General features: G+C 39.9%; 2 protein-coding genes across 2 annotated transcripts; one reads left to right on the forward strand and one right to left on the reverse strand.

Annotated features, from left to right (window-relative positions):
- Positions 1–29,549: 29,549 nt before the first annotated feature.
- On the reverse strand, positions 29,550–36,879 carry SEC61B (SEC61 translocon subunit beta). Its single transcript, XM_083376517.1, has 4 exons — positions 36,647–36,879; positions 36,450–36,547; positions 35,405–35,506; positions 29,550–29,704 (listed from the first exon to the last, which is right to left on the reverse strand). The coding sequence occupies exons 1-4, from the start codon at positions 36,647–36,649 to the stop codon at positions 29,617–29,619; spliced, it is 291 nt and encodes a 96-aa protein (XP_083232643.1). The 5' UTR covers positions 36,650–36,879; the 3' UTR covers positions 29,550–29,616.
- A 140-nt stretch (positions 36,880–37,019) lies between these two features.
- On the forward strand, positions 37,020–40,228 carry ALG2 (ALG2 alpha-1,3/1,6-mannosyltransferase). The gene is made up of 2 exons (XM_083377206.1): positions 37,020–37,384; positions 39,096–40,228. Exons 1-2 carry the CDS (start codon positions 37,040–37,042, stop codon positions 39,999–40,001), a joined length of 1,251 nt encoding a protein of 416 aa, XP_083233332.1. The 5' UTR covers positions 37,020–37,039; the 3' UTR covers positions 40,002–40,228.
- The last annotated feature ends 31,861 nt before the right edge of the window (positions 40,229–72,089 follow it).

Genomic DNA, 72,089 nt, shown 5'->3' on the forward strand with positions numbered 1-72,089 from the left:
ACTTTCTGACCCTTTAAGGGTCGCTAGATGAAGAAAAACCAAGCTGGAAAGCTGAACACTGGCTTTTCCCAGTTGTCCCGATGGCTACCAAACAGGAAGTTCAAAAATCTTCTCCAGCTTTTGTTTCCTTGTAACTGTCTCCTAGATAAGGAGACACATTCCATACTCAAAAGAAGGAAGCCACACAAAGAAAGGAGAAAGTTAACACTATGAATCCCCCATACACCCCCTTCCCCCAATAAGAATGGCAGGCCCCAAAAGGATAGAAGAAAGGAGACAGCAGGTGAGGAGTTTTAGGGTCTGACATATGCCCCCCCTAAAAAATGGAAAATGCACCTGAAAGACAAAACAGGGAAGGGAAAAACACGAAACAAATCAATTAGTTTTATCTGCATATAGAGAGTGAAAACGTTGTAACAATCTAGGGGCTTTTACATGCTTCTTATACACCCATTCATTTTGGGATGCAGGGAGGTTTTTCCATGAGACTAGGTATTGAGTCACTCCATGATGGGTTCTAGAGTCTAGAATGTCTAATCTCAAAATGTTGTTCACCCTCAATCATAATGGGTAAAGATAATGGGTAAAGATGAGAGCAGAGGTGACCTCTGGTTTAAGCAGGCTGCAGTGGAACACAGGGTGGATTTTCCATAGATACTTTGGCAGGTGTAACTCGACTGTTACTGGGTTGAGGATGCGAGTAATTGTAAAAAGTCCAACATATTTAGGGCCTAAGTTCTTTGAGGTTTGTAATGATTTTAAGTATTTAGTAGAGAGAAATATGCATTTGCTGACATTGCAGGGCTTTTGCTCCATCCTCTTTTTGTCCACTTGGAATTTGTAAGTCTCTCTGGCCTTATCAAGAGCTTTACAGACTACCAGCCAGCTATTTTGCAATTGCTTAATCCAGTCTTTTAACCAGGGGATTTCAGGTTCCTTCACAGGGAGTTCTGGTATGGCCACAAAAGTTTGGCCTTTGGCAACCTGAAAAGGAGTAAACCCAGTATTGGAATGTACTGCATTGTTGTAAGCAACCTCAGCAAAAGGTAATAAGTCCGACCAATTGTCTTGTTGATAATTTATGAAACATCTTAGATACTGTTCTAGAACCAAGTTCAGACATTCTGTCTCCCCATTTGTCTGGGGATGATGTGAGGATGATAACCCTTGACTAGATCCCAAAAGATCTAGAAAAGCTCTACAGAACTCTGAAGTGAATTGGATCCCGCGATCTGAAATAATCCGATGTGGGACACCATGGAAACGATATATGTATTGTACAAGAAGTTTGGCTAATGTTTTTGCAGTAGGGATTTGGGGGCAAATCCCTTATAAAATGCACTTGTCTAGAAAATAGGTCTGTAACCACCCAGATAACCATATTACCAGCACTCTCAGGCAGTTCAACAAGAAAATCCATAGAAATCTCTCTCCATGGTACTGATGGGCTTGCAACCAGTTGAAGTAACCCTGGGGATTTTCCTTGATGCTGTTTTGCAGCTGAACATATGGGACAACTGGCTACATAGCTTGCAATGTCCTTTACTAATGCACACCACCAAAATTGCCTTTTAATCAGGTGCAAGGTTTTTACTAAACCAAAATGCCCAGCAGTCTTTGAATCATGCCCAGTTGCCATTACTTTAAGTCTCAAACTAGCTGGGACATAGAGTTTCTCTCCAATCCAGGGGTATCAAACTCAATTTCATTGAGAACCGCATCAGCATTGTGGTTGCCCTTGGTGGGCTGGGTGGATGTGGCCAGGATGGGTGCAGCCTACTGAGTGCATGTGGCTGGAGTGGGTGTGGCCTACTGGGTGGGCATGGTCAGCTCTACATCATTCGCATCAAGGGTGCCTGTGGGGGCCTGGGCAGGAGTAGGACAGATCTGAGGGTCTTTGGCAGAAGGGGGTGGGACCTGGGCAAGTGTCAAGGCATGGTCCACTGGAGGACCCTCAGTTCCTCTCAGGCCATGTGAGGGGGTGGCTGGATGGTGCCGCAGGCTGCCCGAAACCCTGGGGAGCAGAGGTCAAACACCCAGCCCAGCCCTCAAGCGCCCGCGGCACCAAGCCCAGCCACACTCCCCAAGGGATACCAAGCTGCACTTACCTCCTCCTCAAGGCTGCTGCTATGCTTGCTTTCCTTAGCCAGGTTGCTCATGATGGGTATGAGGGCAAAGTCAGAGGGAGACCCACTCCCTCTTCATGGGAGGAGACCAGGCTTTGTATCCAAAGCTTCCTTAGCAATAGGATGGGAGACTCCCAGGATAGGGCAGGAGGAGAGGGCAAGGGGATGGTGAAAGGGAGCATGGTAGGACTAAGGCAGGACTTTCCTCATATCCTTCCTTCCTTCCTTCCTTCCTTCCTTCCTTCCTTCCTTCCTTCCTTCCTTCCCAGCCCCCAGCCTGCTCAGTTTCAGCAGGTAGCTGGGTGCTTTACTCACAGCACTGAGAGGCTGAGCTGGGCAGTGCAAAGCTCACCAGCTTTGCACCTTGCTGCCTGCTGAAACCAGGCAGGCTGAGGGCTAGGCAGCATTGTACTTATCGTCAGATTCATGCCACCCAGCTCAGTTCTTGGCGCTGTGAGAAGAGCACCCCATGCCTGCCGAAACTGGGCAGGCTGGGGACTGGGCATCGTTGCACTTCTCTTCAGATTTGTGCCATCTGGCTCACCCTCTTGGTGCCCCACTGTCTGCCAAAACACCTCCCATGGAGCTCATCAAGCTGGATATATGAAGTAGGCGAGAGCCATGTGCTGGCTACTTCCAAGAGATGGTGCATTTGTTCATTTCTCACAAAGGGTGATACCTCCCCAGTGCATGCCCAGGGGGTGGGGCTGACATGGCAGGGGCCGGTCCCTCGCTGTTTCCAGATGGCCTTGTGGAGCTAAGACTGAATGTGCTTCAGCATAGATGGCCACCACAAAATTGTACATTGGCTCCCAGCCGGCCTGGGCTGGAGCCAAGGCAGTACGGTCCATTCCCTCACTGTTTCCAGGTTGGCTTTGCGGGCCACAAGAAACCACTTCATGGGCTGCATCTGGCCCCCGGGCCTTGTGTTTGATATGTCTGCTCCAATCCATGCCCATCTGTCTTTGAGTACACAGATTTTTATGATTACAGAACCATTCATTGGTATCTAAAGCCTGTTTGAATTCTGGTAGTAAAACCTTATTTCCTGGCTCTTTTGCTTTAGTTTGAGCCCTGGTAGTGACTGGGGCGGTTAGTTGATGAGGCTTCAGGAAAGGTTTAGTTATCTCAGGTTTCTTACTGTTCTACTGAGGTAGTCTTGATAAAAAAGTAAAGGTAAAGGTTCCCCTGCACATGTGTGCTAGTCATTTCCAACTCTAGGGGCCGGTGCTCATGTCTGTTTCAAAGCCAAAGAGCCAGCGCTTGTCCGAGGACATCTCTGTGGTCATGTGGCCAGCATGACTAGACGCCAAAGGCACATGGAGCACTGTTACCTTCCCACCGTAGTGGTCCCTATTTTTCTACTTGCATTTTTACGTGCTTTCGAACTGCTAGGTTGGCAGAAGCTGGGACAAGTAACAGGCACTCACTCTGTTACGCAGCACTCAGGATTCGACCTGTCAAACTACCGACCTTCTGATCAAAAAGCTCAGCGTCCTAACCCACTGAGCAGGCATCAGCTAAAAAGTTCTTTCCCCCTGGAAGGTAATGGATTGTGAAATTAAATCTGTGAAAATGCTGCGACCACCTTGCTTGTTTTGGGGAAGGTTTCCTGGGTATTTTCATAGCCTCTAGGTTTTTATGATTGGTCCATACCTGGAATGGTATTTTAGGCCCCTCAAGAAAATGCCTCCAGGTTAGTAAAGCCCATCGTACTGCGTAGGCTTCCTTTTCCCAAGCTGCCCATCTATTTTCAGTGACTGACAGTTTCTTAGAGATGTATGCACAAGGCTGTAACCTCCCTTCCTTATTCCTTTGCAAGAGTACAGCCCCCACAACCACATCACTGGCATCAGCTTGGATGATGAATTGCTGGTCTGGGTTTGGATGCTTCAGGACTGGCTCCATGGAGAACATTTTTTAAAATTTTTCAAATGCTGCTTGACATTCACCTGTCCATTTTAGTGGCTGGCTAAGTTTCAGTTTATCTCCCCCCTTTTGTCTTGAACAGATTAGTGATAGGGAGGGTGATCTGTGCAAACTATGGAATAAATATCTATAAAGGTAAAGGTAAAGGTTCCCCCGCACATGCGTGCTAGTTGTTTCCAATTCTAGGGGCCAGTGCTCATCTCTGTTTCAAAGCCGAAGAGCCAGCGTTTGTCCAAGGACATCTCCATGGTCATGTGGCCAGCATGACTAGACACCAAAGGTGCACAGAACGCTGTTACCTTCCCACTGTAGTGGTTCCTATTTTTCTACTTTCATTTTTACGTGCTTTCGAACTGCTAGGTTGGCAGAAGCTGGGACAAGTAACAGGCGCTTACTCTGCTACATAGCACTCGGGATTCAACCCGCCAAACTGCAGATCTTCTGATCAACAAGCTCAGCGTCCTAACCCACTTTGGAGTTGTTTCCGGGTTCTTGGGGTAGCCCAATCCAACACTGCCTTCACTTTACCTGGGTCCATCTCTATCTCCTCATGGGATATGTGATACCCCAGGTGATCAATATGCTCTTTGTGGAACTCACATTTAGATAATTTAGATAATTTGGCGAACAACTTTGCAGAACATATTTTTTCCAAAACAGCACTGACTAGTTTGATGTGTTCATCTTTCATTTCAGTGTAGATAAGGATGTCATCCAGGTAAACCAAAACCCCTTTGTAAGTTTTTCCTTATAAACCTTTCCAGTTCACTCAGTTCTTTAGAGGCCATTGAATACATTTTTGGTTTTGGCAGCTTTGTTTCTGAGATGATTTCAATAGCACAGTCTGTGGGGCAGTGAGTTCATCTGCCTTCTGTTCACTGAACGCCTCAGCTAAATCTTGGTATTCCATTGGAAGGTTTTGCAGCTCTGACTCATTAAGGGCAGAGACAAATTTGCAACATAATCCATATCTTCCACCAGTTCCTTTAGCTATGGGTAGGATTTCCTCCTCTGCTAAGTTGAGTTGCCCCTCCTTCCAATTAACCACAGGATTCCATTTCTTTAACCATGCCAAGCATACTATATAAAAAAATGTAGAAACTCTGGAAAATGTGTAGAGACAAGTAATAAACATGATTAAGAGTCTGGGGACTAAAACATGAAGGATGCTTGCAGGAATTAGTATGGCTACTCTAGTGAAAAGGAGGACTGCAATGACATGATAGCAGTATTCCAATATTTGAGATGCTGCCACAAAGAAGAGGGGGTCAATCTATTTTCCAAAGCACCAGAAGGGAAGACAAGAAAGAATGGATGAAAGCTAATCAAGGAGAGAAGCAATCTAGAACTAAGGAGAAATTTCTGACAATGAGAACAATTAGCCAGTGGAACAGCTTGCCTTCAGAAGTTGTGAGTGCTTCATCACTGGAGGCTTTTAAGAAGAGACTGGACAGCCACTTGTCTGAAATGGTATAGGGTCTTCTGCTTGAACAGGCGGTTGGACTGTGTGACCTCCAAGATCTTTTCCAACGCTGTTATTCTGTTACCATTCTGAAAAACAGATGCAGTTGTATCATGGGCAGATGCTGAAAACAGGCAAAATAAAAAGAATATGTTTAGCTTTTGAATGGAATGCAAATCTCATGAGATGATTTAAGCTAAATAATAACTAAATCAGTGTGTACACAAAGTAGAAAATAATTTTAGTTTGAAGAACAGAACAGCCTACTTGAAAAGTTCTAAACAGAATGTTCTGAACAGATTGACTTCCGGTAGCGCTGCCGCGCCGAATGGCGGCGTTTCGAAGCCGCCCGATCCTGGGAAGCGTCAAAGCGCCCGGAGGCAGCGAAAATCAGCTGTCCCATGGCGCTGGAGCGTCTCCCTCGGGAGAAGAGGGAGAGGCGAGCCTGCCTGGGTAGAGGTAGAGCTCCCCTGTGATTCTCCCAAGTAGTTATCCCAAGGGGGATAACAGGGTGAGCCCCCTTGGAGCCCAGGCTTTCTCCGCTCTCAGGACATTTTCGCTCCAAAAGGAGCGGAACCAGATGTGACAACTGCACCTGCTGCTTAGATGGGACTGTGAGTATTTTGTTCTTTGAGAAGCAGGCAGAGCAAAGCAGGAAGATCTGAATTTTTAAGTTGGATTTTAACTTTAACTCAGCTTCATTATCTTCTTCAAGTTTTAAGTTTGAAATGGAGTAAAAATGGCGCTGGAATGTTTCTTTCCTGTGCGAAGTGACTGCGTTGGAAAACTGTTATATTTTGCTATAAAGCAAGAGATACAATTTGCAACTGACTTTACCCAGTATCGGATTTTGTTTATTTGAAAGCCTGTTATCGAAGGTTAAGAACTTGGGGAGAATTTTTATTTTTTCTTTCCTTTTTCTTCTTTTTTCTTTTTTCTTTCTTTTTCCCCCTGAAATTTGATTCTGCTGGGTTAAAGAGGAAATCGAAACCTAAGAGATGGCTGCGAGACATGGGGGAGGGCCTCCAATCTCTAAACCTATAGTACAACCACCCTCCCCCCACCTCCTGCATTTACACTGACAGACATTCAGCGAGTTGTGATGCAGTCAACACAAGTTTTGCAGCAGGAAATAAAGGAAACAAGGGAAGAATTTGTTAACCAAAACAACCAGATGAGGGAAAATATAGTGCTTGCACTTCAGGGTCTGGCTGCACATATAGAACGCCTGGATGTTCGTGTGGACTCAGTTATGGAGTATGTGGAGAATTTGGAAAATAAAATTATTGATGCTGAACAGAAGATTGACAGAGCAGAGGCTAAGATTGACAGAACAGAGGATGAGGTTACTATATCAGAATATAAGAATATGGAGTTTGCTTTGTGTATCAGAGGCCTCAAAGAGAATCCTAAAGAAGACTTGGAATGGGAAATAGCACGAGCAGTGGCTCCTGTTTTGAAATGTGAACCTGAAGAATTACTTAAGGAAGTGGATAAGACATTTAGGGTTAACTCCTGGATTGCTAGACAAAAAAATTTACCTAGAGATGTAGTGATTTATTTTTCCAGGAGATTAACCAGAAATTCTATTATCCAGGCTTTTTATCGGGAAAAATTTCAAATTGCAGGCCAAGATATTATGATTTTAAAGGAGATACCTCCAAAAATTCTTAGAAAAAGGAAATATAAATCCAGTTCAGATGGGAAATACCTATTGGAATTGTGGTAAATTATGCAGGGACCAGATACAGATTGGATACAATTTTAAAAGCAAAAGATTTTTATACTAAGGTCCTGAAAGCAGCCTTACCACCGTCTCCTCGAATCAAAAGAACAGAAGTAAGACAAGAAGATAAACAATTGAGTGAAGGGGCAATGTCATTGCCTCTTGAGGAGCTGTGGCAGGCGGAGTCTACGGAGCAGAGTTTGGTATTAAAGGAAGACCCAAAAGAACAGGGGATGACAAGAGTTGCATATAAGCGTATGGAAAAAGAGCAAAAACAAAAGCCTGTAACTGGTCCAGCTACGCAAGACACGGCTGTCTCAGAGCCTGTGGGAGGAGCATGTCTGAAGAGAGCAACAGCTGATCCTCAGGCCATGTTCCAAAGGCTCATGGTCACCAGAGATGGTGAAGTTCCTGACATGGAATGTTAATGGCTTAAATTCACCACAGAAAAGAAAAAAAGATTTTTTTATCTGAAACAACATAAAAATGACATTTGTTTACAAGAGACACATATTGCATTAAGTTCTTCTTACTGGATTAGATGCTCCAAATCAACAACAGCAAAAATTCTTTAAATTTTTACATCAGAGACTAATTGAACTGGATTATAAATCTGTTATTATGATGGGGGACTGGAATGGAGTTTTGGTGCTATCTGAAGACAAGAAGGGATCCTCTAAAAACTTTTTTAATTCTAAATTTCCTAAAGCTTTTTTTTTTATTTGAAGGAAGATCTGGAATTAAGAGATGTATGGCGGGAAAGAAATATGAGAGACAGACTTGTTCTTGCAGAAAACATATGAAAGAATTTTTTGTTACAAATATGCATAAAGGTACCTCGATGGAAATGGTTTGGGATGCTAGTAAAGCTTATATGAGAGGGGTTTTGATTTATATGAATAATGCCTACAGGTGTAAGCAAAAGCAAAAATGTTTAGATATTGAGGAAGAGATTAAAGCTAAGGTGAAAAAGCTTATTTTGAATCCATTGGATAATGGGGTAAGAAACTAATTTGATGTTGAATATGATAACAGCAGCACGGTTACTGGTGGGACAATATTGGAAGAAGGATAGTTTGCCTACTATAGAAGAATGGGTGTCTAAAGTTTTGAATCTTGCAGAGATGTCTAAGATTTCTGCGTATTTGAAAGATCATTCACAGGAAAGATATATTTCAGTTTGGAGGAGATGGATAGATTATATTCAGAACAAATACTAAAAAGTTCCATTTAGCTTATAAGTAGCTCTTAGTGGGATATTGTTATTGGTACTTTGATTGTAGTTATGTTAAAGGGGAGTTAAAGCACATTATGAATTTGGTTAATTGTATATTTGCATAAATTTTATTTAGAATATGATTATTATAACTATAATCCTGTATTTAGCTCTGGGACGTGGGGGGGAAGTGGGTGGGTTTGGGGTGGGGGGATTTGGGGATATATTGTAAAACTTTGTTTTTGTAAAATGTTTTAATAAAAAAAAGAATGTTCTGAACAGATTGTGGTCTGTGATGGTCTGTGGGAATGATTTTGGGAAACAGGAGGAAGAGCCACAACCTACACAATTCTCATAGAAAAAGTATCTAAGCTCACAGATAGCAAAGACCATGTGAACACCTCAGAATGGATTGTCCTGAGTTTTCTGAAAAATAATTGTAAAGGAGGGGAGAAATGCTTTCAGCATTGCTAGGTTGATATCAGCCCTTCATAGTGATCCCCACAAAAAGTACAAGCCATAAATACTAACAATACATTTGTTGTAAGGCTATAGTAACAGAGTCTTAAAAGACATTTTGTCTCCCATGATCATTTCCACAGATCATTACACAATCTCATAGAATTAAACTCAAATTAGCTCAGTGTTTTATCAGAACAAAATTTTATTATATGCATAACAACATCACTAATCTATAATATTTAACTGCGTTCAGGCAACTAGTAGCCAGCATGGGTTTGTTAAAAACAGATCATGCCAAACCAATCTCATCTCATTCTTTGATAAGGTGACTAAATTAGTAGACCAGTGAAACACAGTGGACTTAGTATACTTAGATTTTAGTAAGGCATTTGATAAGATAGACCACAACCTACTCCTTGGTAAGCTAGAAAAAGGTGGAATAGACAACATCACTACCAGATGGATCTGTAGCTGGCTAACAAACCATACTCAACAAGTAGTCCTCAATGGCATTACATCCACATGGAGAGAAGTAAGCAGCGGGGTACCACAAGGTTCCGTCTTAGGCCCAATACTCTTCAATAACTTCATAAATGACTTAGAGTAGACAATGGAATAGAAGGGGAACTCATCAAATTTGCAAATGCCACAAATTGGCAGGAGTATCCAACACCCCAGAAGAAAAACTCAGGATCCAAAAAGATCTTGACAAACTTGAACTATCCAACAAAATGAGTTTCAATGTGGAGAAAACCAAAGTGTTACATTTAGGCAGGAAAAACCAAAGGTATAAATACAGTTTGGGTGAGACCTAGCTTAAAAGCAGTAACTGTGAGAGGGACCTTGGAGTCCTAGTGGATGATTGCTTGACTATGAGCCAGCAGTGTGCAGCAGCAACCAAAATAGCTAATACCATCCTGGGTTCTGTAAACAGAGGCATAGAATCAAAATCATGTGAAGTATGAGTACCACTTTATAAAACAGTAGTAAGACCACACCTAGAATACTGCAGCCAATTTTGGTCACCATTTTACAAAAAAGATATTGAGAGTTTGGAAAAAATTCAGAGAAGAGCAGCTAAGATGATCAAAGGCCTGGAGACTAAAACATAGGAAGAACAGCTACGGGACTTAGGTTTGGCTAGTCTAAAGAAAAGAAGAAATAGGGGAGTCATGATAGCAGTGTTCCAGTATCTGAGGGGCTGCCACAAGGCAGAGGGGGCCAGGTTGTTCACCAAAGCACCAGAAGGAAGGACGAGAAACAATGGTTAGAAACTGATCAAAGAGAGAAGCAACTTGGAATTAAGGAGAAGCTTCAATAGCTTGCCATCAGAAATTGTGGATTCTTCAACATTGGACATTTTTAAGGAGAGACTGGACAGACACTTGTCTGAAATGGCAGTGTTTCCTGCTTGAGTGGGGGATTGTACTAGAAGACCTCCAAGGTCCTTTCCAGTTCTATTCTGATTGATTGATTGATTGACTGGACCAAATGTGTGACATAGCCCTGGTACTTAAAGTACTTGCAGAAATCCCTATATACTGAGTTGTTTTGGAATAGTTGGAAACTATTTGCAAGAAGGTACAGAAAGTGAATTAATTACCAGAAGGCCAAACAGTCCCCAGAATGCCCTCTGCTTTTCAAATGGGATGTTTGTTGGTGGTAGATGGATTCCTTCAAACAATTGTTATGCTATTGATTTATGTTTTACTTTGCAGCCTGATATATATTCCTATATTTATTCCATATTTCCAATATGGAATGTCTAATAACATTATTTTTGAAGTCCACATTAACCAAATAATAAGCAGTGAAATATAGTTTCAAATCTGGTAAATGCGATCCTTCTCTCCCCTGGGATCTTGGAACACTTTATATCTAATTTGAGAGGGTTTTTTTCTCATGCCAAATTAATTTAAATATATCTTTCTGCCATTTTTTAAATGGTACATCTGTTATTAAAACAGGTACTATCTAAAACTAAAATAACATTATTTTTTATCATAGAAATTCTCCCCAAAGTGACGTTTTTATTTTCTCTCATCTTAATTTTTTCTTAATTCCAGTTCACATCATTACATAATTATTTTGAAATAACATATATTTCATATTTATCATAGTAATACCCAACTATTTTACTTTTTTCTTAATCTTAAAACCAATTTTCTTCATCAGTTCTATTTGATATTCTAATATCATATTTTTGTTAATATTTTGACCTGTGATTTTGAATCTTCAAACCTACTTACAAAGACCTTTAATTTTCCCACAGTGAATCTTCTAAAATTATCACCAAACTGTCCACAAATGTAGTTAATTTATCGATTTGTTTTTTAATTTTAATTCTCATAATTTTCTGAACTTTTGTCTTTTGTCTCTATTCAGTATCCCAAGAATCAAAATTAACAAAAATGGATTTAGTGCATATCCTTGACCTTATTTGTAAGTTGATCTAGTGAACCCCTACATACTTCTTTCAATTTGGCAACTTTCCTAGTGGCTGCTGTGACAAGAAAGTGAAAGTATAACAATTGCTATGGTGAAAATAAAATGTGGGCACCTCATTTTTTTATATATATATATGATCTTCAATTCTGTTTTAAATATCTCTGTTAGATTGTAAATTAAATTCACAATTTAAATTAATTTGCAAAGTGTTCAGGAAGATGAGGATTTTGCCAATCAAGTATCCATAAATATTCTATACCACCATACCATGTCAAACTGGTCATAACACTTCATTCAGAAGCCACCTGATGTTTTTAACTGAAAAAGGCATCAAGGGAACTGAATGGCTTACATTATCATTCTCTAAATTATTAATTGCTTTAGATATTGGACTCTGATATCAAGTCAAATATCTAGTCAAAAACAGTACAGATTAAAACTCAGTATGCTCATATCCAAATGTGCAGGATTGGGCTAATAAAATGTGCTGAGAATTGGATTAAACCAAATAACTCACTCTTTTAACCTTTTACTTTAGACCAGGAGAACAAAATTGTAAGTGAAAATCAGACCTCAAGTCAGTGGCGTAGCGTGGGGGGTGCAGGGGGGGCCGGCCACACCGGGTGCAACATCTGGGGGGGCGCATTAGATGCATTTTACTTTAATTACATCAGTATTTTCATAACAAACATGTCCTTAGGGGGTAAGGGTTTCTTTAACTAATCTAGTGGAAGAGACTTGAATGCTAAAATCCACGGGTTAGGGGGCGTAAATTACTTACCTTGCCCCGGGTGCTGACAACCCACGCTACGCCACTGCCTCAAGTAAGTTTAGTCAAATATGAAATTGTAAAACAAGTCATTGGTCTTAAGTCATACTGTTCCTAGCCTCATGACCAGTGGTGGGATTCAAATATGTTAACAACCAGTTCTCTGTGTGGATGCTGCTTCCAGAATTCCATTCTGGGCTCGGGCAACAAAAAATTAGCTACCGGTTCGGCTGAACTAGTGCAGACTGGCTGAATCCCAGCATTGCTCATGACAAAGAACAGAGGCAAAGAGACACAGCAGGGAGTTGAAATATGTTCCTGTGAAATTTGATCAGAACTCTTTCTAGGAGAGCAAAAGAATTATAAGTAAGCACGAAATAACAGCTATGTTTTAACTTTAGCAGGGTACACTCAGAATGCAGCTAAGACAAAAAAGTTTCCTTTACTGGAGAAATAATGTAGATCTCTGGGTGTTTTGGACTGCATATTGTCTGTGCATTTTGCATGAGATCATTATGCCTATTTCTTTAAATGATTTAACCTACTCAATAGGTTAAGTCCAAATTTATTTTCTGGGCAGTTTCGCAAAGACCATCATCTTGGTTTTATAATGGTTAATTTCCAGCGCTTCAAAAACTCAATGGCTGGCCAAAGTATTGGCCCTTAGGTCAATCAGAATCTGAGAAATTAACACTGTGTCATCCGTAGCAATAGCAATAACACTTGAACTTATATATTGCTTCATAGTCAAAAACTGAAATGATCAAAGCCTATGATTTGGAGAGGTGATGTTGTAGGATTAAAGCATGGTTAAAGATGGAGTGGCCTGTTCTAGATCCAGTTAGTTTCTTGATCATTATGTCATCTGAAACCATCTAGTCCAAAAGCTTAACAATACGCTTAGCATTTATTTTGCTGATAATGGTGAGGAGGCAGATGGGTGAGTAATTGCCTGGCAATTTCTGATTACTTTTTTAAAAATAAATATAAACTACTAAGACTAATCTTTGGGAATAATCACTTTTGTAGCTCACCCCTAAGAACAAAAAAGCAAGGACTAATTCCCCACCCACCATTCATCTTGTTTCTACAAATTCAGCTGCACTTGATCCAAGTTTTTTTTAGGCTAGTAGTGAACTTTTAATACTTGAAATAATTTTGGAATGAGTAAGTAGGAAAGCAAGATGTAAACCAAGTTGACTTTTCAGATTTCAATTTCTTAGTTCAACTTCTTCAGGCAAGAACTTACAAAAAGATCTGAAGGAAGATCTTGGAGAACAATCATTCTATTTTGAGGAGGCTGACCACATCCCATCTTAGCTTGAAAGCACTAGAACAATGGCCCCATAATACACTTGACTCTTTTCATTTTTAGCTTACTCCTTCAAAAATACACACACACAGGATATTAATATGGTTAAAAAGGTCACTGTTTCTTTATATCAAACTTAACAATAAAATTATAAATTTGTCACTTTTGGATATCCTTAAAGCATCTACCACCTACATGTGTGTATTTGGTCTTTTAAAAATTCTAGTTGATGTAGATTCTCATTTCTTGATGAGATCTGACAGCTCAGCCCAAATATTAGTTGCCTTATGACCTAATTTTTATGACCTTGAAAAAAATAACTCTAATAATATTTCTACTAAAATCAATCTTTAATAAATACTCACTCCACCAAACAAAGCTGTTTAAAAAAATAGATTATTCAAACTGCTTTTAAACAATTAGTCATTTGAAAATTTTAATTGGAAAAGACAATCCTGTAGAGAATGCAATGGAGTCGCAACTCTTCCACACTCAAAATTATCTGTCATCTGATGACCCATAATCTTTACACTACATTTTAATTTTTGTACCAATTATAGTGTATAAGGATAATTCCTATTAGCATATTTATGGTCATTGCTTCATATTTATTGTCTGTATAACTCATTAATCTTTGTCTAGTGTGTGGGGTTGACAGCACAATCTATTTTGCTATCCTTGAGTTCCAGCCATATCCAAAAAGGGCTTTGTTTCCATGTAAATATACTATGTTTAGGATGAAAGAACAATGGCGCATCATACAGTGATTGACACAAGCCAGAGCTGCTAATAAAAAGTAGGTTTTATTACCAGATGAGTCAAATGCATCATGGGGCCATTGTTCTAGTGCTGTCAGGCTAAGATTGGATGTGGTCAGTCACCTCCTCAAGATAGATTGATTGTTCTCCAAGATTACAAAGAGTCACCTTATTATCCAGATCAGACAACAGGGCAGTTCTTTCCAAACAGACACCTTTTGCAAAAACTGCCTATGTTTTCAGTTTATTTGAATTGCTAATACATAATCTGTCTAGCACAGATGTGCAATGAATATTGGGATGTTTTGCAGGTCATTGGATGAGGTTAAAAGATGAGGTAATGATTATTCAGTAATGGTTACTGGACATTTGCCAGCACTTGAGCACTAATACTTTCTGCCAATACTAATCAGATCATATTCCAAAGCATCTTTCCTTTCGTCAGCTCAGGGATAATAAATGTAAGAATATAACATACCCTTGCTTTAATGTATTTTTATAAAAAATGCTATTCCCTCTCAGAAATAATAATAATAATAATAATAATAATAATAATAATAATAATAATAATAATAATAATAATAATAATAATTTATCACAATTCATTAAACATTAAACTTCATATAGAGTAAACTGATTATTTTGATTTATCTTAAAATTTGTTTTTATTGGAAACAAAAAATGTATGTTCCTGCCCTCAGGTAATTTGGAGAATGGATCTATCTGTGGCAGCCCCTCAAATATTGGAAGACTAACTATCAGTGGTGGGATTCAGCCAGTTCACACCATTTCGGAAGTGGCATCCACACAGAGAACAGTTTGGTCACATATTTGAATCCCACCACTGCTAAATATCATATCTCTTCATTGGATTAGACATACCCAGTTCATGCAATTGTTCATTGTGTTTTATTCTCTAGTCCCCTAGTCATATTATGTTGGTCTTCTTTGCACTCTTTCTTTTTTGTGTTGTGATGACCAAAGGTGGATACAGTATTCCACATGTGGTCTTGCTAGTGCAGTACAAAAAGGTACTAGTACTTCAGATGATCTTGATGTTGTTGTTAGCTGAGAAGTCGTGTCCGACTCATCGCGACCCTATGGACAATGTTCCTCCAGGCCTTCCTGTCCTCTACCATCTTTAAGCTCATGCCTACTGCTTCAGTGACTCCATCCAGCCACCTCATTCTCTGTTGTCCCCTTCTTCTATTACCCTCAATCTTTCCCAGCATTAGGCTCTTCTCCAGTGAGTCCTTCCTTCTCATTAGGTGGCCAAAGTATTTGAGTTTTAGCTTCAGGATCTGGCCTTCTAAAGAGCAGTCAGGGTTGATCTCCTCTAGGACTGACCGGTTTGATCGCCTTGCAGTCCAAAGGACTCGCAGGTCTTCTCCAGCACCATAGTTCAAAGGCCTCAATTCTTTGGTGCTCAGCCTTTTTTATGGTCCAACTTTCACTGCCATACATTGCAACTGGGAAGACCTTAGCCTTGACTATACACACTTTTGTTGACAGGGTGATGTCTCTGCTTTTTAGTGTGCTGTCTAGATTTGCCATGGCTTTCCTCCTGAGGAGCAAGTGTCTTTTAATTTCTTAGCTACAGTCCCCATCTGCAGTGATCTTGGAGCCCAGGAAAATAAAATCTGTCCCTACCTCCATTTCTTCCCCATCTATTTGCCAGGAATTGAGAGGGCCGGATGCCATGATCTTGGTTTTCTTAATGTTAAGTTTCAAGCCAACTTTTGCACTCTCCTTCTTCACTCGCAACAAGAGACTCTTTAGTTCCTCTTCACTTTCTGCCATTAGAGTGGTATCATCTGCATATCTTAGGTTGTTGATATTTCTTCCGGCAATCTTAATTCCAACTTTTGATTCCTCTAACCCTGCCTTTCTCATGATGTGCTCTGCATTTAAGTTAAATAGGCAGGGCGACAGTATACAGTATACAGTATACTTTCCCAATTTTGAACCAATCAGTGGTTCCGTGTCCAGTTCTCACTGTTGCTTCTTGGCCCACATATAGGTTTCTCAAGAGACAAATAAGATGGTCTGGTACACCCATCTCTTTAAGAACTTGCCACAGTTTGTTATGATCCACACAATCAAAGGCTTTAGCATAGTCAATGAAGAAGAAGTAAATGTTTTTCTGGAACTCTCTAGCTTTCTCCATGATCCAGCGTATGTTGGCAATTTGATCTCCAGTTCCTCTGCCTCTTCGAAATCCTGCCTGTACTTCTGGTAGTTCTCGATCCACATACTGCTAAGGTCTAGCTTCTAGGATTTTAAGCATAACTTTACTAGCATGAGAAATGACTGCAATGGTGCGATAGTTTGAACATTCTTTGGCACTGCCTTTCTTTGGAATTGGAATGTAAACTGATCTTTTCCAATCCTGTGGCCACTGTTGAGTTTTCCAAATTTGCTGGCAAATTGAGTGTAGCGCTTTTACTGCATCGTCTTTTAAGATTTTGAATAGCTCAGCTGGAATACTGTCACCTCCACTAGCTTTGTTGTTGCTCAGCTTTTCTAAGGCCCACTTCAATTCACATTCTAGGATGTCTGGCTTGAAGTCAGTGACCACCTCATTGTGAATATCAGGGACATTAAGCTCATTCTTGTATAGTTCTTCTGTGTAATTTTGCCATCTCTTCTTAATCTCTTCTGCCTCTGTTAGGTCCCTGCCATTTTGGTCCTTTATCATGCCCATTTTTGCATGAAACATTCCCTTCATCTCTCCAATTTTCTTGAAAAGATCTCTGGTCCTCCCTATTCTATTGTTTTCTTCTATTTCTTTGCATTCTTATCTCTTCTAGCTATTCTCTGGAATTCTGCATTTAATTGGGCATATCTTTCTTTTTCTCCCTTGCCTTTCGCTTCTCTCCTTTCCTCAGCTATTTGCAAAGCTTCCTCAGACAGCCATTTTGCTTTCTTGCATTTCTTTTTCTTTGGGATGGTTTTGGTTGCTACCTCTTGTACAATGTTGCGAACTTCCGTCCATAGGCACTCTGTCTATCAGATCTAATTCCTTAAATCTATTTGTCACCTCTACTGTATATTCAACAGGGATATGATTTAATTCATACCTGAATGGCCTAGTGCTTTTTCCTACTTTCTTCAGTTTAAGCCTAAACTTTGCAATGAGAAGCTCATGGTCTGAGCCACAGTCAGCTTCTGGTCTTGTTTTTACTGACTGTATAGAGCTTCTCCATCTTTGGCTGCAAAGCATATAGTCAATCTGATTTCTGTGTTGACCGTCTGGTGATGTCCATGTGTAGAGCCGTCTCTTGAGTTGTTGGAAAAGAGTGTTTGCTATGACCATCATATTCTCTTGACAAAATTCTATCAGCCTGTGCCCTGCTTCATTTTGTACTCCAAGGCCAAACTTGCCTGTTATTCCGGTTATCTTTTGGCTTCCTACTTTAGCATTCCAATCTCCCATGATGACAAGGACATCATTTTTGGGTGTTAGTTCTATAAGGTGCTGTAGGGCTTCATAGAACCAGTCAATTTCATCCTCTTCAGCACTGGTGGTTGGGGCATAGACTTGGACTATTGCAATATTGAATGGTTTGCCTTGGATTCGAACTGAGATCATTCTGTCATTTTGAGGATTGTATCCCAGTATTGCTTTTCCTACTCTTTTATTTTATTTTATTTTAGGCATATTGGATGCCTTCCGACCTGAGGGGCTCATCTTCCAGCGGCATATCGTTTTGCCTTTTGGTACTGTCCATAGGGTTTTCATGGCAAAGATACTGGAGTGGGTTGCCATTTCCTTCTCCAGTGGATCACGTTTTGTCAGAACTCTCTGCTATGACCTGTCTGTCTTGGGTGGCCCTGCACGGCATAGCTCATAGCTGCATTGAATTACACAAGCCCCTTCGCCATGACAAGGCAGTAATCCATGAAGGGGGAACAAAAGGTAGTCCTGGAAAAATTAACAGGATTTGAAATGGTTAAAAAGATTAAATATTTGGGGGGTATATCTTTCAGTTTCAAATGCGAAATTATATAAAAATAATTATGAATTGTTACGTTAAAAATACAAAAAGAGTTAGATAGTTGGGAAAAATTACAATTGTCTTTATTGGGAAGAATTGCAGCAGTGAAAATGAATGTTTTACCAAAATTTTTATTTTTGTTTCAAATGATACCTATACTCAAAAAAGATTCGAATCTGGAAGAATGGCAGAAAGGTATTAATAAATTTGTTCGGGCAGGGAAAAGACCAAGTGTAAAATTTAAGATAATGCAAGATGTATGTGAAAGATGTGGTCTTAAAATGCCCAATTTTAAACTATATTATGAGGCTGCGGCTTTATCATCAATTAGTGATTGGTTTATTGAATATTGAGGGATCTGATTTATTATTTGGCTGGCATGCATATTTATTATATGATAAAAAGGTGGATAATATCTTTAAGACACATATATTAAGGTGTGCCCTGTTGCAAGTCTGGAAAAATATCGATATAAGCTAAATTATAAAATACCAATTTGGGCAATACCTAAACATGCAATAGAAAATATAAGTGCGGGATTTAAACATGATGTGACTACATATAAAGAAATTCTTAGAATGGAAAGGAATGTATGGCAATTAAAGCCATTTAATATTTTAAAAGAAGAAAGAATAGTGTGGACTTGGTTTCAGTATGGGCAGATACAAGCTAGATGGAAGGAAGATCAGAAAGTTGGTATTTAGATAACTGATGAAAATTTGGTTAAACAAATAAGAGTTCAAAGTCCAGCACATATAAGGAGGATATATAATGCACTGATAGAAATAGATTCAGAAATGGAACTTGTTAAAGATTGCATGATAAAATGGGCCCAGAATTTTCAGGAGCCCGTAATGATGGATATCTGGGAAAAGATATGGGTCAGAAATGTGAAATTCACACAGATACATACATCCTAAAAATTAGCATGTATGTATCTGAATTATCAGCCTAAATGTTGGAGGTGTGGTTGTGATGATGCAACCTATTATCATATATGGTGGACTTGTAAAAAAGTTAAAGCTATTTGGATTAAAATTTGGTGGAATATGCAGAAGATATTTAAGAAAAAGATAAGGTTTTCTCCACAGTTATTTCTGTTGGGTATTATTACAGATTGTACTTTTATAGATACTAAATTGATGTTAAATTTAATTATGGCAACAAGACTCTTGGTTGCGCAATATTGGAAGAAGGAGGAACTGCCTACTATAGAAGAGTGGACTTTGAAAGTTTCAAACCTGGCGGAAATGGCAAAGATTTCAGCATATTTGAAAGAACAATCGCAACAGAGATATATTTTGGAATGGAGAAGATGGATTGATTATATTCAGAATAAATATGGGACTAGAAAGTTTCATTTAGTATATGAATAAATATTAGTATTATATGATGTATTATTAATTAGTTATTATTATTCAGTTATTTAGTTATGTTAGGAGTTAAAGCGCGATAGAATTTAAAGTGTCTTTTTAGCTGGTTAGCATATTTTAGCTTAAGTTGGTTAAAGTATATACCCTGTATTCAGCTCTGGGAAGTTGGAGAAGGGGAGGGGGAAGGAGGGGAAGTGGGGGGGAAAGGGAGGGAGGGAGTTTATGTTTTTTAAAATGTATCTTAAAACTTTTCAATAAAAAAAAGATCCCCTCCATCCAGTCACTAGCTAAGCTCTTCATGCAGCACATGTACCAGTTGCATAATGCTCCTAAGTGCATAATAACAGATTGGCGAGTACAATTCACTTCAAAATTTTGGTGTGAATTCTTGAATCTATTAGGCTCCTCCAAGAGTCTTAGCTCCAGCCATCATCCACAAATGAATGGAGCTTACAAATGTACAAATGCCATACTGGAGCAATACCTCCAGTGTTATATGAACTATCAGCAAGACAGTTGGGCTGAGCTTCTGCCTTTCACTGAAATAGCATACCATAACTGTACACAGCAGCACCAGGTTTACCCCATTCTGGGTAGCTACCAGTGTGGATTTCATGCCCATGCCAGAACTCCCTTAGCAGACCCCTTAAGATGCATTGCTGGCTGATCAACACTCTACAAAATACCATATTGGTAGTTCATAAGGTGCTAGAAGTCACAAGAGAAGCACAGAAAAGACAGACAGATAGGAAGAAGGTGCCCTGAAAAGAATTTAGGATAGGGGACGAAGTGTATCTGTCTACTAAATTCTTGCAGTTAAGGCAGCACTCCAAGAAACTAGGCCCCAAATCTGTGGAACCCTTCTCCATCATCTGGATCATAAATCCAGTGACAGTAAAATTAAGGATGCCAATGAACCTTAGGCATATCTACCCAGAGTTTCATTGTAGCCAATTGAAACTCTTTTGTAATTCCCCCTTGTGACCAATTGCTGGATTGCCCCCTTTTGAGATTAAGGAGATCCTGGATTCCCAAACCCACAAGGAGAAGCTGCAATATTTAGTCCTGTGGAAGGGGTTTCCTCCAGCAGAGGCAGAATGGATGGGCACACCATAGGCCCATGTCCCTAAGCTCACACCCAAATTCCATACCAAATACCCAAGTAAGCCAGGGCAATGTTAGTCAATGCTGAGGAGAATGTACTGCTAATTAGGTATGTGTTTGTTCTGTTTCAGGAATAATCTTCCCTTTGGAAGGGCAGCACATTATGGCTAAAGCATGGCTCGCTTTGCAAACCCTGTTTACAGCCAGACAAGAAGCAATGGGGAGAGGGAATAGACTGGAATGCAGAGGAGGCATAAAGGGGGAGGGAATGCAAAGAGCACTGACTTGGAGACTGAGTACCAAGGTCACCTGCTGAGAAAGTCTGCTAGGCAGAGAGTACATAACCCAAACAAACTGAACTGAACTGACTGTATTGATTGGATGGAATAAAGTGACAATGGGAGGACCAGGGGAAAAGGGGAGCATTTAACTATCCTTTTTGTGAGCAAATTGACTTTGCTATTTCCATATCCATGTTGGCTCAGTGAATTATACTCTTGGAACCAAAAATGTCCAAGGAAACTATTTGTGGCATGAACCAAGTGGGACCGTTGACAGGATCTTATGAGCTATGGATTGTTGGCTGATTGTTGTTTCCTGGAGCTGGTTCTTTTTTTCTTTTTGAAGATGGGAACCACATTAGCTCTATGGTTCAATGGTTCTGAGGTCAAACTGAATAAAAGATCAAATAGAATTGCTGTCAGGTCCCACTTCAAACCCACATCTTAAGAAAGCAGAACTCTTGGGCTTCTGGTTTGTGATCGTGGCGCCAGCAGATGTGCCAGGAGATCGCTCTCTCCACCGTCCGGTTTTAATTCTACTGGAAGACCTTGAAAAGGGTCAAAAGTCACCCTGGAGGGGTGACGACTGTGAGGAGGACCTCTGACTGATCGCAGAAGGGTGTTAGCGGCATTTGATCTGGGGCAGCACCTTTGGATCGATGGAGAAAAGATTGGCCATTAACATGGCCGATCACTAAGCCGTAACCAGCCAAAAGCCAAAATCACTACCAAGCACAATGAAAGCACAGTGGAGGAATTGGGTGAGACCTTACCTTACCTTCCTTATATCCCAAGTACCTTCCTGTAAAAGCTTCTTGAAATTTCTTTTTTCCCCCTTTTAAATGGCGGCATTTGTCTACCATGGGGAAATAAAGCCTTGAAAAAAAGAAAAGAACAACCAAACTAAACAACTAAATATTTGGACTTGCACCTTTTGGATATTTGGGGTCCCAAAAAGTTCCTATTTCTAGTGGGGGCCTTATCTTCTTGTTAAAAGTTAAAAAAAAAGATAAAACTGGATAAAAGACTAACTTAAGTTTGGAAAAAGACTTTACATACTATCAGGGATATCTTGTGGTGAAGCCTGGTACAGCAAGTGAATTTTTTTGACTGTGAGACCTGTTTACAGCCTAGACTTGTCCTTGGTACTATCTAAAAGAGATAAGAACCTGAAGCAGCTGGGCTGTAAAACAACTCCTAGGAATAGTGGAGGTGAACATTTACTGACTCTTATCAAAAATAGCCTCCACTAAAGGACTATCTGTAACCATCATAGAAATGGAGGAATTTATTTATTTATTTATTTTTGGGACTTATATGCCGCCCTATCTGCCGAAGGACTCAGGGCGGCTAACAACAATAAAAACAACAATACAAAAGTTTAAAGAGATTAAATAAACAGCCCCAATAAATAAGTTAAACTAAACAGTTAAAAATTAAAAAACATTTAAAAAAAACCCTGTCGTCAGTCCAGGTCAGCCTGATGAAAAAGGAAAGTTTTAAGGCCGCGGCGAAACGACCGGAGATCCGGGGCCATCCGGAGCTCAAGGGGGAGTTGGTTCCACAGAGCTGGTGCTCCCACAGAGAAGGCCCTCCCCCTCGGGGTCACCAGCCGACATTGTCTAGCCGACAGCACCCTGAGGAGGCCCTCACTGTGTGAGCGCACTGGGCGATGGGAAGTCGTTCCCGGCAGCAGATGGTCCTGCAAATATCCCGGGCCAGCCCGAATCTGAGTGATTTTATCCACCAGATACTCACTAAACTCCTCGGCCCGCCTCTGCAAGGGGTCCTCTCCCGTCCCCTGATTTAAAAGGGAACAGGTCACCCTAAACAGGGCGGCCGGGCGGTTATCTGCGGATGCAATGAGGAATACTACCAACAAGCTTATATTTGAAAAAATCCTTGAAGCCACTGAGGTAATGAAATCCAGACTGAAAGAGAAAGGCACCAGCTTAAATTTACAAAATGAAGCCCTGATTCCAACTGAAGAACTTGCAATCCAAAAAGCATCAGAAGAAATTAATATCAAGACAGAGGACTTTAAAGAACAACAAGTACAATCTACTGAAACCCTCAGCTCCCTGGAAAGAAATAGCCATGGATTTTATAGTGGAATTACCAGAAAGCAACGGGAACACTGTCATCTGGGGTGGGGGTGGGGTTTACGGATTTGTTTTCCAAACAGGTGCACTTTATCCCTTGCCAAGTTTCCCACCACAAAAACCTTAGCAAAACTATTTGTCCAGCATATTTACAGACTGCATGGAGCAACCCAACACATCATATCTGATAGGGGAGTGCAATTTACATCAAACCTTTGGAAGGAATTTTTATCCCTCTTAGGAACTACTCAGGGGCTGTCATCTAGTCATCATCCTCAGGCGAATGGCCAATCGGAATGCGGGAACTCAGTATTTGAGCAATACTTAAGATGCTTTATTAATTTCCAGGAAACAAATTGGACAGACCTACTCCCCTTTGCAGAAGTTGCTTACAATAATGCAGTCCACTTCAGCACAGACTAGACTCCTTTTCAAATAGCAACCGGTCAAAGTTTCAACCCTAAGCCAGAACTAATTACAAATGAACCAGAAACCCCATCGCTGAAAGAATGGATTGCACAATTGCAAAACACCTGGCCAATCATTAGGAAAGCTTTAGATAAAGCTAGGAAAGCATACAAGGCACAGGCAGACAAAAAGAGAGTTGAACCCACACCATTCAGGGTAGGAGAGATGGTATATTTATCTACAAAATACCTAAAATCCCTACAGCCCTATAAAAAACTTGGACCAAAATATTAATTTTCCAATTAAAAGGATCATAAACCCAGTAACAGTAGAATTAGAACTACCCCAAAATCTTAGGGAAATACACCCAATCTTTCACGGCAGTTTACTAAAAAGGAAACAAGTCACCTTTACGGCCAAAAACACCACCACCACCACCACCTCCTATCATGGTTGAAGGAGAACAATAATTTGAGGTAAAAGAAATCCTAGATTCGGACTTCTGGTTTGCCTACAGCTGTAAAATGGACATCTGGAGGATGGCTCCTGTCTTCCACGTCCAGATTTGCATTGCTGGGGGGTTCTAGAGGGACTGAAGAGCCGCCCTGGAGGGGTGTCCAGACAGAAGGGGCTTTTGCAGAAATGCGGGGGGGGGGCAGCAACCCCCTCGTTAGTGCCTGTATTCCCTTTGTACTGGCGGATGAAAGACTGACCATAGGAATATGGCCAGCTCCTAAGATGCAGACAGCCGAAGTCAAAGCTAACATCAGGCAACATTAGGCAGCGTGGAAGAGACAAGGGTAAGATTCCTCTCTTGTACCTCAATCATCTTTTTTTCACCTAATTAAGCTGCTAAGCACTTTTTCCCCTGTGAAGAGGGAGGGGGAATTTAACCCTCCCCTCGGAAGGTGGCGAACAAATTCAGGGGCATTTTTTTAAAAAACAAAATGTTTAAAGAACAAATAACAAAAGAAAAGTATTCTTAAAGTACTTGGAGGACACCCAGTGGCTAAATTTGAAATTGCAATTCTGATTTTCTCTTTAAAGAAAAAAAACAAAAACCCAAGATAAAGAATAACGTTGAACATCAGGTATGAGAGTCTACAATGGAAGATTTTCAAAAACAAATTCATGCTCTGAGGGAAATATCCTACCAAACCTATCAGTTTCTTTCTACAGCTGGTGATGAAATAAGAGCCTTTGGAAAAGAGTTAGAAAGTATCTTGATAAAACTAACCCAAACTCAGACTGTGATTATGACTAATATTTTATTGGGACAGGGCTCAATAGAAGAAATTTAACAATTAAATATATTGGCAGAAGAATTGAATAGTCAACAAATACAGGTTTCTGAAGATGGTGATGAAGAAAATATGGAAGGATGTTTACTTGGACCTGGACAATTGTATCAAGAGGTGAAAATAATAAGATTTGGTGCTATTGGCAGATTCTTTAACTCTTCAAAGGTGAAGATTGGAGGTCCACTTCAACATGATACAGTAATACAAGAATGCTTTGATGACCTGGAGGCAAAGAAGCGTAAAATGACATGGCAAAGGAAGAAAGCAAGAATAAGATTGAAGAAATATGAACATTTTTAAGAGGTCTGAAATAGATAATAGACAGGATAGTACTGGGATTACGAGAATGATTTGATGAGTAGATTAAAAATATTGATCGCTTAACAAAAATAATAATAAAGATAAAAAATACAAATACAAATGAATAAATATTAACATTGAAATATTGATTTTTTTAAAATGATATGGGTTAAGATGTATATATGTTAAGAATGATAGAATGCAGCCAGTATATTTGGATGCAGAGATATGAAGGATGTATTGAATGTTAAAATGGAACAAATTTTGGTTAAGGTTTAATATGTGGAAACCATAAATGAGAAACAAGAATATTTTATTGTCCTCTTTTCTTTTTCCTCCTTCTTTCTTCATTCTTTTTCTTTTTTTTCTCCTTGTGATTTTTATTTTAATGATTACTATTTTAAATATAGTAAAATTGATATAGATATGGAAATGAGATAAATGAGAACTGGATTACAGTATTAAGTATGAAAGAGAATTGTATAAAGGAAAAAGAGGTTATTTAGTAATATCAAATCGAAATCTTAAACGTTTTAATTTTAATACTAATACAAAATTAAAGCTAGAAAAAATAGATAAGGTGTTTGATGTTTTAAAGATGGAATGTTAAAATATGAAATATATTAAAAGATCGATGGATATACATTCAAAAAATAAAATAAAATAAACTATTAAGTGATTGATGGATAGCAATAAAAATATGTTAACTTAGATAAGAGATAATATATATCAAAGAAAAATGAGAGAGGAAGTATTGGCTATAATAATATGGAGATTTTTTAATAATATGTATTTGTCTGAAAATGGAACTATTGTAACTCAGACACCATGTTGCTTTCTAAAGATATTATTGTAAATATTGAAAAACTAATAAAATATTATTAAAAAAAGAAATCCTAGATTCTAGAAAGTACCATGGAGCAATTCAATACCTAGTAGATTGGAAACACCTTCCCTCCTCAGAAAATGAGTGGGTCAATAAACGTCATATCAGAGCACCTAAATTGCTAAAGAGGTTTCATACAGCATATCCCAACAAACCAGGCTAACATCTATATTTTTGTTTCCTCTGCAGGTGGAGCTAACCCCAAATCTCATCTCCCTCTAGATTCTGCCATTCCCAAGGGGGAAAGGGAACAGGCATGGAATTTTATGGCTTTCACTTTCTCCTTTAAATATAACCTTTGTTTATTCCTCCTGCCTGCTATCCATCACAATATACCATAATCAATTGCTTTCTCAATAGACATTCCCTCTCAAACTATGGGCAACTAGGACAGGGGGTGGGAAAGGGAGAAATACAGGTGAAACTCGAAAAATTAGAATATTGTGCAAAAGTTCATTTATTTCAGTAATGCAACTTAAAAGGAAAAAATAATATATGAGATAGACTCATTACATGCAAATCAAGATAGTTCAAGCTGTGATTTGTCATAGTTGTGATGATTATGGCGTACAGCTCATGGAAACCCCAAATCCACAATCTCAGAAAATTAGAATATTACATGCAATCAATAAAACAAGGAGTGTACATAGAACAATATCGGACCTCTGAAAAGTATAAGCATGCATATGTACTCAGTACTTGGTTTGAGCCCCTTTTGCAGCAATTACTGCCTCAATGTGGTGTGGCATGGAAGCTATCAGCCTGTGGCACTGCTGAGGTGTTATGGAAGACCAGGATGCTTCAATAGTGGCCTTCAGTTCTTCTGCATTGTTCGGTCTCATGTTTCTCATCTTTCTCTTGGCAATGCCCCATAGATTTTCTATGGGGTTCAGGTCAGGCGAGTTTGCTGGCCAATCAAGCACAGTAATCCCAGTCATTGAACCAGGTTTTGGTGCTTTTGGCAATGTGGGCAGGTGCCAGGTCCTGCTGGAAAATGAAGTCAGCATCCCCATAAAGCTTGTCTGTGGAAGGAAGTACGAAGTGCTCCAAAATCTCCTGGTAGACAGTTGCATTGACCCTGGATTTAATGAAGCACAGTGGACCAACACCAGCCGATGAAATGGCTCCCCAAATCAACACAGACTGTGGAAACTTCACACTGGACTTCAAGCATCTTGCAGTGTGTGCCTCTCCATTGGTCCTTGGTTTCCAAATGAGATGCAAAAGTTGCTCTCATCAGAAAAGAGGACTTTGGACTACTGAGCAACAGACCAGGTCTGTTGAAGGATTTTAATTCTACTCCAACACCTATGAGCATCGATTTTCACAACACTTTGGGTGAGGACAAAAGTGAAGCCTGTGATCAGGAGATATTATCAGTCAGCAATAGAGAGCCTGTTATATTTGTCACAGTGGTCCAGACCAGATATAGCATCTTAAGTTGCTTTACTGCCACACCAATGCAGTTGCATTGGATGGGTGTGAAAAGAATTCTCAGGTATTAAAAGGAAACTCTGAATTTGGTGTTCAAATACAGGTCTCTGAAGAGTTAGTTAAAATGTTATGTTGACAGTGATCATGCCAGTGATGTGCAAACCAGAAAGCCCAATTTTGGGTTTGTGGTATTATTTGGAGGGACTTTAATTGGATGGAAGTCCAGAAAATCAAACAACTGTAGCTATTTCTACTGCAGAGGCAGAATTTATTGCTCTGTCTGAACTGTGTTCAGAGGTAACCTGGTATATACAGCTGGTAAAGGATTTAATTATAGAAGTTAAAGCTGTAACAGTGTTTGAAGATAATGCTGCTTGCATTAAAATGGCAACAGGCGACAAGAGTGAAAAGTAGAAACAAGCATGTGGACATTAAGTATTGTAATGTCAGAGAAGCCATCAAAAGTAAACTAATTTGCTTGTTTCATTGTTCTTCAGATGACAGTCTGGCAGATGTAATGACCAAGCCATTGGGTGGACTACACCATGAGAAAAGTATTATTTGGTTTTATGTCTATTCCAGTCATAAAGGGTGGAGTGTCATAAGAAATTTTATAAACTGGAATAGCCATAGCAACAAACCAACCAATGAGAACTGTTTTTGATTAAGACACATTATTGGCTGTGAGGCATGCTGGTGATGACTTATAAAGCCCTAAATAGCTTGGGTCCGGGATATCTGAGGGAACACCTGCTGCCAGCATCAAGTTCCCTTCGTCCAGTGCGCTCCCACAGGGAGGGTCTTCTCAGGGTGCCGGCGGATAACACCCAGGGGGAGGGCCTTCTCAGTGGGTGCGCCTGCCTTCTGGAACCAGCTGCCCGTGGAGCTTAGGACTGCCCTCGACCTGGCTCTTCGAGCTCTCTGGCCCAGGCTGAGAATTTTAATTTTAATTAGGGTTTTTATTTTTTTCAGGGATTGATGTAGTTTTTTAAAATTGTTTTTAACTTTTGTATTCCTTCTTTTAAATACCCTGTAAACCGCTCTGAGTCCTTCGGGAAAGGGCGGTATATAAATCCAATAAAATAAATAAAAATAAATGTGATCCAGCCTAGGTCTGGGCTTGTCTTAGTCTTCTCTGTTGTTCTTTTTCTGATCTCCAATTAAGAGTTTTTGATGTTCTCCGGAGCTGAATGAAACTGTATCATGTTTATATATATTTTATAAAGTTTTTCTAAACTATGCCTCCTGCTCATTTGAGTGTGTGCTTAATTTTTTGGCTTATTTTTGCGCTGGAAAGCTGTAAAACTCTAACAAGGCCAAATGTCAGTAATCAAGGATAGAAAACAAGTCTTTGGGAGAAGAACCACAACCCTTTCGGAAGGAAAGGCAATCATCTTAACAAAGTGATCGTCTGTTCAAACCTCTAAAGATCTGTATGGTTACACAGCAATAATTCTTACCACCTTTGTACAGAATTATTTGTGATAGCCAAGCTGTCATGGAGAAAAAGACAAACTGGGGAGTCAAGTAAATTGTAACAGTTTTTCTTTTCTTTTTTTTGGTAAATTTTAGGGACATTTAGCTCTCAACAGTTGGGCTATACAAAATATTGCTGAATTATATACATGTAGTCCTCAGCTTATGAGCACCATTGATCCCAAAATTTGTTACTACGCAAGACAGTTGTTAGGTTTTATCCCATTTTAAGTGAGTTTCACCCCATTTTTTGCCACAGTTGTTAAGGGAATTACTGCAATGGTTGGTAATATGGTTGCTAAGTGAATCTGGCTTCCCCATTGACTGTCTGTCATAACATTGCAAAAGGTGATCACATGACTCCGGGACACTGCAACCGTCAAAAATATGAACCTGTTGCTAAATATCTAAATTTGATCACTTCACCATGTGGATGCTACAACTATTTTAAGTATGAAAAACAGTCATATGTCATTTTTTTAGTCCCGTTGTAACTTTGATCAGTCACTAAATGAATGGCTGTAAGCTAAGAACTTCCTGTAATGAAATTGTCCTTATTGCCATCAAAATATGAAATTCATAAAAAAGAAATAGTTTCATTTGGTCATATTTTTAATTATATTTAATTCAATTTAATTGTGTAGATACAAACAGCATCTTCAACAGAAAAGAATCTGATTAAGTAAAATCTGACAGCTATGTTAATTTGGTCCAGAATGTGATTTTAAATTTGGTAGATATGACATTATGAGCGAGTGTATTTCCCCCAGATGTGCAACATAAATACAGATGCAATAAAAAGAAGACTCATAACGAGAACTGGAACAGGGCCTCTGAAAATAAAAGAAAACAAGAGCTGTGTTAATTATAGGAATAGACAAAATCAGGTTTTAATTATGTATATAATTCTGACTGAAGAAGCTTCTTGGACGAGAAGCAAAATGTCTTCAAACCCCCCCCCCCCATGAAAATCCAATTGCCTTTTTGAAAAAGCACCTTTGGGACAATATAAAATATTGTAAATTACAAAATAATTAGATAAATGCAAAATGTTCTATGCATGAACAACTCCATCCATAGAGCATCTAGTTTCAAGTAATATACCCAAAACAAAACATAAATAAAAGGAAGCTGTTTTATTCTGGGTATGGAAAAAAGAACGGGAAAAAGCCGAAGCTGAAATGAAAGGAGGAAGTTAGCTCCTTGAAAAGTCTTTGTGGCATTCATGTATATGATGAAAGATTCACCACGATCTGATGTGTGGATACTAGTAGCAGCAGCAGCCAGGAGATAAAAATGCTGGGAAGATTAGAAGTGGGATGGTGGGCCTGTTTATTCCTCACTGTTGGTGCCTAGTCCATTGCAGTAAGGAATAGGCACACAAGCTATGAAGAGTAAGAGGGTGGAGGGGTATGGCATTATCAACCTTGCCATCCTGAAAAATCAGACCATAGTTAAGTCATGGTACACCTATGACACATGTGTCAAAGGTGACACATCATTACATTTTGGGTAATACAAAAGCAGTCACTAACACCCAAAAACTATTCTTGAAAACATATCCCATTCTCACACGATTTTCATAAGTTACAGAGGCTGCACAAGAATGGGATGTGCTTAGGGAACATCGCAAGGTGACTTTTTTAAGTGGCAGTGCTAACACTAGGAGCTTAAGTTGAGGCCTCAGAGCTGCCGAAAAGTACCACTGTTCAGTCACTATGGGAAGAGGAAATAACTATTTCACTTTGAGGGCTGAAATGTCAGCAGTCAAATTAGGAATTTTTCAAACTGACATATCAAGTCAAAAGGTTTGCAATCAATACCATGGTTCCTCTGGGGTTTTCTTTCAGCCAAAACCAGGAACAATCAAAACATTCTGGATTTCTTTCTACCAAACCATAGCTAATGCACAATGGTTTGGAAAAGTTCCAGACCTTGATGATTTATTTTGACCATTCTAGGGTACAACCCACCTGTGTGCAGGAGGTCCTCAACTTACAATCACAATTGAGCCCAACATTTCTTTTATTAAGTGAGTCATCTGTAAAGTGAGTATTGCCCCATTTTATGACCTTTCGTGCCACAGTTGTTAAGTGAATCATTGCAGTTGTTAACATGGTTGTTAAGTGAATCTGGGTCCCCCACTGACTTTGCTTGCTAGAAGGTCACAAAAGTAATCATATGACTCCAGGATAAAGCAATGGTCATAAATAGGAGTCAGATGCCAAGCATCTGAATTTTGATCACATGACTATGGGGAATGCCACAATGGTCACAAGTGTGAAAAATGGTTATAGGTCATATTTTTCAGTGCCACTGTAACTATTAAATGAATTGTTGTATGTCAAGGACTACCTATAATTCACACTGCATGGGTAAGTTGGGGACTTGACTACAATAAGGCTTAAAGCAATTTATTATTAAGGATAAATATATCTCTAGTTAACAGACATAAATGTACTTTTTACATAAGAAACACTGTTTATTTCATTTGGGTTTGACTCCTTATTCAAGATTCTATTCACTGCATAAAAATACCTTGCTATCAGAAGACCTCATGAACAATTTCAAGCTCTAGATTCAAGAGCTTAAGAAATCTCAAGATCTAGGTTCATTTGAGATGGCAAAAGAGAGATGATTTTAAGAGTCAAGTGAGAATTAATTCTAAGCATCAAAAGTAGTAAGCAATCACCAAATAAAGGACCTTCGGTCCTTCCGCGGTGACCTGAAGACGTGGTTGTTCCAACAAGCGGGCCTGGACTGACTACGGTTTTAATTAGCTTTTTACTGGTTTTTAAATTGTCATATAATTATTGTATTTATTGTTTAATTCTTTTTTAAATTTTCTATTTTATGTTTTTAATTTTTATTGTTGTGCGCCGCCCTGAGTCCTTAGGGAGAAGGGAGGCATATAAATTTAATAAAATAAATAAATAAATAAATAAAATAAAATAAAATGTGAGAAAATGTTTACCAAACTTCTGTTCCTACTCCTCACCTGGGAATTCTGTTGAACTAAGCTTTTTCTTAGTGCTCTCCACATTTGCACTCACTTCCATTATGATAAAGTGTTTTGGGGAAGGACTACATGGTTTCATGCCTTCCCTCTACATTTGACTCATTACAGTTTGCCTATCAGAAGAACCGCTGTGTAGAAGATGCACTTTCCTATGTGCTTCATCTTAGCTTGGCACACCTGGAGGGAAGAATACTCATGTGCAAATGCTGTTTGTGGATTTTAATTCAGCATTCAACACAATCATCCCTCAGCATCTCGTGAACAAACTGGGCCTATTAGGTTTTAATACTCCTTTATGTAATTGGATACTTGATTTCCTTACTGATAGGCCCTAGGTGTGCGAGATGGAAAGAAAGTTTCCAATTCCATCTAAAGTACAGGTTCTCCACAGGGCTGTGTCCTGAGTCCGCTAGTGTTCACTTTAATGACTCATGACTGCTGTGCCAAATCTGCTACGAATCATATTGTGAAGTATGCAGATGACACAGCACTGGGGATCTTATCCGGGATGACAATGAAGATGCTTATAGGGAAGAGGTGAAAGCTCTGGTGGACTGGTGCAATAAAAGTAAACTGGTTCTAAATGTTGATAAAATAAAGGAGATCATTGTGGATTTTAGAAAGAGCTGGCATAGTCATACTCCACTCAGTATCAAGGATGCAGCTGTAGTGGTGAACAGTATTACGTATCTGGGGGTGTAGATAACTAACAATTTGAATGGGTCTCTCCACACATCATCCTTAGTAAAGCGTAAAAACCAGTGTCTGCATTTCCTGTGTCGGAGAGCACATCTTTCTCCTTCTGTCCTGACCACTTTTTACAGAGGCACAACTGAAAGCATTTTAACCAACTGCGTCACTGTCTGGTTTGTGGCAGCAGTGCCTCAGATAAAAAGTCTATACAGAGATTGGTAAGGACAGTTGAGAAGATCTTGATTCCTAGTATTCAGGATGCTGCTTATAAGTGCTATGTGCTTAGAGCTCAAAGCATTGTTAGAGATCCCACACATCCACTTTACGGTCTGTTTCTGTTGCTCCCCTCTGTGAGGAGGTTTCGAAGTATTTCTAGCAGGACTATCCAATTCTGTTAATAGCTTTGTTCCCGATGCCATCCGTCTGGTAAGATTCATTTTTCTCCCCATGGACATCTATACATAACCCAAACTAGACTGTTGCTTCTCTGTGTCATATAATATATGTGGGTATATGCATAATTCTGTATTTATTTATTTATTTATTTATTTATTTATTTATTTTTGTCAGATTTATATAGTGTATATTGGAGGTGGTGACCTTTTGAGAGCTGTATGTACTGAAATTTCATTTTAATGTATGCCGATTAGTGTACATTTACCAAGGAATGTACGAATTAATTCATTAGAAATCCTACAATGTGATTTCCTGGATTCTTTCCCCCCATTTTGTCTCTCATAGTTGAGGTATACCTATGATGAAAATTACAGGTCTCTTTCATCTTTTTAAGTGGGAGAACCTGCACAATTGGTGGCTGACTAAATACTTTTTTGTCCCACTGTATGTTCTGTAAACTACCTAGAAGCTGGTCAAGTAATCAGATAAATTTTATATTTAAATAAAATTAATAAATCCCTGACCTATTCTGGCTATCAATAAACATTTGTTGGAATATTTGACTAATTTCTGGGATTAATTAATGGAAGAGAGAAGTAGCTGCATGCCATCTAGGGGAATTAAATTTGTGGATGTCTGAAGCCATGAGAAAGTGTGTTTTTTCCTCTGTAATTTTTTTTTAAAAATGCAATGTATGTTTACAGAGAAGCCTTACTATTTAATATAAACATTACTTAGTACTACTCTTAAGTAAATACCATAAACTGCTCCAAAACAAGTATGTTTATTTATGTATTTATTTATTAATGATTAAAGAGTTACAATCAATATATTCTGGGCTATCTACTTTTATATTTAGTTTTTGATTATTTAATAAGGGAGAAAATAGTTGAAATAAATACAAATTTTCTAGCAATTCATAAAAAATAAGAGAAAAAATACTTTATTCAGAAACTGTTTCCTGCAATTATTACAAAATTACCACATACTTGAATATGAGTAGTGGTATGAAGTAGTTGGGTCTGAAGCAGCAAATAGTCCTTTGAGTGCTTTAAGAGCCTTGGTGGAGCAGTGGGCTAATGCTTCCTTAAGTAACACCAGCTGCCTGCAATTAGTGCAGGTTCGCATCCCACTAGGCTCAAGGTTGACTCAGCCTTCCATCCTTCCGAGGTAGATAAAATGAGGACCCAGATTGTTGGGGGCAATTAAGCTGACTTTGTAATAATGCCGCTTGGGGTGTGTGTGAAAGCCCTAACAAGCAGGCATATACATAGAATGAAGGCTACTGCTAAGCTTGTAAGCCGCCCTGAGTCTTCGGAGAAGGGCGGGATATAAATGGAATTAAAATAAAATCAAAAAAATAATATCCACATCTGTCTTTATCAGTATAGATAAATATACAGTGTATATATACAGTGTATCTAAAATGTCTGCATACATACACATTTCAGTCAACCTTGATTCCTGGCATTTGTCTGGACAAGTCCATGCAGTTTTTTTGCCAACATTTTGGGAAGGGGGATTGCCACTGCTTTCTTCCTAAAGCTGAAACTGGTCACAAATCATTTAATTGGCTTTCTGCCTAAGACAGAATTAGAATACACAGTGTCTAAGCTGGTGTCTTTAACTACCACACCAAACTGGCTGTCAGACCTAAGATTTACCAATCTCTCATGTTATAAACTGCTAATCATCTTTTAAAACAACTGGGTAAATAATTATTTAGTAGTACTTCATAGTAATTATGCACTGCATGAAAAATTTTCTCTAAGTAGTTTATATCAGGGGTCCCCAACCCCTGGTCTCTGGACCAGTACCGGGCCACGGCATGCCAGCAACTGGGCGCATAAAGAAGCAAAGCCCCATCCACAAGATGCAAGCAGCACACAAAACCATGCATGCTCCAGTCTGTGGAAAAACTTCTCTACACAGTACTGGTCCCTGGTGCCCAAAAGTTGGGGACCTCTGGTTTATATGATCTTAAAGACAAGGGGTAAATATCAGATGTAAGTATGCAAAGGTAAACCTCAGGAAGTTTTGGGAACTATCATAATTCTGTATTCCCATCTTATCCTGAAGAAAGGAACCAGAAGAATACTATAATTATGACGTCAAAAATTCAGAAAATTTTTTTAATCTCCCTTGCCAATACTTCCCCATGTTATTCACTACATTAATTGCAATTCACCACCACAAAGACAAAAGCAGAATAACGTGCACAATTCACGCTCTGGGAGCAAGCACAACCATTACTCCAATACCTTATGGACTGATGTGAAATTTAATGGTTGTGAGAAAAATCAAAGCACCTAAAACCACACTACAAAAAAATTTCAGTTATAAATCTAATTACTTCTGAAGAAGTAGATTTACAAGAAACACTCACTAATAAATTGTTCATTATTGCCTTTATATTTTTACTTACACTTTGAGACCAGGGGAATCCTCTGTGTAAAATCTCCACATTCCTCCAGTACCAGCAGAAGTTGAACGACCTGCATTCCTTGTTCCACAGCTCGCATTTTTCCTACAAACAAACCAAAAATTAAAATATCAAGAGTAACCAAGCATGCAACTTTTATATACACTACATGCTTTGTTTTTGTATCAACTTTATAACTGAAAAAACAAATAATTACAAGATTTTACAAAGTACCACCTTGTATCAACCCTAGATGGGAAAACCGCCTTATTGAACTACAATTCACAGCATAGTTCCTCACTGATCATGCTAGTAATTAATGGGAATTATAATTCAGCAGTTTTAAGAGAACCTCAGATCTACCATTTCTATCTTCTAGTCAGTTATGATTTATTTACATTTTTCTTTTATTCCACTTTTATTATTTTATAAGTATTTCAAGGCAGTGAACATGTGTGATATTCCTTCGTAAAACAACCCTGTGAAGTGAGTGGGGCTGAGAGAGAAAGAGACTGGCCCAAAGTCACCCAGCTATTTTTCTGCCTAAGATAGGACTACAACTCATAGTCTCCTGGTTTCTAGGTCAATATTTCAATCATTATATCAAAGTGATGTACACCAAAACTATGATATGCACAACAGAAAGTTAAGTGTTAAGAGATGTTTACAAACAAAAACTGTAGTTTATAAATCTCTCCAACTTAAATTATTAGAGATATAACTACACGGAAATATCCCGTTGATACGGATAATAAATGAAGCAATGAATAGTTTCTCCACTTTCCATAATAATCTTTCTGGCACTTAAAATCCAGTCGATCATTAATGGCATCAGAGTTATCGAAAAGTGTAATTCTTTGCTATTATCTATAATTCGTTCTAATGTTTTTGCCTAGTTCTGGTGACTGTACAGTAGGCTGTACTTTATAAATGCATTTACGCAACTGTAATTTAAAACGAATGAAAAGTAAGCAGTGATCCATTATGAGTCGTTTCTATTACAGCACCGCTACTAATTTAACGATCAACAAACTCTTTATCTTCCTACCTTTGTCGCACTGTGGATCCCGTCGCACGTGGGGCTACTGCTTTGCTAGGGGAGCGACTAGAGGCACCCACATTGGTGGCACTAGGATTGGGACCCGGCTGAAAATTAAGGAAAGAGAATTAAATGTAGCTCCTTAGGTATATACGCATACCCAATGTCTCCTCACAAACCATCATTTTGTTGCTCCTTTCGCTTACCATAGCAAAAGTGGCACACAGAGCACGAACCGCTTGAATTCACAGGACACGTCTCAATCTCAAGAGAGGACCTGGTTTCTTTTGACGTAACAGGTCCCTTTCCGAATCAGGAGACTACTTCACTGCCCGACTGGAATTCTTCTCATAACCAAGAAAATAATCCGACTAGATCACCCTTGATTTCGTTCAACAAAAGCAGTTAAGCTAAATTTTAATTTATTCCTGGCAGTTCCTTCCTAATTATATTGTGTGAAAGTGAAAAGGAGCAGGCAGTGCTTTAGGCTCTATTTCAGATGGGAAAAAACTAAAGCTGAGTTGGCTATGTGAATGATCCGGATATGTTTGTTGTAGCCGCGCCCTGTATTGCGGAAGCTTGAGGCAACAGACGTCATCATGGCCGCTCCGGAGCTTAAAACAAATGACGAGCAGCAAAAGGGACCGTCCATTTTTTTTCTGCACCCAGATCTCGGCATCGGTGGGGCAGAGAGGCTGATAATAGATGCAGCTCTAGCTCTCCGCGCACGAGGGTGTCGCGTGCAAATTTGGACCCCGCGTTATGATTCCTCGCGGTGCTTCTCCGAAACTGGTCAACTAGACATACGAACAGCGGGCGACTGGTTGCCGCGGAACATTTTCGGAAGAGGCCACGCGCTCTGTGCCGTACTACGCATGATATGGCTGGCTTTGCACGTGCTGCTGCTTAGTGGAGAGGAGTTTGATGTCTTTGTTTGTGACCAGGTGTGTTGAGCGCTCGGATAACCTGTTCCTGAACTTATTTCCCCCCTAACACTACATTCTGAAAATACCGATTTTTATAGAAAATCTTTAAATAAGCACCAAGTCACGATATATTCAAAAGGCCACACAATTACTTCTATGCCTTTTTCTCCCGATAATTCTCTGTAATTAAAATTACTATTTAAGAGAGCGCAAGGAACAGGTATTCATTTTTCTATTTTGACTTCTTGCTATCCATTCAGAATTAAGGTTCTAGGCCAGTCAGATGTAACTCGGGCCTACCGTCCTTCCTCTCTCACATTGTAAACAATGTTTACTATTTTAGAATTATTCATATTCCATGTTAAGAGCAAGTCACCCATTTAAGGAAGTGGCATGCTTTTGAATGTTTGTTTTTTAAGCTTCATCTGCAGTGTGAGACTACTGTTCATTCCTGAAGGATCTAGAAAATATTACAATATAATATTATTTTAGAATATTATTCCATGTTTTGCACCTTCACATATTTAAGAGCCTGTTATAGCCTCCATAACTTGATATCTGTTCAGATATTTTATAAGTGATCTAGCCATACTTTTTTTCCCAAAAATTCTCACTCTTTCCTTCCCCCGATATTCAAGTTGCCATTCTTTGCTCTTTTTCCATTATGATTCCTTGTTAAAGTATGGTGTTCAAAATCCTATAAAAATTCTTTATGGTGCCAGTAAGATGGGAGTCTTACTAATGCAAAACAGAATTGTACTACTTTTGTTTTAGAAATCATTTTAAGAGGGTTCTCTCAAGCTATTTAATGTCATTGAAATATTGTCGTTCTATAGTCAGTGGCCAACACAATTTTAATTTGCTGGTAGGTCATGATTAGTATAATTCTATACCTTACTGTATTGTGTCAGATATGTCACCATAGCAGAGGTAAAATTGTTAAGAGACTGTTTTCTCTTTCAATATTACAGCACTAGCTACTTTGAAACTCTCCTATTTTTTTTATTTTTTTTTTAAAAACCTATCTCTCTGGGTATATCTGTGAGGAGATGTGTCTATAAATCATTTTTTTGTTTTGTTTTTGGAAAAGAATACCTAATTGGGCATCCAGGATGGGACAATTACTTTCAAAAGTAATTCAATACATCCTTGATCTTTGAGGTATTTTAGTAGGCCCCAAAAAAACAATAGCTCAATCATGGAGTATAAAATAACCAAGATTCTTTCTGTCCTTCATTTCATAAAGTATACTTTTTTCAATTGAGGGGAAAGAATGGTTCTCAGATATTGCCACATGCATCACACCAGAATATTGGCCACTTGCATCTTATGCAAAATTTTCTTCAAAACTGATATGTTGGTATATCAACATTAGACAGTAAATGCTTGGAGGGAGGTGTTATTTAGATAAATGATATGTCTCAAATAAACAAAGGAGACTAGCTGAGATTTACATCTAATATAAAAATCAGATTTTCTCTAACCTCAGAAACAACAAATTACCGAAAAAATTATATTCTTTGGATTGCTAATATTAGCTGGCATTCTTGAGAAAAATAAATGAATAATAATAATTTTGAATTAAATATCACTGAGGAGATGATTGAAATGGAAATCTCTTGAAAATTTAATATAAGAAAATGCAACACTAAGTACAAAATCTTAAATCATTTTTTAACACATTAACTTTCATCATAATACACTTTTTTCCACTTTTTTCTTCTCCTAGGTATCTGCATGCATTCCAATACTACGCCTAGCTCGGACCCATAAAAAGATTTTGTTTTACTGTCACTTTCCTGATCAACTTTTAACTAAGAGGAAATCATTGCTTAAACGCCTCTACAGAGCTCCACTAGATTGGTTAGAAGAATATACAACTGGCATGGCTGACTGTATTCTTGTCAATAGTTACTTCACAGCAAATATTTTCAAACACACCTTCAAATCCTTGTGTCACATGAATCCAGAGGTCCTTTATCCCTCTTTGAATGTCAATATTTTTGATACTGCTATTTCTACAAATATTGCTAATATAGTTCCCAATGGAAACAAGAAATTCTTGTTTCTTTCCATCAATAGATATGAAAGAAAGAAAAATTTAGTTTTGGCTTTGAAAGCATTACATGATCTTCGTGGTAGACTTGACGCTCAAAGCTGGAGTGAAGTTCATCTGGTTTTAGCTGGTGGTTATGATGAGGCAGTTAATGAAAATGTGGAATATTTTGCTGAATTAAAAGCACTCGCTACCAAACTTCAGGTTGAAGAGCATATCACCTTTCTGCGATCATTCTCTGATGAGCAGAAAGTAGCTCTACTTAGTAATGCCATATGTGTCTTATATACACCAAGTAATGAACACTTTGGTATAGTTCCCTTAGAAGCTATGTACATGAAGTGCCCAGTTATTGCTGTAAATTCAGGAGGACCTGTGGAATCAGTTGTAAACAATCAGACAGGTTTTCTGTGCAATCCTCTTCCAACCCAGTTTTCAGAAGCCATGGAGAAATTTATAAAAAATCCTAATTTAAAGAGGACAATGGGAGTTGCTGGAAGAATCAGAGTTTTGGAAAAGTTTTCATCAGGAGCATTCACTGAAAAGCTGTATCAGCATATCCATAAGTTAATACAGTGAAATAAAATGCTATTGTGTAGTTTACTGCTTGGAAATGCTTAGTTTTACTTACATTCATTGGCATATACTATTGCTGCTGATTGGAAATCTTTATACATGATTTAAAACTGGGTCCTGCCATGTAATGAAAATATTTGAAATTGTCCTGAGACATTTTGGATATTCATTTGAAACACTTGAAAAATTAAATCTTTATTCCTAACAAAGTTATTGCTACTGTTATTATTTGTACTATCACTTTTTTTGCAAGTTACTCTTGAAACTGATATGAAAAAGACTATTCATGGATTTCAGATATGTCACATTCATAGATTTCAGTGATATGTTCAGTAATCAGTTGCTGTTTATGATATATACATATGAGTACAACATTGTAGTTAATTTGGCTTTTTTTTCCTTAACATGATTCAGCAATTTAAATTAAATTAAATTAAATTTTTTATTTAAAAAAATTTCTCCTGATTTGAGAAGTCCGAAACTGAAAGGGCAGGAAAATTATTTCCCAAAATTTTTGGAATTATACTTTCTTCCTTTAAACTTATGTTTAAAATTAATGTTTTAAACTTTAATGTTTTCTTTTTTAATGTTTTATGTAATATTTGAAAATAATATTAGATAATTCATATCCAATTTTTGATCAAGAGATTTTTTTTATTGAATTGAAATTTTGAGTGTTCAATTCTATAATTGCATATTGAAATTTTACATCAATTTAATCATATTAACACTATGTCACCAGCAAATAAATTCAATTTATGCTGTTGTGAAGCTAGTTTAATTCTTTATATTCTGTATTATTGACACATTTGGATCACCAAAAGTTCTAATGTTAATAAAAGTACAAAATGGGAGAAATATTTAAATATTACTTCATACCTTCAGCATAAATGACTGAGGCAAGTCTGTTTCACTTTTCTTGTTTCTTTGCAAAATGAAAATACTTTTTTAAAGAAGAACAGATTGAGATAGACAGCTGATTTAAGGCTTTTGAGGGATTGGGGAATATTGTATCAGTCAACCAGTTAAAATTGACTGACCCCAAGATAACTGAGGAATTTATTCTTACTATGAAAAATGTGCACTACAAGAGGCTTGGAACTGCACCCCAAGAGGTTCTGTATGCACCTGCTCTGTTAGGATTTCATTAATGTGCCATTTATGCATCCTATGATACTGTTATACAAAAATAAAACTTAGGTAATAATAATTACAAGTTGTTCTTCAGAACAGAAGGTTTACAAGGTTTAGGATATAGGTCCAGGTTTACACTGCTGGACCTATATCCTAATGAAAACAGGGAGGAAGAATCAGGATTATTTAGGGATAATGGTGGAGGTGATTCCAGTAGTGTTGTAACTAGTGACTCCACTCTGGGTGAAACAGTTCCAGCAATCTCCCACTATGCCTTACCTGTACCTACTGTAGCTCTGAAATCCAACTTCCCATTATTAAGCAGAGGTTTGTAAGAAAGTTTAAACACGAGAAGAAAAACTTGTGTGAGATCTGCCAAGAGGAGACATGCCAAGAAATGAGCCCACTGAAGAGAAACTGCCACAGCTATGCATTGGGCAAAGATGCAGCACAGTTGATTTATTGGGAGCAGAAACTAAAACAATTTTTCAAGACTTAGTTCAATTTGTTGGGTTGTGCAAAGAACTCTGGATTCCACCTCATATTTCTTGTGTTTTCCCTTGGATGTGGCTATTTGTTGGATTGTTGATGTCAATCTGTGCCAAGCCTGTATCTAGTTTTATAGTTGCCCTCTTAAAATGCTGCTAAAAAGAATTATTCTAAAAGTTCTGCCAGAACTAGCATAGCCCTGAACTATGGCAGACATTCAACTTGCAATCTTGTTGGCTAGCAGCCATCAGTGCCAGCATAAAATAGCAAGAGCGAAGGGCTGTAGCTATTCCCTGCCTCATTTCTACCAGGGAACAGACAAAAGTATTACATAATCTGATGTAACAGCTGGAATTGCAGAAATTTGAGCTGGAAACTGCTTTACGATCTGGATAAAAAGCAATATTTTATTCTTTAATTTTTCCCATGGGCTGTCTCTTCAAATCAAATCATTTGATAGCCACAAATTAAGGTTCTTCTACCAAAGAATGGAAAGAAGATGGATGAAAGTTGGGAGGGAGCCTGGATGACAGGAACCAGAGGAGTCAGACCAGAATAATCCAGCCACCAAGGACAATTGGCCTGGGAATGAATTAGAATCAGAATAGAACTGGAAGGGACCTTGGAGGTCTTCTAGTCCAGCCCCCTGCTCAAGCAGGAAACCCTATACCATTTCAGACAAATGGCTGTCGAGTTTCTTCTTAAAAACCTCTAGTGATGAAGCACCCACAACATCTGAAGGCAAGCTTTTTCCACTGGTTAATTGTCCTCACTGTTGGAATTTTCTCCTTAATTCCAGGTTGCTTCTTTCCTTGATTAGTTTCCATCCACTGTTTCTTGTCCTGCCCTCTGATGCTTTGGAAAATAAATTTACTCCCTCCTCCTTGTGACAGCCCCTCAAATACTGGAATACTGCTATCAATCCGCCAACCAAACCCCAATCCTTTCTTTTTCTAGACTGGCCATACCCAAATCCTGTAGCCATTCTTCATATGTTTTAGTCTCCAGGCTAAATAGAATATACAACTGCTTTGAAAAGCACCCAACTTCAAAGCAGTTCCCAAAACATCAAGCCGGGATGCTATTGGACACTTTTTTTTATTGAAAAGTTTTACAATACATTTTTAAAAAGAAAAACTCCCTCCCTCCCCCTCCCCCTTACCCTCCCTTACCCTCCCCTCCCCCTCCCGGACTTCCCAGAGCTGAATACAGGGTATAAACTTTACAAACTTAAGCTAAAATATGCTAACGAGCTAAAAGAAAACATTAAATTCTATCGCACTTTAACACCTTAAACAACTATATTAAAGGTAAAGGTAAAAAAGGTTCCCCCGCACATACGTGCTAGTCGTTTCCGACTCTAGGGGCCGGTGCTCATCTCCGTTTCAAAGCCGAAGAGCCAGCGTTTGTCCGAGGACGTCTCCGTGGTCATGTGGCCGGCATGACTAGACGCCAGAGGCGCACGGAACGCTGTTACCTTCCCACCGGAGTGGTCCCTATTTTTCTACTTGCATTTTTTACGTGCTTTCGAACTGCTAGGTTGGCAGAAGCTGGGATAAGTAACAGGCGCTCACTCTGTTACACGGCACTCGGGATTCGACCCGCCAAACTGCCGACCATCTGATCGACAAGCTCAGCGTCCTAACCCACTGAGCCACCGCGTCCCTATAACAACTATATTACTAACAAATAAATAACTAATAATACATGATATAAAACTAATACTTATTCAAATGCTAAATGAAACTTTTTAGTCCCATATTTATTCTGAATATATTCGATCCATCTTCTCCATTCCACAATATATCTCTGTTGCGATTGTTCTTTCAAATATGCTGAAATCTTTGCCATTTCCGCCAAATTGGAAACTTTCAAAGTCCACTCTTCTATAGTAGGCAGTTCCTCCTTCTTCCAATATTGTGCTACTAAAAGTCTTGCTGCTGTAATTAAATTCAACATCAATTTAGTATCTATGAGAAGTAGAATCTGTAATAATGCCCAACAAAAACAACTGTGGAGAAAACCTTTTCTTAAATATCTTCTGCATGTTCCACCAAATTTTAATCCAAAAAGCTTTGACTTTTTTTACAAGTCCACCATATATGATAATACGTTGCATCCTCACAACCACACCTCCAACATTTAGGCTGGCAGTTCGGATACATACTTGCTAATTTTTTAGGGTCTAAGTGCCATCTATAAAACATTTTATAAAAATTCTCTTAAATTTTGAGCCTGTGTGAATTTTACATTTCTGACCCAAATCTTTTCCCAAGTATCCATTGTTATAACCTCCTGAAAGTTCTGGGCCCATTTTATCATACAATCTTTAACAAGTTCCGTTTCTGAGTCAGTTTCTATCAGTGCATTATATATCCTTCTTATATGTGCTTGACCTTGATCTCTAATTTGTTTTACCAAATTTCCATCAGTTATCGAGATACCAACTTTCTGATCTTTCCATCTTGCTTATAACTGCCCATACTGGAACCAAGTTTGTACAATCTTTTCTTCTTTTAAAATATTATATGGCTTTAATTGCCATACACTCCTTTCTATCCTTAAAATTTCTTTATATGTAGTCTCATCATGTTTAAATCCAACATTTATATTTTCTATTGCGTGTTTAGGTATTGCCCAAATTGGTATCTTGTAATTTAACTTATGTCTATATTTTTTCCATACTCGCAACAGAGCATGCCTTAATATATGTATCTTAAACACATTATCCACCTTCTTATCATACAATAAATATGCATGCTAACCAAATAACAAATCATAACCCTCAAGATTTAATAATCTCCCTTGTGTTAAATTGAACCAATCACTTATTGATGATAAAGCAGCAGCCTCATAATATAGTTTAAGATTAGGCATTTTAAGACCACCTCTTTCACGTGTATCTTTCACATTATCTTAAATTTGACTCGTGGCTTTTTCCCTGCCCAAACAAATTTATTAATACCTTTCTGCCATTCCTCCAAATTTAAATCCTTTTTAAGTATAGGTATCATTTGAAACAAAAATAATAATTTTGGCAAAACATTCATTTTTACTGCTGCAATTCTTCCCAATAAGGATAATTGTAATTTTTTTCAACCATCTAGCTCTTTTTTTATTTTTAACCATAACAATTCATAATTATTTTTATATAATTTCACATTTGAAGCTGAGAGATAAACCCCCAAATATTTAGTCTTTTTAACTATTTCAAATCCCGTTAACTCTTCTAAAACAACCTTTTGTTCTATAGTCATATTTTTAGACAATATTTTAGTTTTTTGCGTATTTATATTAAATCCAGAAACTTTCCCATATGACGTTATTATCTCCATCAACTCTACAACTGAGTAAGTTGGTTGACTTACTGTAATAACCAGGTCATCCGCAAACGCTCTCAATCTATAATCTTGATCTCTTATTTTAATTCCCTTAATTTTATTTGAATCTCGTATTTTAATCAATAATATTTCCAATGTTAAAACAAACAGCAGAGGTGACAACGGACACCCCTGTCTTGTACCCTTTTCAATATTACATGTTTCTGTCAAACTACCATTAACTATTATTTGAGCTGTTTGCTTCTGATATATTGCTCTAATAGATTGTAAAAAATGTTCCCCAAACTCCATTTTCTCCAATGCCTTAAATAAAAATTGCCAATCTAATTGATCAAAAGCTTTTTCAGCATCCAAAAAGATCAGCGCTGCAGGAACCTGGTTATTTCTATCCAAAAATTCCAATAAGTGTACAATATGTCTCACATTATTCTTCATTTGTCTACCACTTATAAATCCAGTTTGGTCACTATGAATCATTTGCTGCATTACCTTCATTAATCTATTTGCTAAAATTTTTGCAAATATCTTATAATCAGTATTTAAAAGCGATATTGGCCTATAGTTTTTGGCTTGGGTAGCATCTTGATCTTCCTTCGGAATCAGCGAGATAAAGGCTGTTTTCCACAATGGAGGCACTTCTCCTCCCAATTGAATTGTCCTAAATAGTTCTCTTAAAGGTTCCACCAATTCTGACTGTAAGTCTTTATAATAGACGGCAGTCAAACCGTCTGTTCCTGGGGAGGGGGGGATTAAAGTCAAAATGTATTGTAAAACTTTTTAAATAAAAAAAAAACCCGTCTGTTCCTGGTCCTTTACCCACCTTTAATTGCTTAATTGCTAGAATAATTTCTTCATCATTTATCAATTGATTCATCCCTTCCCTTTGTTCTTGTGTAAGAACAGGGATGTTAACTTCTTGCAGATATCTATCTATATCTACATCTTGAATCTTGTCTCTAAGATACAACTTAGAATAAAAATCAACAAAGGCCTTTTTAATAAGATTCTGCTGATACACCACTTTACCCTTGTACTCTATTCTATCTATATTACATGACCTTTGTTTCTTCTTTAACAAATAAGCTAACCACCTACTCGGCTTATTAGCATTGCAAAAGGTATTATGTTTAGCATACCGTAAATTGGTTGCCACTTGATCTGCCATCAACATATCAAACTGGCCTCTTAGTAAAGTAATTACCTCTTTAATCTTCCCATCAGATGGATTCAAAATTAAAGCCTTCTCTTTGCTCTTAATTTCCTCCTCTAATTCTTTTCACCTATGTTCCAGTTTACGTCTGTATTTATTATTCAAATATATTAACACCCCCCTCATATAAGCTTTGCTTGCATCCCAAACCATTTCATGCATATTCATATTAAAAAATTCTTTCATCTGTTTTTTACACTCTTCCACATTTTCTTGATATCTAAACAAATTTTCATTTAGTCGCCAAGTCTCCATTATCTTTTTCTATTTCCAACCATACTGGACTATGATCTGATATAGTTCTTGGACATATCTTAATCTTCTTAATCCTAGAAAAAAATCACTGGTAATTAGTACAAAATCAATCCTGGAGAAAGATTGCTGCCTATCGGAGAAAAAAGTAAAGTCTTTTTCTTGCAAGTTTCTTTCTCTCCAAACATCTCTCAATTCCAAGTCATCCTTCATCTCAAAAAAAGATTTAGGCAATCTAGCATGACTTGGTGTACTTCTAAAAAGACCTTTTTTGTCCATTTGTACATCCAAAACTCCTTTCCAATCTCCCATAAAAATACAAGATTTGTAATCCCACTGAATGATCTTGCTATGTAGTAATTTATAAAATTCTCCTTGCTGTTGATTAGGAGCATATAATCCAACCAAAAGTATTTTCTTGCCTTCTATTAATAGTTCAATTATAACGTATCTTCCTTGTTTATCTGTTTCAATTAAACTAGCTGTTAAAATGTTCTTAACGTAAATAACAACTCCATTTTTCTTGTCAGGAGCAGAGGCAATAAACTGTGCCCACCCTAAAGTTTATCAAATACTTTTGATCAGCTGCTCGAATATGCGTTTCCTGTAAGCAAATAACATCATTTCTAAATTGTTTTAGATATTGAAATACTTTCTTTCTCTTATACGGAGAATTTAATCCATTAACATTCCAAGTTAGAAACTTTGTCGCCATCTTTTGCAACCTGAAGCTTTCGGAGCGCCTCTTCCAAAACCACCTGCACTCTCTTCCGTTTCACTGCTCCCACTGCTTCACTATAAGTAGGTTTTTGAGATGTAATTGTAGCCTTCTGTTGTTCTTGTTCTTGTCTCATTCGTCTGATTGCAGCCCATGTCACTCTTTGTTCTCTAACCTCTTCCATTGGTACCTGAATCTGGTCCACTCCTGTGGTTTGCTGGGATTCTCTATCTTTCTGCAGAGTAACTCCTTCAGCTCCTTGTATACTCTCCATTCGTGACTGACGCTCTCCTTCACCATTCCTTCCTTTAAATTCTGAAGATGGCGGAGAGCCTGCCTTCAAAATATTGGCATAAAAATCTCATGCCTGCAAAACTATATTAAGACGATATCTCATGCCTGTGTGCATCACCACCATACCTACCGGAATCTCCCATCTAAACTGAATCTCCCGTTTCCTTAATTCTTCTGCCAAAAAAGCAAATTCTTTTCCTTAAAATTCTTGGAGGAATCTCTTTCAGAATTAAAACTTCTTGCTCAGCAACTGTAAATCTGTTATTGTAGAAGGCTTGAATAACCATGTTTCTGATTGCTCTCTTTGTAAAGTAAACCACCACATCTCTATGTAACTTTCTTTGTCTTGCAATCCAAGAGTTAACATGAAATATTTTATCTATATCCCCCATAATATCTTCTGCTGAACGCTCCAAAACCTGTTCAAGAGCCTGTGCCAATATTTCTTTCAAATTTTGTTGAAGCACCCCACAATTTCTGATGGAAAGCTGTTCACTGGTAATTGTCCTCACTGTTAGGAGGTTTCTCCTTAATTCTAGGTTGCTTCTCACCTTGGTTAGTTTTCATCCATTGTTTCTTTTCCTGCCCTCTGGTGCTTTGCCAAATAAGTTGACTTCCTCTGTGGCAGCCTCTCAAATACTGGAATACTGCTGTCGTGTTCCCCCTAATCCTTATTTTCTCTAGACTCACCAAACCCAAATCCTGCAACTCTTCTTCATATGTTTTATTCTCCAACCTTTAATCATCTTAGTTGCCCTTCTCTTCATTTTTTCCAAAGTCTCAACATCTTTTTTGTAATGGGGAGACCAAAACTGAATGCAATATTCCAGGTATGGTCCTACTAAGGCTTTATAAACCGGTATTAATACTTCACATGATTTTGATTCTATGTCTCTGTTTATACAACCAAGGGTTGTATTAGATTTTTTAGTTGCTGCTGCACACTGCTGTCTCATATTTAAGTGATCATCCACTTTATATGTCTTGATGTTAAAGGAATGATTGGCAGGCAAAAAGGTGCTTTAACTCTTCAAATGTAGAAATCCAAGCAAATTTAACTCCTTTTGTCAGTTGGATCAGGGGTTTTATGTGTGAAACTGGTATAAACCTTCAGTTGAAGTTAGGAAAGCCCAGGAAGCATTGGCAGTCTAGTGGAGTTTGGACTTTCTGGGGTTCCATCTGGATTCCCTTTGTTGAAATGCAGTAATCCAACTAGTCTAACTGTTGCAGCTAAAGGTGCATTTTTCTGGCTTGGCAAAGAGATGGTTGTCTCTTAGTTTACTGAGAACTGTGTGCACATGGCCTGTGTGCTAAGCCTCATTCTCAGAGTAGACCAAAATTTCAACCAGATAGACCGCTACAAATTTGTCTATGAGGTCTGAAAAGTTCATAAATCTGGAAATATGGCCCCTTCATTTGTGAAGCCAAATGAGACCACTGAATTCAAGTTTGCCGTATCTGGTATTGAAAGCATTCATAGCCCTTTTTCATTCTAATGAGGTTTTAAGCATTGCGGGGATCCAGTCTCATAAAAATGTGAGCTCTCTGCAATCTATTTAAAAGATCTGGAATTAATGGCAGTGGATAATAATCTCTCACTGTTGCTAAGTTGAGACATTGGTAATTATGGACCACTCTCAGAAGTCTCTACTATGTCAAGTGTGCTGAGATCCTGCTTCTTGGATATGAAAAGGGTGGGAGCCAAGGCAGGTGATTGAGATGGTGATATGAATTTCTTTTGCAAATTAAGAGTCCAAATATTGTTTCAGAGTTTCTAATTCTTTAGCAGACATTTGGTGTTGTCTCTTGAAGGGAATCTTGGCACCAGGGACCAGGTTTATGGTGCAATCACCGTCTCTATGTGGGAAAGATTGAGGCGTCTTCCTTCCGAAAGACATAGCAAAGACTGCACACTTACTTGTGAGGTTAGGGATCTCTCTGTTAGCCTTTGGGGTGGCTGGTGGGGTGGGGTGGGGGGTTGGCTGGTCAATTGCAATGAGATGGCAGTGAGGTTGATCAATCTAATAGACTAGTTCCTCCACCTAATAGTGGAGTCATGATGTTATAACCAAGCAGTTTCTAGCGCCAGCAGGAGATCAGTGTGGTCAGCCACTGAAAGGATCAATTTTTTGGGATGCTGATTTATTGTTAATTGCAAGGGCACTGTGGGGCCTGCTTTTAAGATTCGGCCATCAATAGTTTTCACTGGCAGTGGGAACTTCAAAGAGATCAGAGATCTTGAGCTTCTGGACTGTAGCTCAGCTTATGAAATTGGCTGTTGCCCCAGGATCTATTGAAACAGGGATGGTCATTTCCTTATTGCTGGGTAGTTTTACAATAGAATCAAATTTTACTAACACACCTGGATGTGAAAGCAAGTGAGCCTCATTCAGTACTTGAGAGGCCTCCCTGTGACCTCATGGAGGGGGATATGTCTCATTTCCCTTTTATTGAGGCTTGTGAGTAGCAGAGACATTGCTGGATCATCTGTTTCTTCTTGTAGGCAGTTAATAGGGCAGTCCTTATGTGCCCATGTTCTCTATGATAAAAACAGAGGGCTAGTTCCCTGCATTGTTGCCATTCTCCAGCATTCTCCCCAATATGCATTGCTTCTTCATCCAAATCCAGGGTAATTGGCAGGTTCAGTGTGGTGTCAGGGGGTGGGAATTGTGAAGGATCTCATAAAGACTGCTGAAGAGCACATGAATTTCTGTGAGTTCAGATTCAGCAGTTATAGAGACTAAGTAAGTGTCCTGCAGAGTATGGGGAATCCCTTTCTAGATGAGTTGTTTGACAATCATCTGATTAAGTTTGCTTCTGAACTGCAACATTAGGGCTGGCTTGTTCCAATCTAGATCAGCAGAAGGAATTCTTCCACATAAATACTCATGGTGTTGTTGCCCTGGCAAAGCTGGTGAAGACCCCAAATAGGGTCTCCAAAGTTCTCTCTAAATCTAATGAGGAAGCTTGGGAAATTAATCTAAGATGGGGTCATTGCTTCTGATGAATGGAAGTGTCCATCTGGCAGTAGAGTTGATTAATAGGTTGAGGATGAGGGAAACCCCATCAGAAACTCCATTGGCCAGGTGCCAATGAATACTTTGCATTCAGCTAGGAATTTCTCATCTTGTCAGACTCTTCAGTGAATCTCTATGAGAAGAATCAGGGAGTCAGGTCAAGGACAATTGCCCATGGCCACATGATTGCACCCACTTCACCCCAGGTCCCCCACTGCAGCTGACCCACCATGGGTGTTCATCCTTGGCTGGCCCTCTGCTGGTACTCCTCTATTGCTCCTCCCCCTCATCCCAGGTGATTTGCCAAGAAACACATATTCCGGCCAATTCACAGCATGGGACAATTAGCCGTGCATCCTGGAGCCAGTCTGCATGCTGAGGGAGAGATTTTCTTCTCCTTGCTGGAAAATTTCTCAGTGAGCCAGCCATTGGAATTCATTTTCCCCCCCAGATAATATGCATATAAACTAAAGGAAAAAAAAGAATAATGCTGAACTTCCTATACCTCAGATTCATTTTCAGTAATCCCTTCTGGCCAAAAGGTATTAGTAAAAATAGGTTATTTGCACTAGTTAATGGGTCAGTGCATCTGAGTGGGTGCAGATTGGTGGGCATGGATGAGTGGGTGTGATCGAGTTGGTTCAGATGACTCAGTGCAGATGACTTGGCATGACCAGGCGGGCATGGACAAGTGGGTATGGATGAGTGAGTGCAACAGATGGGTGCAGCTAGATGGGTGCTGCCAGGTCAGCACAGAACAAATTGCCTCGGCCAACTGGATGTGGGGACAGTTCAGTGCCGCACCAGCTTCTTGTCTTCCTGAACTGCTGGCACTCAAGCCTACAGCTGAGTGCCACGTTGTCCTACCCCAGTGCTGCAACTTCAAAGGGAGAGAAATCTGTGAGGCCTCTCAGAGATCACAGTGGGCAGGAAGGGCCCTCACCAAGCTTGGTGTGCCAGGAGGCATAGGAGGGCAGCTCTGGGTGTGTTGGCAGGCAGTGATCCAGGGAACAGCTGTAAGGAAGGGAAGGAGCATGAGAGAGAGAAAAGGGGGGCAGAAAGGGAGAAGGACTCCGGTCACATGCCAATTACAAAGCTGGTGGGGCAGGGAGACACTTCCCCACTGGAAAGCCGCCCCTTGCCCTACTGCAAGAAGAAGAAAAAAATGGGTGGTGGAGTGAGGTAGGAGGCTGCCCCCATCATGCCTGGACTCCTCTTTTTTGGGAGTATGTGGGGTGGGGGCCAGGTTTCCCCACCCCCCAAGAACAAGAACATCCACACAAATTGAGAATATTTTTGCACCAACCTGGGGGTTCTGCATGCATACCATCACATGTAAAAATCACCCCACAGAATAGAAACCCATTGTGAATATATATATACTTGGCAATATGCCCATAGAAACATATGCATGCATGCAGGTAAAGCCTCAAGGAGATGAGTCTGTGTCACTGGGACAGGGGTCATTGAGGACAAGTTGAGAGGAAGGTGGCAGCATGTTTCCAAGTGGGATGAAATTTCATAGAAATCAATAAGTCAGAGTGGATTTGAGTATTGGTAGAGAAGAGAAAGGGGCAGGGTCTCCCTCTCCATATCAGAAAAGTATTCTTAAGAGAGGGGGTGGGGTTAACCCTGGAATGGAATGACTCAAAATGGCAGTGCAAAGTTGAAATTCTCAGAAGAGGGAAAGACGGCAAAGGGAAGTGAATATTCTTTCAACCTGGGGAGGGAGGTTTAAATATCCCTCCTTTCTTTGCCTGCATTCAGGTAAAGTTATGAGTGCCAGGATTATTGTGGAGCTTTTAATGCAGCTGGATATTTGAGCTCTTCAAACTCTTTTCCCCTCCCGAATAATCTGAAAGGACACTCAGCTTGTTTGTATCCCATTAGTTGCTCCTCCACTCTTTGTCCAAGTCAGCACTCCTAAAGCAGTGGTCCTTCTGCCTGGCAGCCACTTACTGACAAATCAGTGAAGGGGCAGGCAGGAGGTACTGCCCTTCAAAGCCAGAAAAACTTACTTTCTGCCTCAGCCTTTCACAAGGGCTGTTGGGCTGAGACCAAGGAGCTCCCAGATACCTTCACCTCCCAGCCAAATCCACTGTTTATTTAGAAGTTCCCTGATTTTCCTGGCATTTGACAATCACCACCAGAAGGATTTATAACTGACTGACCAATCACACTGAACATGTAGTTCTCAATTGAACTACATCTATACGGAGGGAAACATCCTGTAAGGACCTTATCTTAGGCCCAGCACTCTTCAACTTCTTCATAAATCATGTAGATAAGAGGATAGAAAGGAAACTCATCAAATTTCCACCAAGCTGGGGAAAATAATGAATACTTTAGAAAATAGGATAAAGATCCAGAAAGACATTGTTAGGCTTGAACTCCAACAAAATGTGAAAAGTAAGATTTTATACTAAGGCAAGAAAAAACAAATATACAGGTACAGAATAGATAGTAATTGGCTCGACATCATTAATTGTGGAAGGGATCTAGAAGTCCAAGTGGACAACCACTTATGTATGAGCTCAACTGTAGTCAATGTGAGGGGGATATAGGTGTCCTAGTGGACCACCACTTAAATTTGAGTCACCAGTGTAGTTACCAAAAAAGCTAATGCAATCCTAGCTTGCATCAATAGAGGGACAGTATCAAGATCATCCCCTTCATGGATTACTGCCTTGTCGTGGCAAAGGGGCTTGCATAATTCAATGAAGCTATGAGCTATGCCATGCAGGGCCACCCAAGACGGAAAGGTCATAGCAGAGAGTTTTGACAAAACGTGATCCACTGGAGAAGGAAATGGCAACCCACTCCAGTATCTTTGCCATGAAAACCCTATGGACAGTACCAAAAGGCAAAACGATATGACGCTGGAAGATGAGCCCCTCAGGTCAGAAGGCATCCAATATGCTACTTGGGAAGAGCAGAGGGCTAGTACTAGTAGCACCAGAAAGAATAAAGCGACTGGGCCAAAGCTGAAAGGACACTCAGCTGTGGATGTGTATGGTGGTGAAAGGAAAGTCCGATGCTGTAAAGATTTTTTTCTCCATAGGAACCTAGAATGTAAGATCCATGAATCAAGGAAAACTGGACGTGGTCAAAAAAGAGATGACAAGACTGAACATCAACATCCTAGGTATCAGCGAACTAAAATAGACAGGAATGGGTGAATTTAATTCAGATGACCATCAGGTATACTACTGTGGGCAAGAATCCCTCAGAAGAAATGGAGTAGCCTTCATAGTCAATAAACGAGTAGGAAAAGCAATACTGGGATACAATCCTTAAAATGACAGAATGATCTCAGTTCGAATCGAAGGCAAACCATTCAATATCACAGTAGTCCAAGTCTATGCCCCAACCATTGGTGCTGAAGAGGATAATATTGACCAGTTCTATGAAGCCCTACAGCACCTTATAGAACTAACACCAAAAAATGATGTCCTTATCATCATGGTGGATTGGAATGCTAAAGTAGGAAGCCAAAAGATAACCGGAATAACAGGCAAGTTTAGCCTTGGAGTACAAAATGAAGCAGGGCACAGGCTGATAGAATTTTGTCAAGAGAATACGATGGTCATAGCAAACACTCTTTTCCAACAACCCAAAATTGGTTCAAAATTGGGAAAGTATACTGTATACTGTATACTGTCGCCTTGCCTATTTTTTTTTTAATTCCATTTATATCCTGCCCTTCTCCGAAGACTCAGGGCGGCTTACAAGCTTAGCAGTAGCCTTCATTCTATGTATATGCCTGCTTATTTTACCTACCTCGGAAGGATAGAAGGCTGAGTCAACCTTGAGCCTGGTGGGATGCGAACCTGCACTAATTGCAGGCAGCTGGTGTTACTTAAGGAGGCATTAGCCCACTGCTCCACCAAAGCTCTTTACTCTTTACTCTTTAACTTATATGCAGAGCACATCATGAGAAAGGCAGGGCTAGATGAATCAAAAGTTGGAATTAAGATTGCTGGAAGAAATATCAACAACCTAAGATATGCAGATGATACCACTCTAATGGCAGAAAGTGAAGAGGAACTAAAGAGTCTCTTGTTGCGAGTGAAGAAGGAGAGTGCAAAAGTTGGCTTGAAACTAAACATTAAGAAAACCAAGATCATGGCATCCGGCCCTCTCAATTCCTGGCAAATAGATGGGGAAGAAATGGAGGTAGGGACAGATTTTATTTTCCTGGGCTCCAAGATCACTGTAGATGGGGACTGTAGCAAAAAAATTAAAAGACGCTTGCTCCTCGGGAGGAAAGCCATGGCAAATCTAGACAGCACACTAAAAAGCAGAGACATCACCCTGTCAACAAAAGTGCGTATAGTCAAGGCTATGGTCTTCCCAGTTGCAATGTATGGCAGTGAAAGTTGGACCATAAAAAAGGCTGAGCGCCAAAGAATTGAGGCCTTTGAATTCTGGTGCTGGAGAAGACTCCTGCGAGTCCCTTGGTCAGTCCTAGAGGAGATCAACCCTGACTGCTCTTTAGAAGCCAGATCCTGAAGCTAAAACTCAAATACTTTGGCCACCTAATGAGAAGGAAGGACTCACTGGAGAAGAGCCTAATGCTGGGAAAGATTGAGGGCAATAGAAGAAGGAGATGACAGAGAATGAGGTGGCTGGATGGAGTTACTGAAGCAGTAGGCGTGAGCTTAAATGGACTCCAGAAGATGGTAGAGGACAGGAAAGCCTGGAGGAACATTGCCCATAGGGTCGCGATGGGTCGGACACGACTTCGCAACTAACAACAACAACAACAACAACCTTTTGTTCTGTGGTCATATTTTAGGCAATATTTTACTTTTTTGCGTATTTATCTTAAATCCAGAAACTTTTCCATATAACAATATTATCTCCATCAGGTCTACAACCGACTGAGTCGGTTGACTTAATGTAATAACCAAGTCATCCGCAAACGCTCTCAATCTATAATCTTGATCTCTTATGTTAATTCCCTTAATTTTATTTGAATCACGTATCTTAATAATATTTCCAGTGTTAAAACAAACAACAAAGGTGACAACGGGCACCCCTGTCTGGTACCCTTTTCAATATTACATGGTTCTGTCAAACTACCATTAACTATTATTTGAGCTGTTTGCTTCTGATATATTGCTCTAATAGATTGTAAAAACTCATCCCCAAACTCCATCTTCTCTAATACTTTAAATAAAAATTGCCAATTCAATTGATCAAAAGCCTTTTCACCATCCAAAAAGATCAGCGCTGCAGAGACCTGGTTATTTCTCTCCAAAAATTCCAATAAATCTACAATATATCTCACATTGTTTTTCATTTGTCTACCACTTATCAATCCTGTTTGATCACTATGAATCATTTGCTGCATAACCTTCATTAATCTATTTGCTAAAATTTTAGCAAATATCTTATAATCAGTATTTAAAAGCGATATTGGTCTGTAATTTTTGGTTTGGGTAAGATCTTGATCTTCCTTTGGAATCAACGATATAAAAGCTGTTTTCCCCGATGGAGGCACTTGTCCTCCAGATTGAATTGTTCTAAATAATTCTTTTAGAGGTTCCACCATTTCTAACTGTAAATTTTTATAATAAATGGCAGTCAAACCATCTGTTCTTGGTGCTTTACCCACTTTAAGTTGTTTAATTGCTAAAATAATTTCTTCAGCATTTATCAATTGATTCATCCCTTCCCTTTGCTCTTGTGTAAGTACAGGGATATTCACTTCTTGTAAATATCTATCTATATCTAAACCTTGAATTCTATCCCCAGCATATAACTTAGAATAAAATTCAACAAAAGCCTTTTTAATATAATTCTGCTGAAACACCTCTTTTCCCTTGTATTTTATCTTATCTATGTTACGTGACCTTTGTTTTTTCCTTAACAAATAAGCTAGCCACCTACCTGGCTTATTAGCATTACAAAAAGTATTGTGTTTAACATACCGTAAGTTAGATGCCACTTGATCTGCCATCAACATATTAAACTGACCTCTTAACAAAGTAATTGCTTCCTTCGCCCTCTTATCAGATGGGTTCAAAAACTCTAACACATCAACTATATGCTTCACATTATTTTTCATTTGCCTACCACTAATAAATCCCGTTTGGTCCCCATGAATCACCTGTTGCAGAACCCTCATCAGTCTATTAGCCAACACCTTAGCAAATATCTTGTAGTCTGTATTTAAAAGTGATATCGGTCTATAATTTTTAACTTGAGTAGCATCTTGGTCTTCCTTCGGAATCAAAGAAATAAAAGCAGTTCTCCAAGACGGAGGCACCTTTCCCCCCCTCTGAATTTTCTGAAACAGTTCCTTTAACGGTTTTATCATCTCTAATTGTAGATTTTTGTAATAAACCGCAGTCAAACCATCCGTACCTGGCACTTTGTCCACCTTCAATTCCTTAATTGCTATAAGAATTTCTTCTTCTGTTATCAATTGATTAATCCCCTCTTTTTGTGCTTGCGTAAGAACCGGGTGCTAGCATTCTCCAAATATACATCAATGTCTTTTTCATTAATCTTCTCCTTAGCATATAATTTAGAATAAAAATCCACAAAGGCTTCCTTAATAAGATCCTGTTGAAACACAACCTTTCCCTTATGCTCAATTTTGTCTATATTAGAAGCCCTTTGCTTTTTCCTCAGTCTGTAAGCTAGCCATCTACCTGGCTTATTAGTATTGCAAAAAGTATTATGCCTGGCAAACCACAGATTAGTTGCCACTTGGTCAGCCATTAGTTTGTCAAATTGTCCTCTTAATAGCTTAATAACCTCCTTAGTCTTCACATCCAATGGATTCAAAATCAAGGCCTTTTCTTTTTCCTTAATTTCATTCTCCAATTCTTTCCTTCTGGCTTCCAAAGTACGCCTGTGTTTATTATTCATATATATCAACACCCCTCTCATATAGGCCTTGCTAGCATCCCAAACCATGTCCATAGAAGTATCCTTATTCATATTAATTTCAAAAAAATCCTTCATCCGCTGTTTACATTCTTCCACATTTCTCTGGTTTCTAAACAAATTCTCATTTACGCGCCACGAGCGCCTATCTCTATTGTCCTTATTAATCCCTAACCAGACTGGACTATGGTCAGAAATAGCTCTTGCACATATCTTTACCTTCTTAATCCTAGAAAAAAAGTCATTAGTCAGCAATATAAAATCGATCCTGGAAAAAGATTGATGTCTATCAGAAAAAAAAGTATAGTCCTTTTCATGCAGATGTGTGTCACGCCAAATATCTCGCAGTTCCAAATCATCCTTCATTTCAAAAAAGGATTTAGGCAATCTGGCATGACTCGGAACGCGCTTAAAAGAACCAGCCTTATCCATCTGTACATCCAAAACACCATTCCAGTCCCCCATGAAAATAAACGCTTTGTAATCAAGCTGAGTAAGCTTTGTATGAAGTAGACTAAAAAAATCAGCTTGTTGTTGATTAGGAGCATACAATCCAACTAAAAGCGTCTTTTTGCCTTCTAACAGCAAATCTATCATAACGTATCTTCCATGCTTATCTGCTTCAATTAAGTCCACTGTTAAAGCGCTTTTAACATAAACAACCACTCCATTTTTCTTGTTCATTGCAGAGGCAACAAATTGCGTGCCCAACCTTGAGTTCGATAAATACTTTTGGTCCATAACCCTAATATGCGTTTCTTGCAAACATATAACATCAATCTTGAATTGTTTTAAATATTGAAAAACTTTCTTCCTCTTCTGTGGTGAATTTAGTCCATTAACGTTCCAGGTTAGAAATTTAGTCGCCATGCATATCATCCCAAAGCTGTTGGAGCACATCTTTAATAGCCCCTCTACCTCCTTTGGGCCGCGCTCCTCCCACTGCTTCGCTGTAAGTACGCTTTGAAAGTTCCATAAACTTCTGCTGATCTTGTTCTTTTATTTGTTTTGCTCATTTTAAAGCGTCACGCGTCACCCTCTGCTCTCCAGCATCAGCCAACAAAGTTGTAATTTGATCCCCTCCAGCACCATTCTCCTCTGTCTGTCCATCTTCGGCCTCTTGAGGTTTTCCTTCTCCAGATCCCTTTGCAGCTTCCAGAAGTGGTAGAGGGGTTGCTTTTAAAACATTATTGTAGAAATCACACACCTGTGTCACAGTAACCAGACGGTATCTTTTACCTTCATGCATCACCACCAATCCAACTGGAATCTCCCATCTGAACCTTATATCACGTTGCTTAAGTTCCTGCACAAGAAATGCAAAGTCCTTCCTTCTCCTTAAAATCTTTAGAGGAATTTCTTTTAAAACCAAAACTTCTTGGTCAGCAACCACAACTTTAGTATCATAGGCGGCTTGAATAACTTCATCTCTAGTTTCTCTCTTTGCAAAATAAACCACCACATCTCTAGGTAGCTTTCTCTGTCTAGCAATCCATGAGTTTACACGAAAAACTTTATCCATGCATCCCTTTATTTCAGATGCTGGCTGACCCAATACTGCTTCCTCAGAAATCAGCTGCTTTAGGTTTTCTTTGGTATTTTCTTTTAAGCCTCTGATTCTAACAGCATACTGCATCTGATGATACTGAACAAGACTCAATTCTCTGTCCATTTTGTCTCTTAAATCTTCATTCTCCAGTACCTTTACTTCTAATATGGCATTCTTTTGAGTCAGGTCTTCCACTTTTTCATCCAAACCTTGCACACATTCAGCCACGCTTTCCACTGTAGACAAAATGTCTACCCTCATCGCACTGAACTTCTCTTCCATCCTCTCTTCTATCCTCTCCTCCAGTTTCTCCAATTTCTCCTCCACCTTTGCCAACTTATCACCCAGTGTTTCTAAGATTACCTGGGCTTGTTTTTCAAGAGCATCTTGTAAATCCTTCGATGTCAATGCAGCAGGAGGAAGCAGAGCTTGCAACGATGTCTGTTGCACCGGGGAAGTTCCAGCACTCCGAAGAGTTTTTGAGGGAGGTTTAGCCGCCATCTTTTTACTTTCACTTGTTGCGCACTTTCACTTTAAGTTTATAAAGTCCATTAAGCTAGAGAGTAAAAATAAAAGTCCTCTTCACCTTGTCCTCCTGTACCGCTCTGCCTGCTCCTTTTTATTCCAGGGTCTTTCCTTCTGGCAGGGGTGGTCGCAAACGCCTGGCTCTGCTCCAAAAATCCCGGAGCAGAGACGCTGAACAGCTGGGAGCAACCCAGGCTACGGGGGAGTTCAATCCTTCAGCCACCCAAGCTTTAAGCTCAGGCGGCCCCGGAGAACTCAACCCCTACCTGGGGCATCACCCCCTCCTCTTCTCCCAAGGAGGGGGCTTCAAATCCACCCGAACAGCTGATCGGCGCTGTTTCGGGTGAAAACAATACAGCTGAGCAGCGGGCAGCCCGAAACGGCTGTCTCCGGCGCCGCGCCGCCACCGGAAGTCCCATTGAATTATTTTTTATGGATGATGGCTGGAGCTAAGACTCTGCGAGGAGCCTAATAGATTCAAGAATTCACACCAAAATTTTGAAGTGAATTGTACCTGCCAATCTGTTATTATGCACTTAGGAGCATTATGCACCTGGTACATGTGCTGCATGGAGAGCTTAGCCAGTGACTGGATGGAGGGGATCTTGAGGCAAGCCCTAAAGTGGGCTTGTTTAGAGAAAAGGTCTGCAATAACCTAGATTACAGTATTCCCAGCTCTTTCTGGCAACTCCACAATAACTTAAGGTAGAAATAGGATAAGCTTGCATCCCCAAAATTTTCTGCTTCAGTTTAGCCTCACTTTCAGTACAGCCTTGCTCTCTCTATAGTAAAATATTTCTTGGAATTCACCCTTGCTTCATCTGATGGTATATCACATTCTCTGGTGCCCTTCCAGCCTTTGGGAAGACAAATTGTACCTCCTCTTGAACACACAAAAAATCATCAGATGTATAATAATAATAATTATTATTATTATTATTATTATTATTATTATTATTATTATTATTATTATTATTATTATTATTATTATTATTTTATTTGTATACCGCCCTTCTCCCGAAGGACTCAGGGCGGTGAACAGGGCAATAAATACTAGTACAAGAATACAAAAATTACGAAAAAATTAAACAAAGTGCCCAATATCATTAAAACAATAAGTTAAAATACATTAAAAGCAGTTATAAAACCCAAAACCCATCAGGCCAGCCCGGCTTGTTCAAACAAGTAAGTCTTAAGATCCCGTCGGAAGGAGCGAAGGTCGGGCGCCATCCGGAGCTCAACCGGTAAATGGTTCCACAATTCCGGCGCACCCACAGAGAAGGACCTCCCCCTGGGGGCCGCCAGATGGCATTCTCTGACTGGCGGCACCCTGTGGAGGCCCTCTCTGTGGGAGTGCACTGGGCGGAGGGAAGTTGATGCCGGCCGCAGGTGCTCCCTAAGGTACTCCAGACCCATGCCATGTAGGGCTTTAAAGGTCATTACCAGCACCTTGAATCTCACCCGGAAGACAACTGGAAGCCAATGCAGCTCACGGAGCAAAGGTGTAACGTGGGAGTATCAGGAGAACTTTGGTTTTGGGCTTAAGGAAACTATCTACCTAGGCAAGTGTAGGGAACCTTGGTTCTTTTATGACTTGTGGACTTCAATACCCAGAATTCCCAAACCATCCATGCTGACTCAGGAATTCTGGGAGTTGAAATCCACAAGTCATAAAAAGCCAAGGTTCCCTACACCTGCCCTAAGGAATAGAAAACCCCCACCATTAGAAATGATTTCCTAAAGAACAGAAAGAAATCCCTCCATAAAAATTCTTCCCTGTCTTTCCCTATTGCCTATTGCTCATTGCCTAAGGAAATTATGGCTCCATTCATAAAATACAATGTTGCAATTCATAAAACTGGACTTCCATTCAGAAAACATACAATGTGTCACATGAACTCTGAAAGACTAAGCCAATTGCACAAAGAATCAGAATAGACCGAAGGTGATCACCCAAAATGAAACTAGATTAGAAAGACAAAAATATCTATGCCCATGCATTTATACACCTGCAAGAGACAACTACAAACACCATATACATAATAAAAAAGGAACTTGCAGTTGTAGGAAATAGCCATTAAAATACCACCTCCAGCCATGGCAGCACTAGAACAATCACACATGCACATTCTTTTATACACTTAACATGAGCCTCAAATCCTATAAAAACTTAATCACTGTACTATCTAATTGCTAGCTGGCTCCAGAACAAATCTCTTTGTTATTAGGAAATAATGAATCTACCTTCTTTCCTAAGTAGCTTGCTTCTCATCTTATTTGCCTATGTTTTCTCCTGGCTTGAAAGAAGGGACACTAGAAAAATTATTTCTATACTTGGTGACCCATTGGGACTAATATGACAAATGGACCTGGCCTGGGTAAGCCTTTATCTTGCCAGCAGCAGACCATTTTCTCTGTGAGTGGGTTTTCTGGACCTTACCCTTTGGGGGAAAGTAGTAGTTTTGAGCTCAATAGATGCTTGGAAAGGAAGTAAGTACCTCCAAATTTCCATGTTTTGTGCTCAAGTGGTGAGTGTGTATATGTGTGAGGGAATGTTCCTCTTCTCCCATTGAAGCTGGACTGTTTCCTCCATCATTCTTACCTGCCTTCAGCCTCTTGCAAGCCCCAAATGGCTGTGACCAAGAGAGTCTGGAAAGCAAGGGGGTTTGACTGGAGCACAGAGACTTTTGTAAGGGGGAAGGGCATCATGTGAAAGAAACATGGAAAGAGACTCAGGCCTGGGAAGCTACCACCTAATCCCTGAACAAAGTACTGCCTTTTCTTTATGAGAAGGGGCCCTTACTCTAGTAAGGTATAGAGTTCTTCCAGATGTGAAAGGTTTGAAAACTGCTGGTGGATTGCATCCTAAACAGAGAGACGACCATGGTCAGATAGGAAGTTTGGGAGACACCACAAAGAATTTTGCTGGGAGTTTTGCCAGAAAATATGGGAAACTCTGCATCAGGAATTTCACTAGGATCTCCCCTGGAGTGGCTGTTGAAAACCTAGGATGAGAGGAAATTGCTTCTCCAGGTGGGAATGTAGAAAGTGCACTCACAATGGTTGTGTAGGGACTGGACTGAGTATAGGGATAAAGCAGATAATCAGATTTGGCCGCATGACAGTATGTTTGAATACAAAACATTTAAATCCACAGAGCTAAATTGAAACTGTCCCAACTGCCTTATTGGTATTTTTGAGCAGAGTTCTCTGACCCCAAAATTCCAAACCTGCACAAATGTTGACAATCCCACCAATTGCGCAGAATGTAAAGGATCCCAGCCCAATGTAAATATTCCTCCATATGCCATTCATATACCTACCATATGCCCTTTAGGAAGACATTATAGGATCCGGATTTATGGCAGAAATCTATCCAAGACATAGGGATGACAACTGGAGTGTGTACTCACTCACATTCCCTTTTCTCCATCAGATCTAGTAATCTGAAAAAGATACTTCTTTCTTCCAATCAGACCTCCAAATTGTGATCCATCACTGATAGCCAAAATCTGTCATGAGGAGATATGATGCAATTGCTGCATATCTTCCTAACAAAGGATGACATTCTAAAGTTACTTGGAAAAACTAAAGAAATTGCCAGGCAGCCAATTGTAATTAACCTCTGTCAAGCTGCCCCAGAAAGAGTCACTGCCCCTGAATCCTCCTGACTAGGATTTACAATACAGCTGTGCACTGGGATGAATATAACAGAGCTAAAGAAAACCTGTTGGAAGCGTTGCAAGAAATTGGGTGCAAGCCATTAACATTGGCCAGAATTCCAGCATACAGTACAGAGAGGGAAAAGGAGACACCTGATGCTTTCTAGGTTCACCTTTTGGAGGCAGGGGCTGACTATGTCCATTTAGACATTGATCAGCAGAAATCTGCTCTCATATATCAATCTGCCAATGACATCAGAAGCCATTTTCATAGAATTGTTTCCAACTGGTTGACCTTGGAAATCCCAGAGTTGTGCGTGATTGCCAACTTTGTGTTCGACCAGAGGGAAAGAAAACTCAAGGAAGAGGGTAGGATAGGGAGAGAAAAGAGGCAGAGAAGGAAAGAGGCAGAGAGGAAAAGAAGGGCAGAAATGAAAGAATATTTAAAAATGTTTGCAGCCCTACAAAATGACCAGAGGAACCCTAGCTACCGGACTCCAAACCAACAGCAAAGGTGCTTCCTATGTAGGGTGGAGAGACTTTTCAGGAAGAATTGTCAGTATTGTTTTCAGTATGGAGAAGAGGGACACTTCAGAAGGGATTGTAGGGTTAGGGTTAGGATTACCTTCCTCCTTTAAGCCCAAAATTGCTATGGCCCACATGAGGCTCCATTTACCAGGGGATCTTCCATATTACCTAGAGCTCAAAGAGCCCCAGGCCAACCTCACCACATGCAATTTGAAGAGGAATTTGAACCCTAATGACTAGACAGAGTCTGCCAAAACCAGCACAAACTTTACTGGCCCTGAGGGTGAGCTCCTCCTGAATCTCAATAAGTAAAGGTAAAGGTTCCCCCGCACATGCGTCCTAGTCGTTTCCAACTCTAGGGGCCGGTGCTCATCTCCATTTCAAAGCCGAAGAGCCAGCGTTTGTCCGAGGACGTCTCCAAGGTCATGTGGCTGGCATGACTAGATGCCAAAGGCGCACGGAACGCTGTTACCTTCCCACCGTAGTGGTCCCTATTTTTCTACTTGCATTTTTATGTGCTTTTGAGCTGCTAGGTTGGCAGAAGCTGGGATGAGTAACAGGCGCTCAATCTGTTATGCGGCACTTGGGATTTGACCTGCCAAAATGCCGACCATCTGATCGACAAGCTCAGCATCCTAACCCACTGAGCCACCGTGTCCCTGAATCTCACAATAGGGGGAACCTTTACAGACAGTTGTAGAGGTTGCAGAAAAGAGTCACCTGGATCTTGTAGCTATCTCCTTGGTTGTTGGCTATTCTTGCCAGTTTAGTCTTATCTGTAAATTTGATTAAGTTCCCCTTCTATTCCTTCATCTACATCATTTATGAAGATATTGAAGAATAATGGGCCTAAAACAGAACCTTGGGTTACCCCACTGCTTATTTCCCTCTATGAGTGCAGTTTGATAGCCAGTTATAAATTCTTCTCATGGTGATACTATCTATCCCACATTTTTCTACCTTATGAAGAAAATTGGTTGTGGTCTACTTTGTCAAATGCTTTACTGAAATCCAAGTATATTTTGTCTCTCAGATGATCTCAGAGTAGTTTAATTCCCCCATTTCTACTGTGGCATGTTTTCTACATACACCTGTTAACTGATTAGCAAAAATATAATTTATTTCTTCTGCTTGGTTGAGTGGCCTGTAGTATTCACCTATGGCAATGTCATTCTTTTTTCATTTTGTATTAACTCATATGCTTTCATTCTTGTTTTTATGCATTTTTGTAGAGATGTAATGATCTCTTACATATAATGCAACTCCATCTCCTCTTTTATCAGGACAGTTTCTTTTCTTTTCTTTTGAACAGTTTATATCCTTCCATGAGTACATTCCAGATGTGAGTTTCATCCCACCAATTTTCAACTAAACCATACCTGCCCTTGACTACCAGTACTTCAGGTTTACCCTGTTTGTTCCCCAAATTTTGAGCATTAGTGTATTGTTTTATGACTGATCCTGGATATACTTCCTATATCTCCTAGTTTGTATGTAAGTTTTTTCTTTCCTTCCTGTCACTTTTTACTATTGTTTGATTTGTTGTCTTTGGGTTTATTCTTGGGTTAGGGTTTCTTCTACATAAAACTCTCATTAGGATGTTTCCTGCTTTGTGGAGCCCAAGAGTACTCATATGTTCTAGCTAACTCTACAGGGGACCTCATGACTTTCCTCAGGAAAAGCCGGAGAAGGGATCTTCAACTTCTTACTGCAATTTACACACAGTCTTGCTTAATATAGCAAAGTATGTCAAGCTAGTCATTTCCCTGGTAGGAGTCTCAGGGCTAGCCATCCACAACTCAAGAAACATCAACAGTCTTGCTTGCACATCAGCTAAAAGCTTCAATGCAACATCCCAAGACTTAGATCAGGGGTAGGCAACTTTGGCTCTTTTATGGCTCGTGGACTTCAACTCCCAGAATTCCTGAGCCAGCCATGCTGGCTCAGGAATTCTGGGAGTTGAAGTCCACGAGTCATAAAAGAGCCAAGGTTGCCTACCCCTGACCTAGATGTATTGAATCAGGAGGTTAGACAAGGTTCATGAAGTGAGTCTTGAGAACAGAGCAGCCATTGATTATTTACTGTTGAGGCCCAACCACAACTGTGAAGAATTAGATGGATGTGCTGCTTTAAACTGTCAGAAATCTCCCAACTCATAGAGTGAAACTGTCAACGCTGCTAACATTGAATGTTATTGCTTGACATGAGGTGAAGAAGTAGCTATTTCATATGTTAAACTTGTGTATTGCTTTAAGACGTGTATTGTTTTAGTTTAAGGTTAGGAGGGGGGAATGAGTAGGATTGCACTTTCAAGGCCATTTGTCTCTCTAAAGAAGATAAGGTTTGGCGGTTCTTCTAATGGAAGGGAAACTGATTCTTTAAATTAATTGGAGAATATGATTAATTACAAAATTAGAAAGATGGAGAATCGTGTTTAATATATTGTGCAACGGGCGGAGATTTCAGATTCCAGCTTCTTTCAAGCAAGCATTTGCCGCTGTATTAGGCTAATAAAGGACTTTTAAGGTAAACAATGCCTCAGAGTCACTTGAAAAGTCCATACATCGGAAACTTGACATCAAGCTGGAATCCACATTACTTTTTAAACTAATTAGGGAGTCCCGACCTCCCATTGCTGTCTCCAAGTTTGGGAGGCAATCTGGCAAAGAGTTGGGGAAGGTCCCATAATGGAGGGAGTAAAATTTCCTGAAGCCAGCTCCCCAGCACCAGCAGCCACCCCAGTGGGGGAAGAGCCAGCGAAGAAGCTGGCAGGGAAAGAGTTTCAGCAATCCTCCCAGCTGGGAGCTAGACCCAAACAACCAGGAAAATTAGTCTGGTCGTCAGAGTGGATTAAGCCCAGCAGAAACTCCAGGAGCCTCGGAGAAGCCAGGCCAGCTGAGGGTGAGTGGAAAATACTGTCTGCAGATCAGACTGCTTGCCAGACCCAGGAGTCCACTGCCAAGCCCTCCAGATCCATAGAGACAGAGGACCCCAGCCTGGGGTCTCTGCAGCAATGGGAGTTTGGGGAGCCCCCACAAGTGAAAGGCCAACAACCTCTGAGCTTGCCCCAGCTAATAGAAGCCTTGCAACAGCTGGGGGTGGTGCAGAAGCCTGGAGATCAGGAGCTGGTGGGAGGACAAGAGCAAGGGTGGCAGCAGCAGGACCCAGATGTGCAACCCCTGAACGTACAGCAGGACCAGAGGGACCAGCAGCAGAGGGGCCCCTGGCAGCAATTAAATCAGCAACCAGAGTGGGGCCAGCAGCCACTGGAGACACAACAACAGCAGTGGGGGCCCTGGCAGCCAGTGCATCAACAACTAGGAGGGGACCAGCAGCAGTGGGGCCCCCAGCAACAGTTGATCCAACAACTAGGGTGGGTCCAGCAGCAATGGGGCCCCCAGCAAGCAATGATGAGCCCACCATTCAGAACAACCTTTGATGGGGACCAAGATAAACTGATTTTTTTCCTCAACCAAGTATGCTCTCACTTGAATCACTGGGGTCACTCTTACCCGGACCTGGGTGCAATGGTCGATGTGATTGCATCCAACCTAGAGGGAGAAGCATCTGAATGATTGAACAATTTATATAACGAACAGGCCCCTGAATTGGAGGATTCCCACCTTTTCCTCCTGGGGCTGAAGGAAAGATTTGAGGACCCATCCATTGCCCTCAAAGCAGAAGAACAAATCCATAAGATAAAGCAAGCTAGCCGGCCTGCCCTAGAGTGCGTGCGGGAGTTTCAAAAGATGGCAGGTCGGATAGAGAGATGGCCTGAGCAATCAATGATTCATCTTTTTAGAAAAGGGTTAAATGACCACCTCTCTCAGGCATGTATCTACTGAGCTATACCCAACCAACTGGATGAATGGTACCAGGCAGCGGTGAAATTAGATGTCCAGCTCGCCCGCTATAAAAAGCCTCCCCCACCTGAAATTGCACCAAAACCAGAATCCAGATGGCTACCACCACCCCAAACCCCCCAACATCTGCTACTGCCGAAAGACCTAGACCACCTACAGGTCTGTCAATCAAGTGCTTTCGATGTGGACAGCAGGGACATCGACCAGATCCAACAACGAGGAAGAAACCCGCACAGCAGCCATCGAGAGAAAAGTCCAACTGGGCCATTCAGGAGCCTGTTACACAGGTTACATTCCCCACCCAGGAGGACGCTGGCCCACCGACCGGACCCACCCCCACTTTACCCAGTTTTGACAGCGATGATGAAGGGGAGAATGACCCGATGGTGAGTCGACCCATCCTACCTTTTTTATTGCCTGCTAAACTCATAATCCCTAAGTCAGGGGCACAAGTAAACCTGAAAGTGCTACTTGATACCGACTGCTCCCGATGCATCATTAGCCTGTCATGCGCCTTGAGACTGGGCATACAGACCAGGCCGCTCTCCAAACCTGTGAGGTTTGAGCAAGCCGATGGCTCCCTAATGGGAGGGACTTTAGTCACGCAATTAATGGAGCCCTTACACCTGGAAATAGGTGAGCACTGGGAGTTTATTCACTTCCTAGTAGCTCCAAAGATGTCTGAGACTGTGATCCTAGGACTAGCCTGGCTAGACAAATGGAAGCCGTTTATCTGGTGGGAAAAAGGAATGAGAACTGTGAGATTACCCATAGGGCCATCTCCCCCCATTGATTCAACAGATGTTACAGGGGATTTTAGCCCACCTAATGAGCCAGCGCACATGGCTGCCTTACGGCCACCTGGCAAGCCACTCATCCCCAGCGAGTACCAGGACCTAATGGAGGTTTTTAGTGAGAAAGAATGCAATACCTTGCCTTCTCACCGTCCCAATGATTGTTCCATTGAACTGTTACCAGGGGCCAAACTCCCCCGACCAAGAATGTATGCTATGTCCCCCCTTGAAATGGAGGAGATGCAGCGATATGTGGATACAAAACCTAGCGAGGGGATTCATCGAATGGGCCAAGTCTACTGTGGGAGCCCGTGTTGTTCAAAGAGAAAAAAGATGGGTCTTTACATCTCTGCGTGGTCTATAAAGGCCTAAACGCTGTGAGTGTGGAAAATAAATACCCTCTCCCCCTTCTAAAAGACTTGCTTACCCACCTGGCGAAGGGGAGCGTCTTCACCAAGTTAAACCTAAGAGAAGCATATTACCGGGTAAGAATAAAGGAGGGGGATGAGTGGAAGACAGCCTTCAACTGCCCCTTGGGGAGCTACCAATTCAAAGTCATGCCATTTGGACTGCAGGGGGCCCCAGCCGTATGTATGCAGTTAATCAATGAGGTCCTACATGAACACCTATACAAAGGGGTCCTAGTATACCTTGATGACATCTTGATATACAGCACAAATATGACCAACCACATAAAACTGGTCAGAGAAGTGTTAAAGAAACTATTGAATACTTTATGTCAAATTGTCGAAATGTGAATTTCACCAAACCCGATTAGATTATCTTGGCTATAGAATCTCCAATGAGGGTATTGAAATGGACCCAGCCAAAGTAAAAACTATAATTGAATGGCAGCCCCCGAAAACCCACAAACAGCTCCAGAGCTTCCTAGGGTTTGCCAACTTCTTCCGTCAATTTATTCCCTCTTTTGCCGAGATTGCTCTACCTCTTACAGAACTATTCAAAACAGGCAAGGGAGGAGGAAAACCATGACCTGGCCAGCCGCTAACATGCATTATGAGTTGTCAGAAAGCTTTTGAAAATTTAAAAAGACTATTTGAGGCTGAACCAGTCCTAAAGCACCCCTGCCCAGGGAAGCCCTTCGTAATTCAGGCAGATGCCAGCGACATGGCAGTCGGAGTGGTGTTATTGCAAAAGAATAAAAGTGGGGTCCTGCAACCTTGTGCTTACACTTCTAAGAAATTTACTGACAGTGAGAGGAGATGGATAGTCTGGGAGAAGGAGGCCTTCACTATTAGGTGGGGGCTATTAAACTGGCGGCACTACTTAGAAGGGAGCAAGGTGCCTTTTGAAGTATGGCCAGATCACAAAAATTTAGAGGCACTAAAAATTCCCCACAAATTGTCCCCAAAACAAGTATGATGGGCACAGTACTTCAACCATTTCAACTTTACTCTAAAGTACATACCAGGAAGAAAAAACTTCCTAGGTGATGCGCTCTCCCGATTGCCACAATACAAAAGTGAACACGAAGAAGTTCATGAGGTAATTATCCTCAGTCACAAACTGCGGCCCAACTCACACCTCGCAGGACCCCTAATCCTGATAACCCCGGGGTAAAGAAAATAAAGCGAGAACTTCTCACTGATCAATGGTTTAAAGACAATCAGACATCCCTAACATGCAGGGATGGTCCGGCTTACAAGGGGGGAAAGTTGTACTTGCCTGAAGCTCTTTGTCTTAATGCCCTCAAACACAGCCATGATGTCAAACAGGCTGGACATTTCGGATATCTTAAAACTCTACATCTCACTCGCTGGCAATTTTGGTGGCCGGGACTAAAACGAGACATAGAAAACTATGTGAAGAGCTGTACTGTATGTGCCACCATGAAAAGAATTCCAGGAAAGACCCCTGGGTTACTGCAACTGGTGGCCGAACCTTCTCAACCATGGGAAGAAATAGCTATGGACTTTATAGTAGACCTACCCGACAGTAGAGGAAATACTGTAATTTGGACTGTGATAGACCTATTTTCAAAACCAGCTCACTTTATCGCCTGCAAAGGACTTCCATCGGCTCAACGCCTGACTAAGTTGTTCCTAAAACATATCTATCGACTACATGGCAACCCTAAGTGAATAATTTTGGACAGAGGGATTCAGCTCACAGCGAAATTTTGGAGAAACTTTCTTAAATTAATCGGATCATCTCAAGGCCTATCAACTGCTTTTTACCCAGCTACTAATGGGGCCACAGAGTCCGCCAACAAAATGGTGGAACAATACCTTAGATGCTACCTCTCTTACCAACAAACAAACTGGACCGACCTCCTCCCTTTTGCAGAGGTGGCTTACAATAATTCAGTACATAGCAGCACCAGCTACACTCCTTTCCGTGTAGCCACAGGGAAAGAATTCAACCCCATACCGGAATACCCTCAGTTACCCTCTGCTTCCCAGACTCTTGATCATTGGGTGAATGGTTGGGAAGAAGTTTGGAAAAATACAAAGGTGGCCTTAAAAAAGACTTTTGAGACTTACAAAAAAGCAAGCTGACAAAAAGAGAGCTCCCCAAAGAATATTCCAAGTTGGTGAAAAGGTCTTTTTGTTGACCAAATACCTATGCCTCAAACTACCCAATAAGAAATTGGGACCAAAATTCTTGGGGCCTTTCCCCATTGTGAAAATCATCAACCTGGAGTAAAATTGAAACTACACAGATTTTGGGGAAAGTTCACCCAGTGTTCCATTGTAGCTTGCTGAAAACCTTTTTGAACTTTCACTTTAAGACCTCCCGCTAAGAAAGTACCTGGACCCCTCGTTTAAGGGAAAATTGCAATACCTAGTCCAGTGGAAGGGATACCCATTGTCTGAAGCCAGTTGGGTGAAATCTACTGATGTGAAAGCTGACAGACTTATCAAAAGGTTTTATGAGAAACACCCCAACAAACCAAAAGCCAATTCCTAACTTGTGTTTTGTTTACATTACAGGATCTGTCCTTTTTCTAAGCTGGGCCGGATGTCAATGCTGCTAACATTGAATGTTATTGCTTGACATGAGATGAAGAAGTAGCTATTTCATGTGTTAAACTTGTGTATTGCTTTAAGACGTGTATTGTTTTAGTTTAAGGTTAGGAGGGGGGAATGAGTAGGATTGCACTTTCAAGGCCATTTGTCTCTCTAAAGAAGATAAGGTTTGGCGGTTCTTCTAATGGAAGGGATACTGATTCTTTAAATTAATTAGAGAATATGATTAATGACAAAATTAGAAAGGTGGAGAATTATGTTTTAATATATTGTGTAAGGGGCGGAGATTTCAGATTCCACTTCGAGCAAGCATTTGCCAGTGTATTAGGCTAATAAAGGACTTTTAAGGTAAACAATGCCTCAGAGTCACTTGAAAAGCCCATACGTCGGAAACTTGACAGAAACATCAAGGACCTTAAGGAATTGGTACAAAACACTGGGTATGAAAAATTCCTGTTTGACCTAACAGGGTTCCTATTTTGGCTTACTTTATTGGCTAAAAGCCTTCTTTCTGGGAATCATCAGCATAATAGATCTTGATGCTATTCCTCTATTTATGTGGCATTTTTTACAACTGCAGCACACAGCTGGCTCATATATAAGTGATGGTCCACTAGGACACCCAGATCTCTGTCATAGTTACTACTGCTGAGCCAGGTACTACCTATAGTATATCTAGACATTTGTTTTTTTCTGCCTAAATGTAGGACTTTACTTTTCTCACCATTGAACTGCATGTTGTTTGAACTGCATGTTGTTTGTCCAAGTCTATCAAGTTCCTTCTTGAGTCTATGTTTTTAAGTGTTAGCAATTAGATTTTGTTCA

Source organism: Vipera ursinii, assembly GCF_947247035.1.
Source record: "Vipera ursinii genome assembly, chromosome: Z".
Classification (NCBI taxonomy): Eukaryota; Metazoa; Chordata; class Lepidosauria; order Squamata; family Viperidae; genus Vipera; species Vipera ursinii.

Excerpts from the sequence above, each read along its gene's own strand:
- SEC61B (XM_083376517.1), bottom strand. Across the intron at positions 35,507-36,449 it reads GGATCCACAGTGCGACAAAG|GAAAAATGCGAGCTGTGGAA; the intron begins GTAGGAAGATAA and ends GTTTGTTTGTAG. Across the intron at positions 29,705-35,404 it reads GATTCCCCTGGTCTCAAAGT|AGGCCCTGTTCCAGTTCTCG; the intron begins GTAAGTAAAAAT and ends TTTTATTTTCAG.
- ALG2 (XM_083377206.1), top strand. The coding sequence starts at position 37,040 with ATGGCCGCTCCGGAGCTTAAAACAAATGACGAGCAGCAAAAGGGACCG. Across the intron at positions 37,385-39,095 it reads ATGTCTTTGTTTGTGACCAG|GTATCTGCATGCATTCCAAT; the intron begins GTGTGTTGAGCG and ends TTCTTCTCCTAG.